A 60,948-nucleotide genomic window follows, 5' to 3' on the forward strand; every position below is an offset into this window, starting at 1 on the left:
GGGGAAGCACCTGGGCAGAGGCACTGAGGTGAGGGATGAGATTTTACATACAGAGGAGATTAGAGGGCCCAGGTAGAACTTGACTTTGGTTTACTCTTTTGTTTTCTAGAACCTGTGGAAGTGACCCCTACAAAAGGTCAGACTTTCCCAGCACCTTCATGATACAGTTGATTCTCTTTCCCAACATTTCTATAAGAAATATTTTCTTTTCAAAGGATTAGCACTGTATGTCAATATGACTATAAAGAAAATAATACTTAAAATATGAATGTAAAGAAAATAATATTTTGAGAAATTTCTGTTTGGTAATCAAGTTTTCCAGATCCAAACCAAAAATGGAAACAAAGGTCATTTTTTTTGTCCAAAATGATCCAAATCATTTAGTCACTATGGGACTATGATGGCTGTGAAGATATTCTCAATTTCAATTAATAAGACTGAATTTTATTTCTTACTTTTATAGTTTCCACTGAAGCAGAAGCTGACCCTACATCTGGTAAAAAATCTTTCTTTCCTCCATTCTTTCACCTTATCCTGCCAGTTTCCTATTGCCTCTTCCTCCCTTCTTCCTTTTTCCTTCCTTCTTTCACTCCTTTCATCCTCCTTACTTCTTTCTTTCCCTCCTTCACTATCTTTTTCTAGTCTTCCCTCCCTTACTACATCTCTCTTTTGTTCTCTCCTTCTTTCCATTCATTCTTCCCTCTCTCCTTTATCTCTTATTCTTTCCCTTCCTCCCTCCCTACTTTATTTATTAATTCATTCACCCGTTTACTTCTATCTAGCTCATATCTGCATGCCATAATGTGATGTTGAACTACCTGACCTATGAACCCTTTTTTCACACATAATTCTAAGAAGTATTAGTATCTTGTTTCTAATGTAATACCATATTAGAGCAGCATGTTAGAAGAATGCAGGTATTATATCAAAAATAGCACAGTCTGGTGTCTGAAGAGTTATATTTGAATAGTATTTCTCCTTTTTTAATACCTGAATGAATTTGTTTTAGGACAAATCATTTAAGATAACAAATATTATGAAGTTTTGCATAGGAAAAATATAAAGTTGAAATAAGACTAAATCTCTACATCTAGGGTGTTTTGATCTCATAGGGGCTTGGGATACCAACACAGAACAGCTGTAATACTCCACAAAAGCATAATATTTTAAGTTATGGGAATATATGAATTTCTATAGGGAATAGTATAGGGGAATCCAAGGATAACTTTTGGGAAACTCCTACATGAAGAGGTTGGGTGGGTAGGTAACACAGTAGATAGAGAACTTGATCTAGACCGAAAGAGTCATTTTCCTGAATTTATATCTGGCTTTAGACATTTCCCAGCTATATGGCCCTGAGTAAATCACTTTACCCCGTTTACTTCCCTTTCCTCATTTGTAAAATAAGTTAGAAAAGGAAATGGCGAAACGCTCCAGTATTTGCCCAAAACATCCTAAATGTAGTTATGAGGAGCTGGACATGACTGAAAATGACTGAACAACAACAACATAAAAACAAAGAGTTATCCAAGTTACAGAGGAGGAATGATTAGAGAGGTTAGAGTAGAACCTACTCTCAGAAAGCCAAAGAAGAACGTTCGATAGTGTTATATGCTATTGTACCTATGGATAGATGGAACTGTGATTTCACTGGTATAAAGAATCCTGGGTGAGGAAATTCCTTTTATAAATACAGATTGATAACTTTTTTGTAATTTATGTTTTTCAAGAATTGCATTGAACCTCCATAAGGCTTCCTCCTCAAGTTTCTTTTGTATTCAATAATTAAAGGATCCAGCCTTAGCTATAGACTTCTCTAGGGAGGGATAAAAGAAGCTTGATCTTCTGAAGAGCCTCTATGTACGTAAAGCTTGTTTCCAGGTGTGCTGACTACTTAATAAAGAAGTCTGGCTCCAAGTCCTATGCTCTAAGCTTCTGAGACTGAGAAAGAAAGACTCCCTGAGCCTTAGATTCCTTCCTCACACAATAAAGGGGTTGGACCAGGTGATCTCTAAAGTCTCTTGTGAGAGTATCACTGTATTATATAACACAGTAAAATAGTTGTTGTTCGTGAGGTCTTTGAGTCATTCAGAAAATGTTTAATTATATGTGCCATGTACTTGTAAGAATGTGCAAAGCCATAGGATTTTTTGAAGTTTTTCCATCCAAAATGTTTATAATTTTAAAATATTTGACTTAATATTTTAAAGAGAAAATTATTAGTTACCAAGAAGCCTCAGCCATACAAAAAGTCTCATTGCCTGAGGATTCCAGGAAATTTAAGATTTCACTTTTTGTGTAAAAGAACAATATTGTATCATAAAACTAGATTGGTGTCCTCTCTTCCATTTATATATTTTTCTAATGTATATAAAAATAATACCCAGATGTTGGGCAGTCAATAAATGTTCATCAATATTGAGTAAATGGGTGTCAAACAAGAAGATGTAAATAACTGAGATTTCTTCTCACTTTGAACAATTCTTTGCTCTTTTCAAGATTTGCCACTCAGACTTGTGAATGGACGGAACCGGTGTGAGGGTCGGATTGAAGTCCGTTATGATGGCATATGGGGCACCGTGTGTGATGATCATTGGAATATAAAAAATGCACGTGTCGTTTGCAAGCTGCTTGGCTGTGGCAGGGCTGTAGGGGCCCCTGGACATGGTCACTTTGGGCCAGGAGTGGGAGATATATTGCTAGATGATGTGCGCTGTGTGGGAAATGAGGCTTCTTTGGAGCAATGTCATCATTCAGATTGGGGTGTCCACAACTGCAAACACAAGGAAGATGCAGGGGTCATCTGTATAGGTATGTAAAAGGGCAACCTAATGAAGATAGAAACCAGTTTTTCCCTCTTGATCTCACCATCCAATGTCTTTAAGAATGAATTGATTTACTTTTCCAGGGACTATGAATGAGACTCAATTTTTATTTTCTACCTAGCATGTATGAGGTTGAAATTCATAACCTCCAATTTATTTGTTATTATCATTTATTATTATAATATTATTTTATTTATTATATCATTATATTTATTATATTTATATTAATTTATATATTAACAGCTATGTAATATTAATATTAAATTTTATATTAATTTTTATTGTTATTGTTGTTTATTTATATTTTTATTGTATATATAAATATATATAAATTTATTATATAAAAGAAATTTATTTCTTGGGTAAGTCCTCATGACCAAGTAAAGATATAAAATCAAGGTAATTAAGCAAATGCAGGGAGTGGGGAAGGAAAAAGACACTTAGGTAAAAGCAGATTTTTTTATATAAACTATCCTAGTATTAAATGTCTTGCTTCTTTGGGGTTGATAACCTGGTCATAAATCACTGATAAAACTGATTTCAGGATTTCTCTTCTGAAGTAGATTTAAAAGAATGCATTGAGACTATTAGACTACAAGGGTTGGAGGTATGTAGGAGGGGGTATCTAATTTATGCTGAATAATCTTTCATAGTGACATATTAAAGGAAGAGAAAAGTGGAGCAATACTCATAAGAATAGAAGACTTACTATTATATTTTATACAAAAGATTTGTCCACCCCACTATTCTGTCTCTGGGAGGATGTGTTATGGAAAAGCATTTCTGCTTTAGAAGAACATAGTTGTTTTCCATGATATCATTGCTAAAAATTAGACAGCTCTCTCCAAAATCTTAGTTCCCTCCCCCACTATTCAGTATAATGTTATCACAAATAGCCAAACATTTTTTAAAACTATATTTTAACCTACAGTGCCTCGTAAAACAAGTCTACTGTACTTATCTATCATATGAAGTGATATTTATTCAAGTTTCCAATGGGGCCCCATAGTTATTTTATTCTAATATTTTGAGAACAAATCTTTTTATACTTATTTATAATCATAAATAGCCATATTGTTTATGAATTAGTAGATTTTAATCATTTTTATTGCTATCAGCCATTTTATATTACACATTTTAAGAATATTAACAAGCTGGAACCAATTTAGAAGAGGGTTCACAAGATTGTGAGGGAATTTGATGATCTATCAGATAAGAATAAATTGAATAAAATGAAACTTTTAGCATGAAAAAGAAGAAATTCAGAGGAATAGGGTAACTGGCTTCAAATATTCAGGACTGCCATGTCAAGAAAAAAAGATTTAGACTTATTAAGATTGTTCCTAGAGGCTTAAATCAGAATCAAATAAAATCAGAGGCAGATTCCAGCTCAGCATAATTGAGATTACTAACAATTAGGGAGATCTCCACATACAGAAAGGCTCTTTCCTTAGCTCCCTATCACTGAGGATGTTTAATTAGTTACCAAGTTGATGACTAGCAGGAATTTTATAGAGAAAATTCAGACTTCCAGTAGGAGATGGAGTATATGAATTCTAAGTATAAAATTCTATTGTTCTCTACAAGGAGAGGAAAGAATCAAAAGTCAACCATTAAAAAATTGGCAAAAGTTAAAAATAAAGATTAATCATGTCAATCAACATTGAGGTCCATCACAGTCATTCTTTGCCAAGATCTTCACTGTTATTTTTATCTGGTTACATTTTCAGGCTACCCCAGTGAAAGTGGAGGAAGCAATCTAAATGGTAATTAATGGTTTATTCTGCTTTTGATTATAGAGAAGTGGTTTATTCATTTGAATTGGTAAATGATATATTGTTCAAAGGTTTTTCAGCAAAAATGAAGTTTCTTATTCTTTTTTTTTCCTATTATCAGATTTACCCAGCTCTGTTGTACCCAAGGAACACGGTAAATTATTTTATCATCTGGGTTTGAAATTCCCCTGAATGGGATAAGTAACCAAGGTCAACTGGATGAAGAGACCATGGTTCTGTGTTTCTACTATTCATCCACAATTCAATACATGATAAAAGTAGAGGTGCAGGGGAGGAGAAAAAAAGATTCTAGGTTTGTGATACTCTCCAACTCACATCCTGCTTTTTACACAAAGATAAAAATGAGATTTATTAAAAGGCGGAGGGATTCTGTCATTTTAACCTCTATATGTGAAATTCACTGTCCTCCTAACATACATTATTGAGAGAACTCTGGTTTTGAATTTGTTCCCTTGGTAGGGCTAGGTCTGGAATGGGTCAGCATTAATGTAATCTTCCGCATTGACAGTACATATATAAACTAATCCCCTCAAAACTCACACGTGAGTGACCTGGTGCCTTCTGTAAACACGTTTTCTCTCCCTCCAGCCCAGCTTTCTTGCTTCCCAGATCGATTCCAGGCCATCATTGACCGAGGATACCTTCAGCAACTAGGCTACTCTCCCTGGAATGCGCACTTGAATGACAGGCTGTGCAGACCACAGGTTACAGGACGTTTTCTTATATTTAACATACCTTTTGGCAGATGTGGGACAGTCACACAGGTAAGAAATTGATGAACATCAAGGGGTAAAGATATTGATCAACAAGTATTTAAAACAACATTTTTAAAAGATTGTATGATTGATAAAGGAGAAAATCACTGACACCTATTTTTCAATATGATTTCTATAATATGGAATACTCATTTTTCACTTTCTATAGAGCAGGGACCCTTACCATTTAGTTGTCACAGTGTGAAGAAGTCAATGATATCAGATTAGTAATTTCGGTGTTCCCCATGATCTATTTTGAAATGCCATTATTACACTTGAAGATCACAGCATACAGAGAGAAAACAGTGAAGAGAAAAAAAAAAAAAAAAAAAAAGGTTGTCATTCTCAGGTTCTCCTTGAGGACATGGAGGCTGAGAGGCTAGAAAGGCATTATGAAGAATGTATGTGAATAGTGCTGAACTTGTTTTTAAGAGAGCTGGGTTGGATTCTTAATTGTGATACTGGCTATGTCATCTTAAACAAGTCATGGATCCATCCGGTTTCCTCATCATTGAGATGAGGATAATAATACTTTACCTCATAAGGTTGTTAGGAGAAAGATGCTTTTAAACTGCAAAACTCTTCATCACTGTGTCCTATTACTGTAAAAATGTCACTGAAAATGCTTTGGTTCTCTGAGCAAAACCACAGAGGGAAAAAACAGGTTAGGAAGGAAGTTGGGGAAAGTGAGCACTTTACTACCATTATTCATTATGAAAGAGAGTTTATTTTGCAAAGAGTAGTAAAATTGTAGAAAATAAGAAAGAAAGAAGGGAAGGGAAGGAGGGAGAAAGGAAGGAAGGTAAAGAAAGAAAAAGAAAAAGGTAAGGAAGAAAGAATTAGAAAGAAGTCTTTCTTGAACTGGAAATTTATTGTTCCATATTTTGAATCCTCCCTAATATTCTGCTGGGTACCTGACAATATTCTGTTTTGTTTGGGTTTTATTTTCCTTTTCTTTTTTTCTTTTTTCTATTCTGTTTTTTAATAAACAGAAAAAATTTTTAAAAGAAAGTTCTTGTAATGCACTCATAAAGGCCCTTTTGCTTCATAAGCTGTGAGGGCTGCAGGTCTAGGCTATCACCCTGCCTGTGATTGCCATGGCAAGACCATGATGATATCAAGGTAGAAACTTTAAACTAGAAAAGTTGTGTAAAAAAAAACCAAGGATCTCATTATTTTTTTATTAACACACGTTGCTTATTTCACCTAATCTCCACTTAATAAATTTTCGTTAAGGGATGTCAAGAAGTCATGCACTCAGCAGTTAATTCTTTTCATTCTTCACAGGACAGATTTGGTTCCATCAGTTACTCCAACTCAATCAGAACCAGAACCCGGGTCCATCCGGGCCGCATCATTGTAAAGCACAGGGTGCCGCAGCTGAAATTCACATGCAACACCCATGAGGCTCCCGTGGTTGAGATCATTCATGGGGCTAACAGCCCCACTGAGAATGGCCAAGTTGCCAACTATGATGTCTCCATAACAATTTTCGAGTCACCAGAATTCCAGGTTCCAGAGACCATGACACCGTACCATGCTGGCCAGAGGAAAGAAGTCTTCCTTCAAGCCACTCTCCACAGCCCAGACCCAAACCTAATGCTGTTTGTAGATACGTGTATGGCTTCCCCTAATGCCAATGATTTTTCAACTGTGAAATATGTCTTAATCCAACAAGGGTAAGGAAAATGCGACTTTCTTCTTGGTGATCTAAGGCTGGGCGCACATCATTTCTTTCTGTTGGGTTAGCAGTGACTTTTTAAATGGTGCAAAATAATACTCACGAGCCCCATTGGGTAGATTCATACTGTCACCATTCCTATGCTCCAATTTAGGAGGTTGTCACTGATCCCTCAGCTCTCAGTCTCATATCAATTTTAATGATCTAGTATATGCCTCTTTCTCCTCCTCCTCTCTTTTAACTGTTGCAACTTTATTATGGTTTATATTTGGGTTTTAGGTTTCTCCTCTTTGCCCTTTTTAGTTCCTAAGAAATGAGAGGGGGAAGGAGACCAAGAGTAAGAGATGGAGGGAAGGAAGGAGAAGTAGGAAAGGAGAAGGAGAAAAGAAAGTGGGAGGAAGAAAGAGAGAAGGAGGGCTTTTGAAGGAGAGAGAAGGGAAAGCAGAGAGAGAGATTCTAATTAGGATGGGGTCAATGGGATTTCTGTCCCCATGTGTTGAATTTAGAAGATGCTAATTGTATTTCAAAACTTCAGCAGCATAAACAACAGGATTTAGTATCTAGTTGTCTAAAATAAAATGCAATTGTTTAAAATAGGAAGTGAATGCATACTCAGCTGACCCATTATCTCTGGTGCTTTCCTTATCTTCATGCAGTGGCTTCCCAGGAAGCATTTCCTAGGTGCAATTTGTGATACTTGCCCTCAGCACAAATACTCCTAACTATGTCTCTGTTTACATAAGTTTCCATTTCCTCTAACTGGGGATAATACAGATCAATAATGAATAACCCATTTTTTAAAAAATTGGCTTCACACTTCCAAGCATTTATCCCAATTACAATCCAGATCACCCGAAGCCTGAAGTTCCCAGACCTGCTCCTGACCGGTGACAATACTATTATGCTGCCCATCCTTAGCTGCCATTTGCCAGCTGGTCCAGCACAAGATAGTTATAGTTGTCTCAGAACATTACCAGTAGCATCCCTTAAGGTTATTCCTGGCGAGTCAAGCATGTAAAATAGATTTAATTATGGATGTCTGCTTGAGAACACAGGGGTCAAAATATTTTGTAAACCTTAAAGTAGTAGAGAAATATAAGGCATTATTAATGTAGTAATTCATGTGATGGGGGGGTTCTTTTCCATAGATGTGTTAAGGACAATTCCTATGCAAACTTCAACTCTCAGCACAAGAATGTGGCCCAGTTCAAATTCAACGCCTTCAACTTTCTCGACAACTATGATGTGGTTTACCTGCAGTGTAAGGTTGTGGTGTGCAAGGCAGATGACCACTCTTCCCGATGCTACAAGGGTTGCATGGGTCGGAACAAGCGAGATACGAGTGACCAGGGAGAAATAGAAGCTGCAAAAGAAGGATACGAATTTATAGGACCTTTGGAGATACTGAAAGGAGTCAATGAGAGCAGGAGTCTACCATGATTTCTCCAGTTTTTCACAAAAATCAGTTTTGAAATTAAGAGGCAAAGATTTGTTGTTGTTATTTTTTTAATTTCTTCACAGAGTGATTATTTTTAAAAAATTTCCCAAAATACTTTGAAACTCTCCTTTATTTCTATCACACTCTACCTTGTAATATACATATATCTGCATATATGTATATATTTATATTCATGCCTTCTCTGTTGCTCCCCATCCTCTCAAAAAAAAGTATAGTACATTTCTTGAGGGCCAAGGTGACAGTATTTCTCATCTTTATATCCTCAATACATGGCACAATACATTGTACATAGTTGGCATTTAATAAATATTCCTTGGTGTTTTAATACATCAGATGTTACCAATTTTAGTGAAAGCAGATAAATAAAGAAAGTTAGATTTGTTCACTTAGTGTTTCTTTCTAAATGAATCTTGTGTCTCCATTTCTAAAATTCCTTCATTAGCCAAGTCCTTCGCAGTTTAGAAATGCTATCTTTTTTTAAAGTATTAAAGATTTAAAAAACAACAATCATTAGCAAAAATTATACAGATGAGTCTGTCAAAGTAAAATGTCTTTATTTTAAATGGATTGAATTGTGTATTTGCATTTTCTCTATGATACATTGTAAATTTTTCAATCATTTCATGTACTTGGCACCAAGTAGGTATTTGTTCATAGATCTCATTTACCCTGATATTTAGAAGAATGCAAGCAAAACTATTTCTATCTCCTGATCTAAGTGGGAATTAATTCTTAATTCCTGTCAAGTTTGAAAAGTCAGGCTGGAAATATGTGACTAGCTAGAAAGAAATGCATCATTCTCTGCAAACCTCTTCACCTCTAGTTTCCAAAGAAAGGAATTAAATGCCAGGAACAAAGTAATTAAATTTGAGTTCACAAGATATGAAAACAGAATAATTCTAGGGAGGGAAAAATTCTTATGAATCAAAACAGAAGAATTTGAATATCTGAAGTGCTCATTCATTGTTTCCCTACCACCTGTCTTCACAAATCCTCAGCAGAGAACTGACCCAAAGATTGTGTGCTGCCAGATCCTAAGCAGGGATATACTACAGTTCCAGTGACTCTCTCTAAATACCTTACTCCCTGACTCTCAAGCAACAGACACTTTACTCTGCCCACCTCCAACAAGGAAAAGAGAAGAGCAAAAGAATAAATTGGATGAGCAGAAAATGAAATTGTTTAAATGGCTATGTAGAGCTTGAGGAAAAAGCAACTGGAAATCTAGCTGAGACAGTTATCCCAGAGGTTACTCATGGCAAGAATTCATTGAACTCCATATCCCTCAAGAGAGGAAACAAAGAAATCTGAGAATTGATTCCCAGACTCAACAGTTTGTAACACCAGAGACAAAGAAGAAGTCAAAGAGTAATGTGAAATACAAGAAATCAAAGACCAAAATCCCAAAGATAACATGAAAAAAATTAATAAAAGTACAAATAGATAAAGCAACAGACAAGACGCCCCAAATCAGAAAGAAAATTAAAAGGCTCATAAATACTACAATAAGGAAAGTAAATATACTTGGATGATGAAAGGGAGAACTTGCAAGTAAGAAATGAAGGGCAACAATGTTGAGCATATAAATTCTATGTGAGTTCAAGTGACTGAACTTAAAGATGGGGCATAAAGAAATAACTTAAAAATCTTAGGTCTCCAATAGAATATGACAAAATCAAACACTCTAATGCTCTAATGCAAGAAAGAATGCTAGAAAAGTGTCCAACTTCTGAATATGGAAAACAAACCAAAACTCAAGAGAATACACAGCTCTCTGCCAAAAAAATAAATCTTCACTTCAAACTCTAAAATATTGAATTTGTCATTTCAATGACAAATTTTGTAAGTGGACAGAAGAAAGAACTTCCCGTAAAAAACAAAAATATAATTATTTCATAGTTATAAGAAACAGAAAAGTGAACAGGATGAAATATTCCAAGAAGTAATGGAGTTCATACAATAAGCCAAAATGGAGCCTAATCATCAATGACAGACACTCAAGAAATTCGTATTTAAGGAATTACTGAAAGAAAAAAAAGTAAACAGATTTGACTGGCAAGTACCCCAAATGGAATACAAGAAAGATAAATAATTACAATTAATAAGAAAAGAATAAGTAACAAAAATAGTTGTTTTAAGTTTATTTAAAATATCTAAGGAAGAAAAGAAGAAAAAAAGACCATCAAGAGATAAAAAGGAGCCAAAAATTCCAAGAAAACTTAACTCAAGAGAAACAAAGTTGGAAGAGTTGGATTAAAGAACTAGGGATTACTCTCTGACCCCCACCCTAGGTGGAGTGTTTCTGTGGGAGGGAATAGGAGAGTAAGAAGAGAATCAGTAATATATTCACATTAAATTTGTGATTGAAGAGTGAGGAAATGATGATTTTTATTATCTATTATCCAGAAAAAGGTACGAAAATGGAATTTTGTAGGGAAGGGACTGGGAGCAAGACTGGACTGAGGAGGATGTTACCCCAGCAGGATGCTGTTGAAAAGCATTCTTATAGGTGAGAAGGTGCAAACCTCAGTATCTATCTCCAGTAAGAGTTGAAAAGAATTTTGAAGAAAAACTTGCAAATTGGAAGTCTCTAAGAAATTGCTGTGCCTTCATGAGTATTATCCTGCCCCAGGAAAAAAGATGTTTGAGTCTCTAAATAGAGTTGGGATACAATGAAGGACAACATAGAATTAAAGAAGGAATGACCTTGAGGATGGAAACTGATCAAAGAGAAGGGCCTAGAATTCCATGATTTAAAGCACAAAATAACTCCTACTATATAGTACTGCTGTATTTCACAAATTATTCTCAAAAATTGTGAAAGAAAATATCCTATCAAACTCCTTTTATGAGATAAATATATTCCTAATACATAATATATGGAAGGACAAAGCAAAGAAAGGGAACCATAAATCACTATCATTAATAAAGAGCAGTTTGATTTTTTTTTAATTCTTGCAAAAAAAACTACAACAATAAATCAAAAAAATATCTATTGTTATTAATTTCATTAGGGATACAAGGTTAGTTCAAATTTGAGAAGATAATGTAATCAAGCATATTTTAAAACATCTAAAAGCACATGATTTTGCATTTAAAAAACTTACAGAAATACAATATTCATTATATTTAAAGCTACAAAGCATAAATATAGAAGGAACTGTTCAAAAATTATTTTTAAAAACTATATGTCTAAAATCAAGTTTGTTTTATATACAATTGAGAAACACTAGAACTTTCTCATAAATACAAAAATGGATATCTCCTTTCCAAACTATTTTTGACATAGTTCTAGAAATGCTAAAAATAGCAGTAAGAGAAAAGAAAATAAATATTAGACACATAAAACTATCCCTATTTACTTATGACATGATTTTTAAACATGGAAAACTCCTATGAATCTGTAAAAAATGAAGTGGCAAGATGCAAAAACTCAATTCACTAAAAATAATAGCATTTCTTTGTATCAATGACAAATCACCAAAGGAAATAATAAAGAAGGAGGTCCCATTCAAAATAACTTCAAAAATGTTTTTTGCATGACTAATATGTATAACCTATGTCAAATTGCATGCTTTTTCAACGAGGGAGGGGAATATAAAGAGGAAAAGAAACAATTTGAAACTAAAATTCTGAAGAAAATAAAAAGAATGATTTAAATGATTTTACTTGTAATTGGGGAGAAAAAATTTTTAAATTTTAACTTCAAAATACATAAAGTAGTTTGGTATTAATCTCTTAAAGCACACATAAGAATGATGTAGATAGATTGTAAAATACTCTTTAAAGAATTGATGAACAACTTAAATAATTGGAAATATATTCAGTGATAATGGCCCAACCCACTCCAATACAATTTTTCAAATGTTGATATTACCTAACAAATTTTTCTAACTTAATTTTTAGATTTAATTCTAAAGGAATCAAATACCGAGTATACTTTATACAGTCAGGTAAGATAATAAAATTTATTTAGAGAAACAAAAACCATGGAATATCAAGGGAATTTTTTAAAAATAAGGAATAAAGGAAAAATAGTACTTTTAGAACTTAAATTATAATATTAAACTATTTCATTCTAGTCTAAAAAAGAGAAAAGTAGATCAGTAGAACAGAGGAGATAAGGATTAGTCAAAAATAACTGAATTCAAGAATTCAATGTTTGATAAACCCAAGAACAAGAATTACTTGAATAAAATTTCTCAATTTAACAAGAACTTCTGGAAGAGCTGGAAAATGGTTTGGCAAGAAATTAGCTTAGACAGCATATATAATCTCAAAATCAATATATTACCTAAACATCAAAAAGTTAAAAGAAATCCAGATATCTTTCACAACTATAGCTAGGGGGAAATTCTTAAGTAAACAACAAAGAGAGATGATCATAAAAAAAAATAGATAAATTCAATTACAAGATTAAAAGAGAGGTGGTTGATGGGAATGGGGGAGAGGAATTACATCAAACATATTAAAAATCTAATTATAAAATATATGAAATTAATATACTTGTAGGAAACCAAGTAGTTTCACAAATATATACTACCAGAGCTATTATCTAATGGCTAAATAGTCATAGAATATGAATAATTTTCAAAAGAAAAAAATTAAAAACTAACAACCATAATAAACATTATAACTAATAAGAAAAATTCAAACTAAAATGGCTCTAAGGTTTCACCTTATAAATTATAAATAGGTGAAAATTATAATAGTAATTTTGTAGTAAATGTTGAAGTGATTATAACTAGACACACACACTGATGTACTTGAAAAGAAATTGTGAATAGGTCCGAACAATCTGGAAAGCAATTTGTGGTGGTACTAAATAACTGAGATGTCCCGATCTCCGGATTCAGAGATCCTGCACTTATGCATATACTCCCAAAAATTAGAGATAAAAATAAAAATCCAATATAGACAAAAATATTTATAGTAATATTTGTTATCATAGCAAAGAACTAGAAATAAATAAGATACCCACTGACTGAGGAACTGCTATATAAACTGGGATAAGTATACACCAAACACCAAGAGAATTTTTAAAAATATATGAATAATACAGTAAGCATATTAACTGATGCAAAATGAAGCAAGCAGAACAAGGAAAACAATGGCTACAGAAATATAAATAAAAAGAACAATAACCAAACAGATTTAAAAATTGAAAGTGGATGCTATATAATTATAATGACCAAATTTGTCCCTGAAAAAAAAAAAAGCTATATAAATGGAACTCCTCCTCTTATTTGCAGAGATGGGGGATTATGGATGTGGAATATTGCCTATGATGTTAAGTGATGTGTTTTTTGCTGGCCTGCTTTTTTCTCTCTTTTTTATTATTCATTGTAATTTTGTCTAGGTAGGGAAGGGGAAGGATATATTGAGAAATTAAAATGAGATTGAATCAAAAGATATCCATAAAATGTTTTTGAAAACAAAAGCAAGATTACATATCTATTTGATATAATGGATCAATTCTTTTTAAAAAGCTTTTTATTTTCAAAATATATGCACAAATAGTTTTCAACATTCAGCTTTGCAAAATCTTGTGTTCCAAATTTTTTCTCCCTCCTTTAGACAGCAAGTAATCCAATATATGTTAAATATGTGCAATTCTTGTATGTATATATATATATTTCCACAATTATCATTCTGCACAAGAAAAATCAGCTTAAAAAGGAAAACAAAATGCAAGCAAACAACAAAAAAAGTGAAAATACTATGTTGTGATCCACACTCAGTCCCCACAGTCCTGGGTGTAGATGGCTCTCTTAATCTCAAATCTATTGGAACTGTCCTGCATCACCTCATTGTTGGAAAGAGCCCACATCCATTAGAGTTGATCATCATACAATCTTTTTGCCATGTACAATGGTCTCCTGATTCTACTCACTTCACTCAGCATCAGTTCATGTAAGTCTGCACTGGATCAGTTCTTAACTGGCTATTTAGCTGAATGAAATAACTTGTCATTTAAAGGCAAAGTGACAATAATAGTAATTTATTAGCAAGATAGTGATTTCAGCTTTGCAAACTGCTTCATGTTTCATTTGATCCTCAACATCCCTGAGGATTGATAATAATCTCCCTCTTACTATTTTGCAGATGAGGAAATTAAATAAACAGAAGTTTAATCATTTGACTAACGTCATATATCTAGGATCTAAGGTGGGGTTTGTACTCAGGGTTTCCTGACTTCAAGTCTACCACTCTTAATACATTAGAAGGATGGAGCACATCAATAGATGTGCAACGGATTAATTTGCTTAGTTTTTCAAGATATCCTTAAATTCTAATTCTCCTGGTGGAAAAACTACCTACTTGTCTAAAAAGCATCTTAGAGATTATCCGGTCTAATTTTAAATAGGAAGAAACTAAAGAACCACAGAGGAATGAAATAACTATTACATAGTAAAAAGGTTGAAGATCAGACATTCATAACCAGCATTTTTTTTCCAATATAGTTAGATTTTTTTTCTTTTTATTCATGGAACTGACTAAACCTTTCCTTCAGCCAAATTAATCTAATAATTATTTGTTTGTCATATACATGTAACTTGAGAAAGTAGAAAATTTGAAACATACCAGAAGCATAATAACCAAGGACATCTTTCCTCTGGTGTGCCAAGAACTCATATGCTTTTTTTCTCAGACTGCTTCCAGGAACTAGTTTTCCTTATGGGAAATCTGAAAAAGAACATGAGAAAAAAATTAAAATATTCCCATTATTTCCCAGAAATGGAGAGAAATCTGAATTTTATCTAATTATTTTTCTTAAGGAAAATGTTTCAGGTCTGGAATTGCTATTCTACCTAAAATGTATCCCACGTTTAAATGTTACATATAATAACATGGCAGACTGGTTTATTAGCTCTCCTTTTATTTCAAAGGCTTAATTGCCCTTGGTATAAAAAGCCTCAATGACTAAAAATTGGGCCAAAGGAGAGAACTAGAAAAAGGAGATTATAAATATAGAATTGAAATTAATCTTACAGGCATTCTGGTCTAGCATTTTCATTCTACATAGGAGGAATTGAGTCTCTTAGAAATTACTTGACGAAGGTTTTCTGAAAAATTAGAAATTGTTATTTAAGTCCAAATTCTCTGACTCCAAAGCCCTTCTCGTTCCACTGTACCATGCTTTCTCCATCTCTGATGATAATGTAGGAAATAAAAACCTTAATTGTGGATGGTATTATAAGCAGCCATGCCTTGTTAACTAAAAACATGGTTTTGATACTCGCTTTGACACAATTCTCTTTTATAAGTGGTAGAATTTAATGATATGTGATTACTAGTCCATTAGATGAAAATGGAGTGTGAAAATGGAGTACTTAAATGGAAAAGGCAACATTTGTAAACCTGTTCTAGTCACATGTGCTCTTAATTTTAGCTTCCTGCTGAAATATAGTTGTTTGGGATGGATAAATTAGTTTTTGTAAGCTATGATAGGTAATTGGATTTTGTAAATACAAAAATTATTGGCCTCTTAAGTAATTACCCCCATTCAGAGTGCCACTTTAAGAGGATTAATTTACACTTCTCTGTTAGATTAGGAAATTTAGTCTTATACATGATCAAATAGCCTGTCAATATCAAATCTGAGAGTTGAACCCAGTCCTTCAGACTCCCCAGCATGATTTACATTGTCACATCTTCCTAAAGGGAGGAACAATAACTGCTTCCCTGCTAATAGTCTGAAAATCTCACATCTGTTGGAGCAAATGTATATTGACAAAATCATGAAGATCAAACAACATGTGGAAAGTGGGGAAAAAAAAGGGGATTCTGGGTATACATTCATGGAATCCTAGATGTAACCCTGGAAGGGACTTTATATTTATTTTTAGCTTTTTATTTTCAAAATACATACACACATAAACATTCACTCCTGCAAAACTTTGTGTTCCACATATTTTCTCCCTTCCTTCTTCCCACTCCCTCCCTTAGCAAATAATCCAAGATATGTTAAACATGTGCAATTGTTCTATACAATTATTATGCTGCACAAGAAAAATCCAATCAAAAAGGGGAAAAAAAGAGTCAGAAAGCAAAAAACAAGCAAGCAACAAAAAAGGTGAAAATACTATGTTATGATCCACACTCAGTCTCCACAGAGCTTTCTCTGGGTGCAGATAGCTTTCGCCATCACATCACCATTGGACTTGATCTGAATCACCTGACTGTGGAAAAGAGCTACATCCATCACAGTTGGTCATCATATCATCTTGTTGCTGTGTACAATATCCATTTGGTTCTACTCACTTCACTCAGCATCAATTCATGTAAGTCTCTCCAGGATCTCTGAAATCAGCTTGCAGCTCATTTCTTATAGAACATTATCAGAATATTAGAATATAGAAATATTATTATATTCCATAATATTCATATGCCATAACTTATTCAGCCATTCTCCAACTGATGGGCATCCACTCAGTTTCCTGGAAGGGATTTTAAAAGCTATCTAGTCCATTTTACAGATGAAGAAATGAGACCCTGGTTGGTTAAGTAGCCTGGCATTCTGCCAACCTAACAATGTACTTCCTCCTCTTTTCCACCTTCTGGAATCTTTGGTTTCCTCCCAGATATAGATCAGCCCCAATCTTTTACGGGAAGCCTTTCTCAATCCCTTAGCTTTTGTGTGCTTTTCCCCAAAACTGCATTGAATTCCTTAAATATATATTATGAATATGCTTATGCACACAAATTGATTCCTCCATTATAATGTTAACTTCATTAGGGCAAGGACTTTTTCTTGGTGACACAGTATATGACACATCTTAAGCATTTATAAGATACTAATTGATAATTATAAGAAACAAATAGCTAGTATTTATATAGAATGTTAAGTATTGCAAATGTCTTAGAAGTGCTATTTCATTTTATCCTAACCACCCTAGGAGGTAGGTGCTATTGTTATCCTGATTTTACATTACAGATATGTAAGCTGGCATAGAAACGAAGTGACTTGCCTAGAGACACACAACTATTAGATATCTAAGGCTATATTTGAACTCAGGTCATCCTGATTGCAGGCCCAGTGCTTTATCCACTGTGCTATCAAGCCACCTTTCTTTAAATATTTAAACAAATAGTTAAGTCAGAACTTGAACCCAAATGCTCAGACTCCAGATACAGTATTCTTTCCACTCCGTTATCCTGCTTTTTGCCCATGGTATACTTATTAAGGGAGAAGACAGGAATTTATTGGATAGATTTTCAGACATGGAGTCAGGAAAACCCAACTTCAAATCCAGCCTCAGACTCTAGTTAGCTGCGTGACAGTGGGCAAGCCACTTAACTCTGCCTCAGTTTCCTCATCGGTAAAATAAGCTGGAGAAGGAAATGGCAAACTGCTCTATTATCTTTGCTAAGAAAACCCCAAATGGAATCAGAAAGAGTCACAACTGAAATGACTAAATAACTAAAAAATTTAAACATTTTTGTATCTTTAATATTACTCTCAGGCCTTCTCTGGCATGAGTCTGATGATTCTATATACAAATTTGAATAATATATTAAATTACCCAGAAGGTTTACAACACATATTTTGTTGTTGTCAAAAGGGGTTCGTAGAACAAAAAGGTTGGGAATCCAGCTGCTTGATTTTAGAGATTTAAAGTGTACTAAGACTTCTGGCTTGGACCTCCCATCAGGTCAGGTCTATTTTAAGTTTGCCAGGAAAAGAGATGCTGAAACAAGGGAGTAGCACATAAACACCATTTTTTTTATAATGTATTAAAAGAGAAGATAAACTGTAAATCTATGCAACTCATTAAAATTTAACAATCACATCTTAAAAATCTGCTATGTGTCAGGAGCTAGAAGTACAGAGGCAAAACCAAAATCTCTGTGCCTTCAAGAAATTTATCAAGTTTGCTTGGGAAGATTTCCAGAAAACAAGTCGCACAGACATTTTGGAAGGACTATTGAAATGAAGACTGACAGAATTAAGATTATTAATGTATTTTTTTCTCTTTCTTGGGACTTTGAAAATTTAGCATTCTTTAGTATTCAATTGTCCTCTTTTTTTTTTCTACTATTTACAACCTAATTTTACCCATCTCCTCTATTAGCTATGAAGCCGTACTCATGGTATGTACCCAAGGTATGAACTAGGAGTCCACAGCTCTTTAAAGTTCCTTTCCCCAGGCCACAATACATTTCTGGTCCCCTCTTCAGTTCGTGACTTCCACTTGCTCTCTCCAATTTTGTATAATACTTGATTTTTCTTTAATTGAGCACAAAATACTACTCAGGTCTCTTGACTCCCAATTCACAAATTTTACATTTTGCTAATTTTTCCCCTGGAAAAAAGGTGTGATATAGAGGAAAGAATGCTAGATTTGAAATTAAGGGACTTAGTCATTGTCTACATGTGTACCCTTAAACCAGTCACTTAACTGTGGAACTGTTCTGGCCTTGTGTCTCAGTTTCCTCATCTGTAAAATAAGGAGGGGGTAGATTGGATAATCTCTAAGGTCTCTTCCAGCTTTAATATTTTCTGATCCCATACTATAGAGAAAGTGCCATTGGGAGTAGAACTGATCAGATTGATTCTATAACTTTTTAAAATTGATCCTATTAAAACCAATTGATTTTGTCTGATTACAGCCTGAATCATTCTTCTTTGTCTCTTGACTTAGTTCAGAAATTCAACTTGCTTGTAATGAGTTAAGTTTAGAAATCCAGCTCTCCTGCCGACCACTGTTACATTCTTATTATCTCTGAGGGATGTGGGGGGACACTAGGGAATCAGATTGTAGTAATTTAACATCACTATGTTAGCCTTCACGGGTGTTTGGTTTACCATCCAAAGAAGTCTGGTCCAGTATCTCTACTTGTCGACAGACTCAAACAACAAACATTTCTTAGTTACAAAAAAGAAGGAAGGGGTTGTGGCTAGATTCTCAATTCTCAATTTCCAAACAATCATATTGTTCCCTCATGTTCCAACTCTGTAACCATATATGATGTCAAATTCTTTTAACCCGTCACAACTTGTTCCCTACTTAGGAAATCTTATTCTTGGTTCTGTGTTCCCCAAGCAATAAAAGAGAGCTGACCTCCTCCTTCAGGGTCTTAGATTTGTTAAGGAAACTGAGATTTTATTTATTGATAAATTCACACTTTAATAAATTGATCATGGTGGGAAACTTTGTGCTTCAGTCTACCTTTATTTTAATTGTTATAGAGCAATGATAATGACAGATTTTAGATAACACATAACAGAGTAGTGGGAGCAATTTTGACTTTTAGGTGACATCACAGGCAGCTAGATGAAACAATGGATAGATTTATAGATCTAGAGTCCTAACCACTTGCTAGCCGAAGACCTGGAAAGACATCTAAGCTAACCTCTGTCTGGTTCAGTTTCTTCATCTGTAAAATTGGGACAGAATAAAATTTTAAAATATTTGTAATGCCATTAGCATAGCATCTGATAAGCATATTGGATGCTTAATAAATTAATGTTTGTTCCTTCCCTTACACAGCTTCCTGATCTGTCCACATTTAGAATTTGAAAGAGGAAATAAAGAAACTCACATGTTTATTAATTCCATCACCAATAGATTATGTGAACCTGGGCAAATTCCCATTCAGGGGGTAAGTGTTGAACTAGCTGACTTCTAACTTCCTCTTCTAACATTCTAGTTTTCCTTTTCCCATTCAGTCTTGAATTTTATCCCCATCTCCCCTATATCTTCAGTTCAAGTATGACCTGAGCTGCTGAGCTCCACGAGTAATTTCTGATCTTTCTGAAATAAATGACTCAAAAGAAAAAGTGGTTACATTCCCTCTATATCTCCACAGTATGGAAACCCATACATAAATGTGCACAAGCATGTAGGGGTATGGAGAAGCATGAGATAGCAAAGAAACAAAACACTGTGACAGCCACAAGCAAATGACCCCTGGTACATCTGTGGTTTTCTCATGTGATCCCATTGCCCAGGTTATCTAAAAAAAGTCAAGCAGAAAATAATCAAAAAAACCATAATTGGCAAGACCCTCAAGGATTGTGAATACAGAGTAGGTATAAAAGACTTGGATGGCTCAATGCAGCTCTCTGCCAAACCCACCAACATTAGGAAGCCTCTTCACTATTACCTTTCTCATCCTGGCCAGCCTACCAAAAAAGGATGTGGGGAAAGCTAAAGGTATGAAAAAATAATATTAACACTCCCACAGTTCCTATTCATGATGCACTATATGATTGCCAGAATATTTCCACCCATCCCTTTACAAGCCACTGGGACTTTGTTAAAAATGGGAGCTGGTATCTCCATTTATTTCAGGAAAAATTGGCTTTTGTAGAAAGAAATAAATTTCCCTCAATGCTTATTGCTAATACAATTCATCTCGTGGTAGGAAGGGTTGGTTACCCTTAAAAGTCTGTGACTGCTTAGGCTTATTATTACAGGTGAAACCATTAAGGAAGAGGAAAATGTCAATCTATGTGCTGGTTGTAAAAGCCCTTTTTAAAGATTCTGGAAAAATGAAGATGGTTGACTAGCTAACATACCCATCAAAATTAGATTTCTGAATTCAATCCAGAGTGTGCAATTCATCCCTTAGTTGAGTAGATATTTGTCTCAGAGCAGAGAAATAGCTGTACGTGGGAATTATGAATTTTGGCTGAATTTATAAGGTGTGAAAAATTCTGATCTGGTATCTTGTTATTGACTCATATGTTTCTCCAATAGCTATGAATGTAAGTCACCTCATTTTGGTATTGCTCTTTTTTTTAACAGACAGCAGATTCTCATCCTTTATTACTTAATAGGTTTTTCCTAGTTTTTCCCCTCAGAATGTTGGGATGGAAAAAAAAATATTGGACTGAGTCAGAACATTTAGGCTCTGCTTCTACTGGGATTTATGACCTGAGAAAAAGAGTGCTTAATATTCCCTAATCTTTATTTCTTCTCCTGTGTAATGAAGGAATTGAATACTACTATCTCCAAATTTAATTAAGTAACTTTTATTAAGAAAAATATAGCTAATCTCAGGAAGAATGTCAAATGTGACCTTTCAGTTCTGACAGAATAATTAACACTCTCGTGATTATCTCTCATCTAAATCATTAGAAATGAATAAATAGCAAAGTATTATTTGCTTATCATTTACTAAGTACTAAGCTAAGTCATGGAGATTCAAATATAAGCAAACCTGTAATAACTTATCCTCTTAAAAAAATAAATAAATAAGCTAACACATAGGAAGGAACAAGATTTGGAGAGTGGAGGCAGAAATATAGCAGAGAGTGGTATGAGTTAGGGATGGCCTAGAAAGTGCTATGATGGGCCTAAGACCGGGGTAAGAGAAGAGAAAGCCTAATTAATCAAAGCCTCTGTCCCAGGCTGAACAGACACTCCAGTCCTAGGAGGATGAAGAGGATGCCAGAATATAAATGGTATGTTTTAGAAAAGACCATGAAGTTCTCATCAGTGAGCATTAAATACTTAATACAAAAGTCCTTTCAGTTTTATGACAAAATGCACAAAACTTTGTTTTATGTATCACCCTGTATTCCTTGCTGATATCACGAATATCATTTTTATAACTATTGTCTATAAACTAAGAATCTATAGTAATCCTATTTTATGCGAGCATTTTGAATCTTATTCTCTGGGGGAGCAGAAACTTATTCTATAGCACACCGTAGGCATTTGGCAGTTAATTTAAGTACTGATTTACAGCAAATTATTAAAGACTATATCCATAGTATTCTGTAGAGGGTCAGATTCATATAGTAATAGGGATACAGCAAAAACTCAACAGTTTTTCAGAAAATAAATAATTAATCAAAAAAGCCTAATAACAAATAATAATTGAGAGAAATGATTATTAAGTAATCAATCTTACTATTGGAGTAATTTAGGATTTTTCCCTTCCTCATTTGGAGATTAGGTTCAAGCTTAGTTCTCTATAGGGTAGGATAGACAAAGATAAGAAATCTTAAAATTGTTACCGTGCCTACCAGAGAACCTTACAAGGAATTTAATCTAAGGTGAATTTTGGCCCTTTGTATGGGCAGATTTGGGCAAGGGAATAGATCCTTTGTTTGAATTTCCTGAGGCTAAATGAGCTCTGTAAATGAAAATGATCGGTCATATCGGCCAACACCTCATTAGAATAGTCCCATCTGTAATATGAATTCTACCTAATGAGATTTGATTGCCACACTCAGGAACACCCACTATTTCAAGGGCATATAAGGGTTGCATGCGTTTTATTTCTATTAATTATCTGCTAACATAATTAAGAAAATGAAACTATGTCTCTCAAACTTTTTATACATTAGATAATGTTCCCTTTTTTGTACAGAAATTGAAATAATTTGTGAAGGACATCTTTTTAATTCTTATGGGTTCTTTTATAGCCCAAACTATCCTGAAAACTACCCTCATCCCCTGAACTGCATCTGAGAGATAGAAGTAGTGAAAAATTCCCAGATCAGTCTCTTCATTGATAACCTGCAAAAAGTAAAACTCTGGCCATTTCATTATATCATTTCTCCCTGAATAGCCTGTTATTCATCAGTTTGAGCTGCAGTTTGGCAATCTAGATGTGGAGACTGATAACTGTAATTAGCAGCTATTCCACTTTGCCAATGAGAGATTATTTCTTAAAATTTTTTACATGTTTGCTTCTCTCTTCAATATTGAGATGATTCAAACCAGTTCCACTTGTACAGTGACAAAGAGAGCCATCTATACCAGAGAGAGAACCATGGGAACAGATTGTGGAACACAACAAAGCATTTTCACTCTCTCTGTTGTTATTTGCTTTCTGTTTTTCTTTTTCTTCATTCTTGATCTGATTTTTCTTGTGCAACAAGGTAATTGTATAAATATGTATACATATATTGGATCTAACATGTATTTCAACATATTTAGTATGTATTGGACTACCTGCCAGCTAGGGGAGAGGGTAGGGAAGGAGGGGAAAATTTGCAACAAAAGGTTATGCAAGGGTCAATGTTGGAAAAATTATCCATGCATATGCTTTGTAAATAAAAAGCTTCAATAAAAAAAATAACAAATAAATAATGTTTTGCTTAAATTCAGGTTTAACAGAATCATATCATAGATATATTTAATGTACATAAATTCAATTACATGTGTTCACCAAAAGTAGAAAATAAGGGGAAAAAATAGACATAGACAAAGAGAGATAATGAGAGAGAAGAAAGAGAATAATTTAACTGTTTCAAGCAATTATGATCTTTTCAATAAACAAATATTCTAGAATAGGTATGAGAAGGGAGATAAAATGACCTGTTCCTGTGATTGCTCTTTTCTCCCATAATGTGGCAATCTCATTGTACTGACTGCTTCTAAAATCTCCTCATCATTACCAGTGATGTTCTATTCATTCTCCATAGGCTAGAAGAACTAATCAAAGAGATACCTTCCTAGTATTCCTAATCTGCTAAGACTTCCTTTTTTATCTCTTCTCATGATGAAACAAGAAGAAGAAATCATTATATGATGATATGACAGTCTAATTATATTTATGTATGAAACACTTTGGGGGTAGATAGGTGACACAATGGATAAAGTGCCAGACCTGAAGTCAGGAAGAATCTTTTTCCTCAGTTCAAATTGAGACCTACTAGCTACACAGCCCTGGGCAAGCTCCTTAACTCTCTTTACCTTCATTCCCCCATCTATAAAATGAGCCAGAGAAGGAAATGGCAAACCACACCAGGATCTATATCAAGAAAATCCCAAATGAGGTCACAAAAAATAGGACACAACTGAAATGACTAAATACACAACTTTAAATACTTTAAAGGGAATATTTCTTCTGATCTTCAATTTTCCTGTCAGCTAAATCTTTTGGGGTTTGAGTAAAAGTCCTTGTTTTTTTTTTTCCTTTTTCTTAATTAATATCTTCTCCTGATCAATAGGTTATCTAGGTATGGTAAAATATATAAAATTTGTATTCCATTTTCACCCCACAGAATCTCTCTTAAATCCATTCAGTCTTGATTTATACTTCTTTTAAAAAAAAGTCTTAATCTCTTTCCAGTAACAACTATTTAAAATTATAGTATTGTGTGTACCTCATGAGATTAGTATAGCATAACTTGTACCTGTTGAAGTTATACTAGCTTCTAATGATTACTTTTTCACAAGCCTTCCCATTATCAACAAGCCCTGAGATACAGTTCACCTAAATTTAGGAATTTGAAGTCAACAAGGACAAGCAGGGGATCTTTTACAAACTACTTCTTTCATTGAAGGTTTCTATTCCCTGTTAACAGTTTTTATCCTTTACTTCTCAATCTGAAATACACTATCCATAGCAGAAAACTTCTTCAAAATTTGGTCTTGATACAGAATAATAAGTGAAAATGAGTTGTTATTCCAATTTGATAAGCTAATTTCTACTAATGAGCTTCCATATTCAGGTAAGAGAATGAATCATAAAATGCTGAAGTTGGAAGGAACCTTGGAGATTATTTTAAGTCTTATGGCAGGATTTGGACCTTCTAAGTAGAATCTAAAATCCAGAAAGGAAAGAGCAGGACCTGTAGGACATTTCAGTGACTTAAGGGAGTCCTAAGTGGGAGATTCTTTTTTATCAATACAGATTGTCACCTGTTCCTAGTCACATTCTCAGGATATCAGAAATGGTATCTGAATTCTTATCTTCCTTACTCCAAGGTTAGATCTATTCACTATCCTCTCAAACCCCATTGGAAAAAAAAAAAAGGATGATACTGTAGAAAGAGCACTAGATTTAAAGTCAGGAACCTTGATAGAGCAAATCTGCTCTCTTTTACCTGAAGGACTGAGTGAAACACTCAATCCTGACTCTACACCACGATTAGACCTCAGTTCACTCGTCTGTATAATGAGAAGATTGGATATGATTGTCTCTGAGATAACTTCCAAATATAATATTCTGTGTTATCATAAGGCACAAGGACTTTAAGGAACAAGGTCCTAATGAAGCTTATAGACCTCCATTGATATAAAATATTGAAAGAAAACATATCAATGGAGTCCCATAATCTATAACTTTAGAAGGACCCCATCAGAGTTGCCTCTATGACCTTGAAAGAGAGCTATAATAGCCATATCACAAGAACTTTATCCAAGGAGCTGGGATTAGGAGAGTCACCTCAAAGTTTGTACTTCCCGACCAATGGCCATGAAAAATACTGGCCACATCTGCAGTATTCTCACATACTCCATCACATAATTTATCTAGAAAGGTAAAGCAGAGATTAATCCAAGTAAAGCATAGTTGACCTGACCCTCAAAGATTGTGAATACACAGTGGATATAAAAGGCTTGACTGGCTCAGTGCAGCTCAGTGACAAACATGTCACCATTAGGAAGCCTCTTTACTATTACTGTTGTCACTCTGGCATGTCTGGCAGAAAAGGGCTGGGGAGAGCCTAAAGGTATGAAAAAAAGAATAACATGTCCATGTCTCCTATTTGGGATGCATTGTGTTTTCCAGAGTATCTCCATCCATCCCTTATGTATTGGGACATCTTTAAAAATGGGAGATGTTATCTCCATTTATGGAAGGAGCAGTTGTGTTTGTGGACAGAAGCAAACTTCCCTCCATGTCTATTGCTGACACAGTCACTCAGTGGCAATAGGAGGAGGATGTAAATCATTTGTAATGGCTCTAAAAGCCCCTTTCAGAGATTGCGGAGAAATGAAGATGGTTTGCGCCTTAATATATCCATCAAAACTGGGGCTAGAATGCAGCCCCCAAGGCCTGGGTTAATAGTTTACAATTTCACCCCTTCACATTAGCCTCAGAATAGGGGGAAAGAGTTTGGGTCTAAATTGAGTTTTTTCTATGTGATCTAGAATTATATTACTAATTTACCTATTGCTTCCATGACTTGAATTACCTAATTTTGGTATTACTTACTTTCCAGAGAAACCACTGGACCCAAGATCAAATTCATCATTTGGTAGGTTTTGCTGGGGTTTTCCCCCCTAATCTAAAGACCCAACAGTAAAATGGAGAGAATGAAGGCAGGACATTTATTTGGTTCTAATTTCTTCTCTGCCTCTACTGTGCTTTATGACCTAGACCAAGTCAGGTAATATCCCCAAGTCTCAATTTCCTATCTTGTATAATGAAAGGATGGAAGGGGGAAACTCTAAAAGTATTTCTGTTTTAAATTCAATGAAAAAACTTTTTATAAATTTGTCTATAAAGGAATAGCTTGGAGACTCAATGAACCTAGAGTCAGGAAGACCCAAGTTCAGATGCAGCCTCAGATACTTAAGTAGCTATGTGATCTCCAGGCAAGCCATTTAATCTCTCATTTCTCAGTTTCTTTATTTGTAAATATATATATATATATATATATATATATATATATATATATATGTGTATATGTATATATATATATTACCCATATAAGGATTATTATCAGGATAAAATGAAACAATTCTTATAAAATATAACCCAGTGCCTGGTACATAATAGGTGCTGTATAAATATTAGCTACTTATTATTATTATTAATTATTATAAAGGCAAATCTAACAGCAAAGCTGATTTTTCATCTCTAACACCATAATTAATATTCTTTTGCCAGTATATCATTACATCTCACTTAATTTACTAGAAATCAATTAATTGGTAATTAATGAAAGATATTTATTAGGTACATACTATGTAAAATGCATTTTTCTATGTGCTAGGAATACAAATGAAAACACATTAGAGTCCCTAACCCAAGAGGAGCTTACATTATAAAAGTAAGTGCTAGGCCTGAAATGACAAAAATCATGACTTTGGGCAAGTCATTTAGTCTCTGCCTCATTTTATTTAACTGTAAAATGGGGGTAATAATGGCATTTCTCATTATTGTTATATATGTGACATCACAACATTTGCAAAGCACTTAGCACAATACCTGGCACATAATAGGGGCTTTTAAAATGTTTCCTTCTTTACTTTCTAAAAGACAAAGCTAATAAATATAGAAAGTAAGAGTTAGAATAGGGGAGAACATGAAACAAAAGGTAGCATGCTTTGGAAAAAAAATAAGGAAATGGGATGGTGAACCAGGACCTGGATTAAGTAAAGGGAGGACTTCTCAATCAGAGCCCAGACCCAGGCCAGTGTTCAGTTTCAGTAGGAAGAGGATGGGAGGATAGGATATAGGTAGCATGTCAGAGAAGTACAAGAAACTCTCTTTGGCATCTGATTTCTAGAGCAAAAGTCCTCTCATTATCTTCTCAAAATGCATAAGGACTATATATGTTATGTATTATGTTATATTCTTTGCAGAAACTATGAAAATAATTTTTCCATAGATACATGGATCAAAAATCTGCATCAATTCTCTAATATGGGGCAATCCTTAAATTTTATTCTCTGAGGAACAGAGTACTGGACACATGAGTAAAGTGTTGATTCCCAATAAAACATTAAAGGCCAGGACTATAGGATTTTATATATGGTGATATATATAACAAGGATATAGAGGGAACTGAATAAAGGGTCTGAGGGTAAAAAGCTGACATGAAAAACCAACCTATTATCTCAATTTCTCACAAATAAGGTTTTTTTTCCTTTCTTTTTTTTAGGTAGAAAAGTAATTTGTGGGGGTCGTCTTGTCAATTCTAGTGGTTCATTTACCAGTCCATATTACCCTGGGCACTATCTGATACTTTTGAACTGCATCTGGGAAATAGAAGTTGCCAAAGATTTCCAAATCTCTCTGGTCTTTGATGATTTCCAGTAAGTAAAAGGCTGGTGACTGATAATATCATCCCTCCTCAGTAATCAGAGATCTGTCAGTTTGAGCTTCAGTTTAACAATTCAAGTGCTGAGACTAGTAGCCTCCAATTCATATCTAAAGACATAGGGCCCCTTTCTTATTTTAATGTTTCAAGATTCTGAGCTAGACAGATAGGCCCTTGTAAAGATGGGATTCATTATCTTCATCTTAGCATTTTTCTCATAGGCAGTCCTTACTAGATGCTGGGGGATAAGGTAGAGGGATAAAAGGGGCAGGAAAACCTATAACCCCAGCCTAAAGCCAGAAATAGTGAAGGAATTTTCTCTAAGAAGCTCTGGATATTTATTTCTAACTGTCCAAACTGTAGCTCTTTGGAGCAATATGCTTCTCAAGAATGTTTGCAAGATGCTTTTATAATTTGTGATTCAATTTCAGTAGTTCTTTTTAGACCCAATTATTGGTACAATGTAATATGAACCTTATCCAGTATTTTTCTTTTCTGAGTAGCAGTTTTACTTGAACATTTGGCCCATTACCTTGGAAAACTGTCTTGACCTCTCTCTCTTCTCCTGATAAAATGAGGGAGTAGACAGGTGCAGAATATGACATACACTGTTAGCTATGAGCTATGTGTCATGAAATTTTTTCTCAAATTTGTTTTTTTTTCTAGAGAGAATTTCTACTGTGGTAAAGAAAAAATAATGAATTTTAGAAAGCATCAATAAACTAATTTTTAAAAATATTGCTTGATAATTTAATATGTTCACATTTCAGAAGTTGATTCTAAATCTGCCATCACTGGCCAATGCTTCTCCTAGTCATGGGAGATGAGTATTTCTGGGGAGGAGAAAGGAAGAACAAAACCTTAGAATCCAAAGATGTTGGGATATTTGCACAATTTGGAATACATTCTTTGATCAATAGGAAAACAATGTAGGTTGAGAGCCTTTTCAGCTCATTTCTGGACACCTTCAGACAAATCCACCTTAAGCAATGGTAATCCATGAAAATGATGACACAATGGATTAATTTTAAGAATTATCATTCATTCTATAAAAGTATTTACGTTGAGACTTAATGCTTTAAATGATATAAATGCAATGTTTTTTAAATGATGTCACATATACATCTTTTCAGGAAAGCATTCTGTGAAATCACAGTTAGGGAAATATGCTCAATTAAATTGCCAGTTTGTTGGTTGTTATTTTTCTTGTGGAATGATTGCAAGGAAATTTTTCCCATTTTGTAGGAGAGAACAGTGAATGATATCAGTTAGAATCATTAAGTGCCAAAGCATGCTACACTGCCATTTCTGCTTTAAATGTAACTCAGATAAATGGAACAGGAAATTTTGTCATCTCTCTTTTCTGTCCCACAGAGTAGAATCTGACCCTTCCTGCAGGTATGATTACATTGAGATTTTTGATGGCTCACTGGAAGCTCCTTCATTTGGAAGATTCTGCAGAGGTCCTATCCCTGCACTAACATCACAATCCAACCAAATGACAGTAGTATTTAAAACTGATGGCAGCACCACGGATAGAGGATTCTCTGCTTCCTATAACTCTATCCACAAAGGTAAAATACATACACATCAATTGTTTGGGATGGGATCATTCCAACAAAGTTTATCTTCTCATTTATTTTGTTGAATTATCCATTACTGATGAATAAGGACTAAATCTGGAAACTTGAGAATCTCCTTCATTTCCCATGTGTGGGTTTACTATCTCCCAAATCACATCTCAGTCAGAATGGAGCAGAGAGTTGGAAAAATCATGACATAATTTACCTACTGATATATGCTTTGGAAAATAGATCCTTCTCAAACTTGTCCATGCTCACTAAACATGAAAATAGGTATAAAAACTCAAGCAATTCCTATGTTCTCTATGTGTTTTCCAGAGGGTACCTTGAGACTGGTGAGCAACCACAGCAGATGTGAAGGCCGGGTGGAGATCTACCGTGATAGAAAGTGGGGGACCATTTGTGATGATGATTGGGACCTAAATGATGCTCAGGTAGTCTGCAGACAACTGGACTGCGGGAGAGCTATTTCTTCCCCGGGAAATGCCTATTTTGGAGAAGGCTCGGGACCCATCACAATGGATGATGTACAATGTACAGGAAATGAATACCATCTGTGGGAGTGTTCCCACAGAGGCTGGTTCTCCCACAATTGTAATCACTATGAAGATGCCGGTGTTATCTGCTCAGGTATCATTTTTACCTACTCTCTCTCTGAACTGGAAAGCATCCCACTAGGAAATACCATTTCCATAAATTTATGAAGACTAAAAATGTAAGAAAGAAACATGTAAAGTCTTATGCTTGGGTTTAAAAAATTAACTTCACAAATACAAAAGGGAAAAAAAAATCTGGGAGTCTTAGTAGACTTCAAGCTCAACATGAGCCAACAATGTAAGAAGGCAGACTGAAAAAGATGTTCATACAATCTCACACTCTATAAAGAAAGGGGTAGTTTATAGGAATAAGAAGGGAATAGTCCTGCAGATTTCCACACTGGTCAGGTCATATATAGAAAACTGCGTTTAGTCTGAGCACACAATTTAGGATGGACATTGACAAGTTAAAGGGGCAACCAGAATGAGTGCAAACCTCCAATTCATAGCAAAGGAAGGCCAGTTAATAGAAAGGTGGTGTTTAACCTGAAGAAGATTAAGGGGGGGATATGATAGCTGTCTTCAAATATTTGAAAGAACATCATGTAGATGAGATTAAGATTTGTTTTACTTGGCCTCACAGGGTAGAATTAGCAAAAACAGTCAGGAGTCTTCAAAAGGCAAATTTCAACTTAAAATAAGGAAAAAATTCCGAAAAACCAGGGCTAGCCAAAAATGAAAAGGGCTATTCCAGGAGGGAACAGATGTCACTGGAAGTCCTCAAGTCAAGGAGAGATGAATATTTATCAAGAATGTTATAGTGGGAGTTCTTTTGGGGATATGGATTGAACTAAATGACTTCTAAAGGCACTAAAAATACTATCAAATAATTTGATATTTTCCAAATATCAGAATCAATGATTCTAGAATTTGTTTTTTTACAAAGAAGACAAATTGTAAAAAAAGATTCTAGGGAGCAAATATTACTAATACTTATCATTGAAGGTATTTCACATAAGTGAATTCTCTATGCAAATGAATCATCATCCTTTAAGTATCCCACTCCTAATTAAATAAAACTATTTGGAAGAGAAAAATATTTTCAAATATTTTTACTCCCTTCCCATCTTAGGAAGAGGATATTGAGTATAATTTCAGCATTTTTAAAGATTCAAGGTCATAGTCATAAATTTCAAGGATAGCTTCAGGATATTTGGGTCTGTTTACCCCACATTAAATAGTCCCATAATCCTGTTAGATCTAATTACATGAAAACCAGTAAAGAATTTCCCACCACAAAATCACATTATCCTGGCCTGAAGCTCATGATTTATTGACTGATTGTGCTATATAAATATACACCAAACGTTAGAGTGTTTGTTACCTCTGTTCTCTATCTGATATGGGAGGGAGGCAATGAAACAACAAAGATACAGTACTAGCCATAAAAAGGCTTGGATTTGAGCACCAGCCCTGAAGTCAGGAGGACCTGAGTTCAAATGTGACCTCAGACACTTAACACTTCCCAGCTGTGTGACCCTAGGCAAGTCACTTAACCCCAACTGCCTGGCCTGGAGTTTGGGGAGGGGGGGAGACTTGGATTCTTGTCCTGGATCTAATACTAATTAGCTGCTTGACCTGGGCAAGCCATTAAATTTTTCTAGGTTTCATTATCTGCAAAACAGGAGCAATTCCTCTCCTCTGTACCTAAGGGAGTTATCGGCAGGATGAAACAGGAGTGAAATCCTTTAGAAAGCATGATGCTTCCCTCCTTGTCTCTTCTCCTTGAGCAGTAGTCCTCAGAAGAAAATAATGGACTATTCTTTTTTTATTTTTTTGATTTTTTTTTTTTTTAAATAATGGGCTATTCTAATGCATCATGCATTTTCAGCTGTTTAGCCCTGAGAAGAGAGCTTCAGGCAAGAGCCGGCCTTTCCAGGATCCTATGGTACTACTCAATACCTCATTATTTATGTTTTTGTTTCAGACACCACCACCTTGAGACTGGTAGATTCCTCCAACAGATGTGAAGGTCGGGTGGAGATTTACCATGATGGACAGTGGGGGACAGTGTGTGATGATGGCTGGGACCTGCAGGATGCCCAAGTAGTATGTAGACAGCTGGGCTGTGGGGCAGCTATTTCTGCCCCAGGAAATGCCTATTTTGGTCAAGGCTCAGGACGCATTTCTCTATATGATGTCCAGTGTACAGGAAATGAAAACAATCTGAGGGAATGCTCTCACAAAGACTGGTTCTCCCATAATTGCTCTCACCTCAATGATGCCGGTGTCATTTGCTCCAATGTTATGTAATTGTTTTTTAAACCATAATCTAAGAAATCCATACAAATAAAGATTATATTACATGGAAATACTGCTATGGTCAATTACTAGAAATTATGCTCCTACTACTTAAAAGGGGGATGAGGGAGTGGGGATGCAGTTGGAATCCTGGACTAAAAGGGGGATGAGGGAGTGGGGATGCAGTTGGAATCTTGGACTAAAGGGGGGATGAGGGAGTGGGGATGCAGTTGAAATCTTGGACTAAAGGGGGATGGGGGAGTCAGTCCTTAGAGAGAAAGGAACCAGAAGTCATGGCTGTCTTAATTGTTCCACTTTTGTGATCATAAGTAAGTCATTAAGCCACTCTGATCCTCAATTTTTTCAACTGAAAGTTGAAGATTTGGATCAGATGACACTTCACAATGGAAAAGCTTCAAACCTATGCAATGAGGTTCAGGGACATATTGGAACAATAAACATATTTTATTCATTAGGATATCCTATTTTTAAAAGTTCAGATGGCACCTTCTGGCTCTAAAGCTTACTATTCTTTAAGTCCATGCTTCCCAGACTCCCTGGCTTCCTCATCCTATAGCCACATCCACATAATCTTCTCAGAATCTTCAAACACTGAATATAATAGTTGATTAGCCCCAATGAGGTAAGTTATCATCTGATCCCTGGTACCGATTAAAAGATCTCCATAAAGAAACTCTGATAAGTCAGCTCATGGAATTTACAAGTCACAGACCTCTGTTTCCCCCCAAAAAAAAAAAATTGCAATTACCTATCCTTCCATGAGCTTTAATAATTCTGCCCTCAAATTAATTTCTTTCTATTTGCTCATTTGTGGACTTCAACTATATTCTATTTGGCAATAGGATAATAGGCAATAGCTTTCTTAGACCAGACTATAATTTTAAATAGATTTGTCATAAGCCCTTTGGTTTAAGAATTTAAGGCAGACTGATATGGACTTTATCCCAAGATACAAATCAAACAATGTTTATTAAATTATTGAGGAGATTGGATCTCTAAGGTCCTTTCTGAATATTTTATTTAGTGTGGGAAGAAAGAAAAAAGGGAAAGATGAAAAGAGGGAGAAAGGAATAGTAATGGAAGATGAAATACATAGAAATGGAATAATAGAAAGGAGAAAGGGCTTCAAATAAATGACAAGGAAAATCCTGTGGGCAAGGACACTGGTACAACTGAAGAGGCTTGAGTTCACCAACCATTCATGACCCAACAATACCAGAGGGACTTTAGGTGACTGACGTGATGGGGTAGACTTGGAGCAATTTGAGGTACTTTTGTTTATAAGGTGATTGATTTGGGACCAAGAGGAGAAAATTTGGGCAAGGAAAAGACAAAAGAGGTTTAAAAGGCATTATCAGAAATTTTAAGGAGCCTCTTTGCTGCCTGCTTTTGCTTCCCCTATTGATGACTTTTATCTCCTTTTACCTTCCTGAGACCTACTTGTTAGCCACCTCAGAGACTGATTTTACCTGGGAGTATTTGAATATGTTTTAATTAAAGAGACTATTTCTTTGGACCTGCAGGCTCTGAATGATCCACTGCACTACATGTGGAACCACAATAAGGATAAAGAGAAAGGATGAGAATATAAAATGAGGATGCAACATTGGGGTCCACTGACACAACAGAAATCACAGATTAGGGGAACAATACACAGAAAGACTTCATTTCATTTAGGATCCCTACAGCTCCTTTAATCTAAGAACTTTTAAAAATAAGATCTTTTAATGATTAAAATATGCTCATTGTTCCAATCTGCCCCTGAACCTCATTGCACAGGTATAAAGCTTTTCCAATGAAAAGTGTCTTGATCTATTAGATAAATTATTATTAGGTAAAGAAGATATAAATGTCTTCTTAGTGGTCTGTGAATGGGTACATGCCATTTCTTTGGAGAATTTTAGAGAATCTTTAAACTTCAGCCCTTTAAACTTTTTAAACATTGAAAATAATATTTGATTAGCCCCAGTTGGATAGGTTGCCTTCTGCCTCCTGGCTATCAGAGAAGGATTAAGTGACTAAATCAGGCTCTTCCAGCACATGACATTCATAGCCCCAGACCATTGCCTTCTCTAAAAAACTTCAATTTCCCCATACTTCCAGTAGCTTTAATAGTTCTGTCCTCGAATTAACATCTTTGCTATTTGCTCACATATAGACTTCAACTATATTTACTTGGCAATAGGAGGTTTTCTTACACAAGACTATAACCTGAATTTCTAAATAGATTTAACACGATCCCTTTAGTCTTTTAAAGAATTTAAGGTGACATAGCCTTTTCGCAAAGTGTGCAATTTTATAACATGCTAGCAAAATATGCAATCCTTCAAAAGCAAAAACATAGAGCTTAGCACCAGGAATAATTAGTTAACATAAAACAAGGTAGAGCTCTTTCTTCAGCCTCTACATTCTCCATGGGGGAAATGATCAAAGAATATAAAGATATAGTTTTTCAAAAGATTGTAAGCGATTAAAAAAAACCATATAAAATAGTGATTAAAAGCCATGTAAAAACAAATGTGAAATTACTAATAAGAGAAATGTAAATCCAAACAACTCAGAGACTTCCTTTTTAATTTGATGGGAAAAGTACACATAGGAATAATATAAATAAACTTAAAAATACTTTTTACATAAATAAAAACCTAAATAAAAAGAGAGATATTAATTGCTCATGGTTGACTATTCCAATATAATAAAAATGACAATGATACCATCTCAATTAACTACTTATTCTACACCATGCCAATGAAGCTACCAAAATATTATTTTAGAGAATAAGAAAAAATGATAACAAGAAGTCATCTGATGAAAAAACAAGAAAAACAAATGAAAAAAAAAAAAGTGGGATGGAAGGAAACTTTTCTTATTACCATCAATACTTGCAGTACCAGACCTCAAACTACACTATAAATTAGTGGTCATCAATCTATGTTATGTTGGCTAAAAAATAGAAAAGTTGATCAGTGTTATAGAATATGGTATCACAGGGTTAAATAAATTCAAAAAACAAAAGCTTATTTTGATTCCAACTCACTATTTCACAAAAATTGTTAGAAAGCAGGAAAATAGTATGGCAGAATTTAGATTTAGACCAGGTAACACAGAATATACCACAATAAGTTTAGATGACCTATCTACAAAAGATTGTATATAAGCAAATTAAAAGAATAAAGGAGAAATATCTTTCACAACTAAAGATAAAGGAAGAAATTATGATTATATAAGGGACAGAAATGATAATAAAAGATAAAAATGAAAATTTTGATACAGAATGAAAGAGCATTTGGCCTAGTAAAATCAATGCTTCTAAAATTATAAGAAAATAAGCAACTGGAAAAAATCTTTGCAACAAATTTCTCCAATAAATAAATGGTATACAAGATATTTAATGAACTGATTCAAACATGTAAAAATAAGAATCATTCACTATTAGTTACACAGCATGAAGTTGTGAAGGAAAGAAATCCTACTTATCAATATCTATATAAAAATATTCAAAATAATTAATATATAAATGCACATTTAAAAAAAACTGAGGTTCATATATTCAGAAAATTGTACAAAAAAAAAAAAAGACAAGAAATGAAAATGGCTGTTGTTGAAGGGGCTGGTTGGAAAAAAAAAACATACTAATGTACTATTTGATTCCATTTTAGAAAGTAATATAAAACTATGCTAAAAAAAAATCACTCTGAACCACCAATAATAATACTATACTTACTCTTCCAAAAAAATCGAAGAAAGAAGAAAATGATCCATGTACAAAAATATGTATTGCAGTTCTTTAGGTTTTAGGAAAGAACTGAAAAAGAAGCAGAGGTCATCAATTGTGGGACAGTTGAACAAATTATGGTATATAAATGTAATGAAATATTATAATACCAAAAGAAATGATAAAGAGACTGGTTTCAAAGAAATCTGGAAAGATTTGTATGAACTGACGGAGAGTAAATTGAACCAAAACAGAACAATTTATACAGTCCAACATTGTGGAGAAAAATAATTTTGAAAAATGTTAAGCTTTGCTCTATCTAATAACATGGAGTCTTGGATTTTAAAACCAGAATCCTTGATAATGCATCCCTGTCCAATTATTTACCATGTGATTTTGATGAAGTCATTTATCCACTCTGGGGCTCTTTAGTTTTTGTTTTGTTTTGTTTTGTTTTTTGTTTTTTTACACATCATAATTTAATAAGAATAGAATTTGGTTCAGGGATTACAGCAAAAGCTAGAGTCCCAGATGGAGACTTCACAATGAAATCCTTTTTTTCTTTCACTTAGTTTATTTATTTTAATATACATTGCTTTATGAATCATGTTGGGAAAGAAAAATCAAAGCAAAAAGGAAAAACCATGGGAGAGGAAAAGTAAAAAAGCAAATAGAAAAAAGAAGTGAACATAGTATATGTTGATTTACATTCAATCTCCATAGTTCTTTTTCTGAATGCAGATGACATTTTCTGTCCCAAGTCTATTAGAATTGCTTTGGCTCTTTAGTTACTTTATAAAATCTGAGAATTGTATTAGGTGATTGGTGATATGAACCAGTTCATTGATTGGATCTATTCAGTTAACTCTTGAATCAATTAACCCATATGGATATTCTGCCTTGTTTTTCTATATATACATATATATATATATATATATATATATATACATACATACACACACACACATATACATATATTTGCACTTGAAAATATCAAGAAAAAAAGAGTATTTTTATATGCAAAGAAGAGAAATGTTTATATATTATACAAAAAAACCAATGATGAGCATCAGTCCATTTCTTGACAAAAGGGTGATGAACTTGAGGTAGAAAATAAGACAAGGAAAACATGTGGACTATGTCTATTTGTTACCAGAACTGTTCTATTTTTTTTTTCTTTTGTGATAGGGAGTTTAGGGAAAAGAGAAAATCTTATAATAATTATGCCCTTCAAAAAAATAAAAAAGGGTCACCAAAGTATGTTTTTAACATGCACAAAAGAAACATAGGAAAGTTCAGAAGTAAAATAGACAAAATGGAGAATTTAGAAAGGAAAGTGCTAAATTTATTATTTTTAAAGCATGCTATGAACACTAGAGATACAAATTTCATGTATAAACATTTCTCTTCTACTTTGTATATGAAAACACTTTTTTTCTTGACATTTTAAAGTACAAAATAAAAAAAATTCAAGAAAGAAAATCAAGGTAGAACACCTATTTAGATTATTAATTTAAGAGTTCGAAGAATAGGCCCAATGAATGAATAGCACTTATCACCTAGTCCATTTCCCACATTTTATAAAGTCACTAAAGAATCCCAAAGTAGATAAATGACTTTATCAAAATCACATGGTAAAAATTGGGCAGGGATTCAACATCAGGGCTTCTGGTTTTTAAATAAAAGACTGTCTTAATTATAAGTGGAACATTCTTTCCTTTCCTTTTTTTTTTTTCTCAATAAATGATATTTAATTGATTGAGGCAACCAGATGGCTTGATGAATACTACTCCAGATATGCTGGAAGACATGAGTCTGAATACAACCTAAGGCAACTTCAGCACATTACTTAAGTTCCCTTAGTATCATATTCCTCAGTTGTAGAATAGGGAGAAATAAAATCTACTTACAAATTGTTGTGAGAATCAAGTGACATAAGGTCTTGATCAAATCTTAAAGCTCTATTACTGTTAACTATCAATGAATTGCAAGATTTCTTTACAAACTCATTGAATCAAATAATCATTTAGACATAGTTATTAGAACATCTCAGGAAGGTACTGAATTTGAAAAATCATAAGAAGCATAAGGATCCAGAAAGCCTGCCTCCCCTAGGTGGCAAGAAAGGGTTCATCTGTTCTTTTTCCCAGACCATTTCCAGGATCTATTCTGCATTACAAGAAACCTAGAAATCTGTATGAAAAAAAAAGATTAAAATTCCCAGATGTGGAAAGAAAGCCATATTTTATCTAATCTCTACTTTTTCTTAAGGGATTTGTACCAAGGCTACAATGTCACCTTCAAATGTGTTCTTTGTACATGAAAAGAAATTCCGGGAACAAATGACTTTATAATTGAATCATATCAAACAGTAAAAGAACAATTAAGTATAATATAACTTATTTTCAATAATAAGAAATAAGAAGAAAGCAATACTTTAATCTGTTTTTAATTGTTTTGATATATAAATCAGGGTGAGACAAAATAGAAAATAATGAACAAAGATGCAAAAATATTAAATAATATTAGCAGTTTACCTATGTTAACTTACTTCCTAAATGATATACTAATCAAACTAACAAAAAAATTTATAGAGCTGAAAAAACAACAATAAAATTCATATGAAAGAACAAAAGGTCAAGAATGTTTTTTCCCTTTTTTTTGATTAAAGTTTTTTTTTTTTTTTTCAAAACATATGCATAGGGGTAACAAGGTGGTGCAATGGATAGAGCACCATCCTGAAGTCAGGAGGACCTGAGTTCAAATCTAACCTCAGACACTTAATACTTCCTAGTTGTGTGACCTTAGGCAAGTTACTTAACCCCAACTGCCTCAGCAAAATAAACAAATAAACAAAAAAGGAAAAACATAAGCATAGGTAATTTTCAACATTCACCTCTGCAAAACCCTGTGCTCCAAATTTTTTTCCTTTCCTTCCCCCCACTCCTTTCCCTAGACAGGAAGCAATTCAATATGTTAAATATGTGCAATTCTTAGATAAATAGATAGATAGATAGATTTCCACAATTATCATCCTGCACCAGAAAAATCAGATCAAAAAGGGAAACAATGAGAAAGAAAATAAAATTCAAGTAAACAACCACCCAAAAAGGTGAAAATATATGTTGTAATCCACACTCAGTTCCCACAGAACTCTCACTGGGTATAGATAGCTCTCTCCATCACAAGACCATTGGAACTGGTCTGAATCATCTCATTATTGAAGAGAGTCACATCCAATAGAATTAATCATCACATAATCTTATTATTTCAGTGCACAATGATCTCCTGGTTCTGCCCATTTCACTCAGTATCAGTTCATGTAAGTCTCTCCAGGTTTTTCTGAAATCATCCTCCCAATTGTTTCTTATAGAACAATAATATAACATTCATATACCACAACTTATTCAGTCATTCTCCAAATGATGGGCATCCACTCAGTTTCCAGTTTCTGGCCACCACAAAGATGGCTGCCACAAACATTTTTGCACACATGGGTCCCTTTCCCTCCTTTAAAATCTCTTTAGGACACAAGTCTAGTATAGGCACTGCTAAGTCAAAGGTTATGTACAATTTGATAACACTTTGGGCATAGTTCCAAATTGCTCTCCAGAATGGTTGGATCCATTCACAATTCCACCAACAATGCATCAGTGTCCCAGTTTTTCCTCATCCCCTCCAACATTTGTATTATCTTTTCCTGTCAGCCTAGCCAATCTAAGAGGTGTGTTTAATACTTCAGAGTTGTTTTAATTTGCATTTCTCTGATCAATAATGATTTAAAGCATTTTTTCATAGGACTATAAATGGTTTTAATTTCTTCATCTGAAAATTATTTGTTCATATCTTTTGACCATTTATCATTTGGAGAATGGCTTGAATTCTTATAAATTTGAGTTAATTCTCTATGTTGTTAGAAACATACATATCAGGACAAAAGATTAAGAATTTTAATTATAAAGAAAAAAATAATAAAGTATCGGAGCTGAAACTATACACAAAAGTGGTAATAATTGAAATGACTTATAGTAGTTTAAAAAAATGGAATGGTCAAACAGTGAAACAGATTAATTGTACAACATGCCAAAGCAAATAAACACAATAGAATAATTTTTGATAAACCCAAAGATTTTAGTTACTGAGGGAAGGGAGTATTATTTGACAAAAAATTCCAGGAAAACTAGATAGCAATCTGGCAAAAATTAGATTTATACCAACATCTCACATATTCCAAATGAATACATGACCTTAGATATAAAAGGTCATATCATAAACAAATTCAAGACACAAAAATGATATTTCTGATTGGATTAATGACTAACCAACAATAGAGAAAATTACATAAGACAAAATGGAAATTTTGGCTAGGTAAAATTTTTAAGTTTTTTGCACAAATAAATCCAATGTATTAAAATCAAAGAGGAAAAAAGGCAAATGGCAAAAATCTTTCCATCAAGATTCTGTGATAAAGCTCTTACATCTAAACTACAAAAGGATATGATATAAATTTATAAAAATAATATATACAGTAAAATGAAACAAACAGGCAATTTTCAAAAGAAGAAATCCATGTTTTCAACAACCATTTTCAAATGACTGATAAGTGATAGTAAAGTATGAATACAAAGGAACATTATTTTGCCATAAGAAATAATATAGTGGACAGTTTCCAAAAAACTGGGAAAACTTCTATGAACTGATACAGAAGTAAGCAAAAGTTGAACAATTTTAACAATGACAACAGCATTATAAAGAAAAACTTGAAATACTTTAGAATCCACCCGTCTGGAGAATTTATAATGAAACACTCCAGCCATCCTCTGTCAGAGTGACAAACTTAAAATGCATAGAAATACATATACTTTCAGGCATGGACAATGTTTTATCAAATTATGGATCCTTATGATGAGGACTTTTGTTTCTAGGTTCTTTCATTTGTTTATTTTGTTTAATGGGGGTGAGAGGTGGGAAGGAGAGATTATAAATGAGTCTAAAATAAATTAATAAAATTTAAAAGATTGTTATTATCTGTTAAGAGGAAGCAAAAAAGATGAAAAAATCTGAGGCAGACAGAGGCTCAGGGTCACACAGCCAGTGTCCAAGGCCACATTTGAACTCGGGTTTTCCTGATGCCAGGCCCATTGTACTGTCCACTGGACCATCCAGCTGTCTTTCCACAGGGGGCAGATATAGGAGCAATGGCAATCTTTTGAATACCTAAGATGATGCCTACTGATCAGCATATTGATCCACTCCCCTCAAAAAAGTCAGCCTTAATTTTAACCCTGGAAAAAGCCCCGGTTCTGGAAATTAGGAAACCTAGAGCCTTCAAACATCCCTTTCAGCACTGACATTCTTGCATTCGAATATTTTTTTCTCCATGCTTTTTCTCCCCACTCCCAAGATTTTAACTTTAGACATAGACCACATTTCTGGTAAGAATCTGATCTTCTAAGCTGTAGAAAGGATTTGTTGATCTTTTAGCTCCAAAGGGCTAAAAAAAAAAAAAAACCCACCCTCTTTGCCCAGCAATACCACTACTAGATGTGCATCCCAAAAGAAAAATCACCAAAAAATAACTGAATTGAGAGGATGTCCATCAATTAGGAAATGGCTTAACAAACTGTAGTATGTGATTATGATGGAATAATATTGGGCTCTAAGAAATGATGAACAGGATGTTCTCAGAAAAACCTGGAAAGGTTTCAATGAGCTGATACAAAGTGAAATGTTCCATGTACAAAGTAACAGCAATATTCTAACATAATCAGCTGTGAATGACTTAGCTATTCTTAGCAATACAATGATCTAACACTGAAGGAATTATGATGAAAAATGCTATTCATACCCAAAGAAAGAACTGATGGCGTCTGAATACAGGTGGAAGCATAATTTTTTTTACTTTATTTTTCTTTAGGCTTTTGTTTTTTGTTCTATGTTTTCTTTTATAACATGACTGTTATGGATGTACTTTGCATGACTGCTCATATATAACTTATATCAAATTGCTGCCTTCTCGATGGGGGGGGGGATAGTGAGGAAACTGGAGAATCTGGAGCTCAAAGTTTAAAAAAAAATTTTTAAATTATTTTTACATGTAACTGGAAAAAATTTAAATATTAAATAAAAAGGATAAGGAGGACAGATTGCTCCTGTGGGATAAAGTACACATCAAAAAAAAAAAAAGTTTGCCTTTACTTCCTCTGTCTCTATAGTATAGATATCCTGAATATGTATATAGTCCATGTGTGTATGTATGAGAAGTATGAGTAATGCAGAAAAGAAAACATTTTATGATAATCCAATGACAAAAAAAAAAAAAAAACTGGGCACATCTGTGATTTTCTCACTTGCTCCCGTTGCACTGGTTATCTACAATTGTCAAGCAGAAACTAATCAAAAAAAAATTTTAGTTGGCAAAAATCCTAAGGATTGTAAATTTACTGTGGGTATAAAAGGTATGTGTGACCCAAAGCACTTCATTGACAACATGGCAACATTAAGGAGCCTCTTTCCTCTTGTTCTTTTCATTTTATCATGCCTGGCAGAAAAGGACATGGGACAACCAAAAGGTATGAATAATCTTCTCTTGTCTCCTATTTATAAGAATTATTCTAAGTCTCTTCATAAATTCTCTTTCTTGGCTGTTCCCTGGTGGGTCTTAGTATTAAAGATGGAAGAAGAACATAAATTAATTACACTGTCTGTATTCTCAGTCCCAATGAAGATTAATTTGGTTAGAGTTCTATGGACTGAGAATCTAGGCTAATTCTATTCTAGGAGGCTATCCTTGAGCCCTATTTTTAAAAGAGTGAAAGCTCTTCTTCTGCACAACACAGATGCTGATGACATTAGTCTTATTCTGGTTCAGAGGAAAGCATCAAAGAATATATGGGGCAACATGGCTTAATACAATCCCCAAAATCTAGCAGAAACTCAATATATGTTTTGAAAATAACTCCCAAGAAAAATAAGCTTAACTCTCAATTCTTCACAAACGATAAAATTGTTTTTCCATTTCTATTTTACAGATAGTAAAACAAGTTGTGGGGGTCCCCTTGTCGCTTCCAGTGGATCATTTACAAGTCCAAACTATCCAGGATACTACCCCAATCTTCTAAATTGCATCTGGGAAATAGAAGTAGACAATGATTTCCAAATCACCCTGGTCTTTAATGATCTTCAGTAAGTAAGACCCTGGTCTTGTCCTTGATAATCAGATATTAATCAACTTGAGCTACTACCAGATATAGTCAATGTACAACTTTATTTTCTTTAACTATATTTAATTGTTCCAAAGGTAGATTCTATTTTAATATTTGAGGAAGGTATTGAGGGGAATGAAGAGACAGAATTATGAAATGAGAATATTATTTATAAAACATTTTTTTAAAACACTCATATATGAATAGTTTAAGGAGATTCACCATGGTAGAGGTAAGCTCTAAATCTGCTATCACTAGAGAAAAAAATTTTATCTATTCATGTGTAGAAAAAATCTAATGAGAGGGAGACCGAAAGAATAAATTTGTCTCTTTCATTAGAATGAGTTCCTTAAGAGACTTTTCGCCTTTCTTTGTATCCTCAGGACTTAGTACAGTGCTTGACTCATAGTAAGTGCTTATAAATTTTTGTTGACTTGACTTTAGTCTCTATAGTCCAAAGATATGCTTCAGTCATTTGGCTGTGTTATTTGTGTTACTTCAGAGATTTTCTTCAAACAGGGCATTATTGAAGACTAAGATATTTCCAACTCATTTTCAAACATCTTAGCAGTATTCTGCAAAATTTTCTCTATATCAATATGAATATACTTGGGGTGGAGAAAATGTTTTCTATTAAACAAAGGTTTCTTATTGTTTGAAATAGAGTTTAATTGTCATGAAATTCTGCCCGTTACTAAGACAAGAGTAAGGAGTATTATGGTGAAAATAAAGAGACTTATTGCCAAAATATGCTATAGAGAGTACCACCATTCCCTATGTTTCTCTTTTTCCACAGATTAGAATTTGAAGATTCATGTATTTATGACTACATTGAGATTTTTGATGGTTCATTGTATGCTTCTTCATTTGGAAGATTCTGTAAAGGTCCCATTAGGACACTGATATCAAGCTCCAACCGAATAACAGTTTTATTTAAAACTGATGGCAGTACCACAAATAGAGGGTTTTCTGCTTCTTATACTAAGAGTCCCAAAGGTAAGAAATACCTATAATACTGTGGCGAGTAAAATAGTAGAATGACTATCTGTTCTTGCTTTTTTGATCTGCCACTAGTCTAGCTGACTACTACTGTACATTGAGTTCTTTTAGTGAGACTAAATTTGGAAAATACAGGTGGCTGACTCCCAAGTCACACCTCCTTTATCAAAATGGAACAGAGGTTTGGCAACATCACAGGACAATTAACTTAATTAATGGGTATTTGGAAATAGCACCCTGAGCAAAGCTTTCGGGAAGAAGGTTGCCATTGATCACTAAAATAGCACAATGGACAGAAAGTCAATGAGTATATTCTTGATGGCTTTCCAGCTGCTCCTTGACAATGAAAAGTTCCTACAATAGGTATAAAGGTTGTTGAGATTTATAATAATGAAATAAGGGGGACCATTTGTGATTATGCTCAGGTAGTCTACAGATAACTGGGTAATGAGGAAGTTCTTTCTGCCCTGGGAAGTGCCTATTTTGGTCAAGGCTGTAGAGTCAGTGCAAAGGATAATGTACACTGTAGAGGAACTGAAGACTATCTTTGTCAGTGTTCCTACAGTGTCTCTCATAACCATCAAGATGGTACCCTCTGGTACCTATTGTCTTCTCCATATTTGAATAAAAGGGTATCTCCTGATATGCACATGTATAATGACCCTCATTTAGTAGAGATAAACTTAAAGTCTTATAAATTGGGTTCCAAAAATTGACTGCAAAATTACAAGTCAGAGAGGAGTTATTTAAATGGCAACTTGTCAAATAATAAAATTTGAGAGTTTTAGGGGAACTCCAAACTCAATGAGAATCAACAGTTTTGATATGACAGCCCAAAACAAAAAATAAAAAAAATGCAACCTTGAACTATATCAAGTTAAGTTTAATTTCAAAAATACTATATTGCATTAATATGGGCAGCTAGTCAGGAAGCCTTATCTTCAGGAGCTCAAATTTGGCCTCAGATACTTACTAGCTATGTGATCCTGGGCAAATCACTTAACCTTGTTTGGCTCAGTTTCTTTGTCTATAAAAATGAACTGGGGAAGAAAGTGGGCAAGGTTTTCTTTGCCAAGAAAATACTAAATAAGGTCACAAAGAGTAAGACACAAGTGAATCACAAGTACTTCAGACCACCACCCTGGTTGGTCTACATAGAAATTTCCTTTTCATTTTGGAACAACATAGTTTGGGAAAGAAATTCATTGTATGGATACCAAAGGAGAACATCTGGAGTAATAAAGGGCCTCAAGTTAATGCCATATAAGGATACATTGAAAGAAATAGGGATGTTTAACCTCAAGAGAAGGCTCAAGAGTGACATGATAACAGTCTTCATCTGCTTAAAGGATTTTCAAGTGAAAGAAAGCTAGATTTATTCTTTTAACCTTACAGGAAAGAAAGAGAACAATAGAGAAGGTGGAATTTTAGGCTTAAGGTAAAGGGGAAACTTAAAAACAATCAGAACTTGGCAAAAATGGAGGAAGAATGCCTTCTCCTCATTATAAGTCTTCCAGCAAAGGCTGTATACCTCCTCATTCACAATGTTTTGACAGGGATTCTTGACAAGGAGAAGAGTATGTATTAGTCTGCATAGCTCCTAAAAATCCCTTCCAACTCTCAAATTCAAAGATTCTGACAATCAGGTATTTCTAAAATGCAAATGATGGAATTAAGGAGATTCTAAGGACCAAATCAGAATAACATTTTATCCTTGTGACAAAAAGCTATGAACTTTCTATGAAACAATTTAGTTCTTACACTTTTTGATTATTTTACTATATTAAATCTGCTATCTATATTCTCCCCAGATTTTCTCTTTTTCTTTGGATTTTCATGATAATGCTTAATTTTGCTTCTCTTCCTACTTACCTGACTTTTTTTCCTCCTCTGCTGGCTCATCGTCTATATTATGTCCTTTAGCTATAGGTCATCCCCTACCCTATCTTATCCTACCCTTCCTGTTTCCTCTCTTCTTTTCCTTTTACTTAACTCTGCCTCAGTTTCCTCATCTATAAAATGAGATGGAGAGGGAAATATAAAATCACTACAGTATCTTTGACAAGAAAATCCTAAATGGGGTCATCAAGAGTAGGACAATTGAAATGACTTGAACAACAATAAAAAGTTACAGATTTATTATAAATGCATATGTTGTCCCCCATAAGACAAAAGTTCTTTGAGAATAGGGAACTGTTTCATTCTTTGCATTTGAGTCTCCTGTGCCAACAGAGTTTCTGGCACAAAGCGGATGATTAAAAAATTCTTGCTGATTGATTGACTGACCTAAAACATACGCCTTTAAGTGTCATCCTTTCTCAAAAGTTTAACCACTTTTGGATAGATTCCCTGAATCATTAAGCAAAGATCACTGAATAAAACTGAATTATTTCTTCTCTTTTGCTGTCATTCCTCCGTGCTGAGGATAATTGTGCTTCTTTCTCACTTACAAAGTCTCCCTTTATTCATTCAACAAACTCACTCTGTGCCAGGCAATGTGCTAGATACTGGAGACACAAAGTCAGCCTTGAAATACTTCTTGCCCATTCTTAATACTGAAATAGTATTGAAATTGTGAATCTGCTCTGACCTGGGAAATAGAAAATCAAACTTGTTGGCTCTGCATGAAAAAAGAATTGAGAAATTGGGGGGGAAAGGGGAAGTACTGCCAAAGTCACCTCAGCTTCATGTTAATAGATGCTGGGTGAGAAGCTTTAAGAGAGGGACTCTGGCCCATCTAGCCTGGCTGCTCAGAGGCTGTTTGCCTTTCTATGTGGCTCTTGGCTATGTTACAGACAGGTAAGGTTGCCAGATAGGTAAATTCTGTCAGTTCTTGTAAATTGTGTACACGAAGAACTATATGGAGGAGTACAGATAAAGAACCAGATTCTTAAGAGATTTTAAGAACAAAAGTAAAAGACTTAACATGACTGTGCATGTGCTAAATCTAAATGTGACTGATAACCTCTGCCTCTCTTCTTTTTCAAACAGAAACTTCCACTCCATTCCCTCCCTTTACTACTGCTCCCTTCACTACACAAGGTAAGCTGGGTCTTTTAGGAGCCAGAGACAGGGTTTGAGTCCAAAAGTGATTTTAAATTGTATTGGTCACTAGACTCTCCTTGTTGGTCAGATTAACACTTCACAGAACTAGTATTCCCTATGACAATCATCATAAATACATCAAAGGAGGCAAAAAGGAATGGATTTAACTGCTAAGGTTTCAAGGGATTAGGATTAATAAAATCATACTATTCCCAAATTCCAAGCATAAGCAATGAAAAGCAGTGGGGGAAAGATAAAAAGAGAGACTGAGACAGAGAGATAGAAAGAGAGACACAGAGAGGGAAAGGGGAAGGAGGGAGGGAGAGAAGGAAGGAGGGAAGGAAGGAAGGAAGGAAGGAAGGAAGGAAGGAAGGAAGGAAGGAAGGAAGGAAGGAAGGAAGGAAGGAAGGAAGGAAGGAAGGAAGGAAGGAAGGAAGGAAGGAAGGAAGGAAGGAAGGAAGGAAGGAAGGAAGGAAGGAAGGAAGGAAGGAAGGAAGGAAGGAAGGAAGGAAGGAGAGAAAGGAGAGTAGAAGGGAAGTGGGAGAGAGAGAGAGAAACAAAGAGAGAGAAGAGAGTCAAAGACAGAGAGAGGGCGGAAGGAGAAAAGAAGAGAGAGAGAAGGAGAAGAGAGAGAAGAAAAGGAAAGAGGAAAGAGAGAGGGAGGGAGAGGAGGAAGGGAAAAGATAGTGAGAGGGGGGGAGAGGAGGGGCAAAGTGGGAAGAGAGAAAGGAAAAGGGGGAAAGAGAGAACCCAGGTTCAAATTCTGACTTTGGTACCCACTAGCCAGGTAACCCAGAGCAAATATTCTCATTTTCCCAAGCTACTAGAACTTAGGTTGCAGAGAAAGTGTCAACAATATTGGGCGTTTCCTTTGTCAATTAAATCACAATTTCAGTACTGAGAGAAGTTCCTCCACCCATATCAGTAGCTCTACAAATTTCAGAAACAAAAATAATTCTTGCCTCAAGAACCTTATGTTCTTTGCAAAGTACTGTAAGAGTAATTTATAGTAATGAATTTAAAAATCAACTTTTTATTGCCTTTTCACTACCTGCAAAGCGTTTTGTACTATTGTAATAATGCAGTGTGGAACATTTTTCAACCTTGAATAGAGGATATTTGAACTTTAAAAAAAAAAAAAAAGGATCTTATATTCTTGTAGGGGGGAAAAACCATAGGGAGATTTCTCTCCATTTGGGTGAACAGGCATCCAGGGATATTTTCAATCTTAACAGGGAGAATTCTTTTTTGATCTTCATTTATCTCACATAGATTTCTTTCTCCGATAGAATTCAACACAGGTGATCCTCCATTTGGTAAGTCCAATCTTCTCTTAGGTGAATGAATGAAAAAGCATTTATTCAGCACTTACTGTGTGCCAGGTCCTAGGCTATACATTGAGAAAATACAAAAAAGATACAGGTTAGACTTCAGAGACACATATAAAGGTGTATGGTCAGAAAAGTGAATTTTGGTCTGGGAAGAATGAGTTGATCCATAAAGCAATGAATTCTGCCCTTTCCAGAAGCCATGGTACTAATAATTTGATTACTATGACCAGAAAAAGGTAAAAAAGGATTAGGGATTAAAGGAGCTATCAGGGCTTGCAATGGATAGAACTAAGGGCCTGGAAGCAGGAAGTCTCATTTTCTGGGTTCAAATCCATCCTCAGACATTTACCAGCTGTGTGACCCTGGGCAAGCTACTTAACCCTGTTTTCCTCATCTGTAAAATGAGATGAAAGGAAACACAAAACCACTCCAATATCTTTGCCAAGAAAATCCTAACTGGGGTCAACAAGAGTAGAATATGACTGAAATGACTGAACAACAGCAAAAAGCTACATAATTATTATAATGCACATTTTCTTCCATAATGCAAAGTAAGTTCTCTGAGAATAGGGAACTGTTTGATTCTTTACATTTGAGTCTCCTGTGCCAACAGAATTTCTGGCACAAAATAGATGATTAACAAATTCTTGCTGATTGATTGATTGATCTAAAGCATACCTCTTTAAGTCACCCTTTCTCAACAATTTAATCATTTTTAGATAGATTATTTTCAAAATAGTTTACATGATTCCCTGACTCCTTAAGCACAGATTACTGAATAAAACTTAATTATTTCTTGAGGATATGTCTTGAGGAGGCTATCCCTACAATAAAGTGTCCATAGTTCTGTAGTATTTGATTCTTAATTATTTTTTATTTTTTTTCCTTTCTTCCCTTTTGCTGTCATTCCTCCATGCTGAGGATAATTGTGCTTCTTTCCCACTTACAAGACTCCCTTTATTCATTCAACAAACTCACTCTGTGCCAGGCAATGTGCTAGATACTAGAGACACAAAGTCAGCCTTGAAATACTTCCTGCCCATCATTAATACTGAAATAGTATTGAAATTGTGAATCTGCTCTGACCTGGGAAATAGAAAACCAAACTTTTTGGAGCTGCATGAAAAAAGAATTGAGAAATTGGGGGGGGGGGGAAGTACTGCCAAAGTCACCTCAGCTTCATGTTAACATGTAAGGGCCCTTTAAATGGGTGGACACAGTGCATCGGGAGATTGAGGCCCAGAAGTATTCTCTGTGGATATTAGGACTGCCCTTGGGCGGGATCCTGGCCATATTGAGATAGTTTCGTAATGGGTCACTCTCTCGCTGATTGGCTGTGTGTGTGACCTCACAGGCCCTATGTAAGCCCACTGCAGGCAGCAACCGCCCTCTTTAACCTCGTGCTGTTCACCCTGGCTCCCCAGCCTGGGTGGCCAAGCCAAGATGGGTAGCCAAAAGAGGTAAGGGTTTTGGTAGTGAACACGTGGGACTTCTGACCAGGTGTTCACCAGGGAACCAACAAGTCAGGGCATCAGTTAGGGCATTATGTGAGTAGGTATAATAAAGGCTTTTAAGATTACACGTGGTTGTTCTTGAGTGCGCTACCGGTTATTAAGCTATAGATTCAAGAGATTGTGGCCAGAGACCTTAGAAGGCCTCAGAGGAGGCGAGCCGGGTAGAGTTCACACTGCAGAGGACAGTGGTCAAAGGTACTCTGGTGGGTCTAGGACAGACTAGTAATTGTAACTGCCAGGAGAGCACGTTACAAATGGCGCCCAACGTGGGGCACGAACCCACGACCCTGAGATTAAGAGTCTCATGCTCTACCGACTGAGCTAGCCGGGCAGAGGACAGTGGTCAAAGGTACTCTGGTGGGTCTAGGACAGACTAGTAATTGTAACTGCCAGGAGAGCACGTTACAAATGGCGCTCAACGTGGACGCATCAGAAATTATCAGGTTTTGAAAATATTTAATATTCAGAATTAAGATTCTGAAAGATCCGGTAGAAACGCCACTTAAGAGGGAAGACAGAGAAGCAATATGGACCCAGGTAAATCTGGGATCATGCTCAAGGACACAGCTGAACATAATGTTTATTATATAAAGAGGTTAAAGAGCCAGATGGAAGATCTTTTAACAAAGATCACCACTGAAGAACAGCAGGAAGCTTGTAATCAAGCTCCACAAAGGCTATCCCCACACCTATTAGATATAGCTCGGAGAGGGAGCAACCTAGAGCTAGTGCGTATGTATGACAGTAGAGAGTATAAAATGCCACAGCAAGAGTTGCTGGAATTGCAGATTAAACTACAGATTGAGCTAGAGAAAGAAGAAAAAGCTAGGTTACTACAGATAGAACAGGAAGAGTTCAAACCAGTGGCTGAAATTAAGGAAGGAAATAAACGAACCACATGGACTTCAGTTGTAGAAATTCTTCTTAGCATTTTGTTGGTTTACCTCCTGCATTGTTGTTTTAAGGAATTTATTGATTACTCTTTCATTGAGAAGAAGTTTAGTTCTTTTTATGTGCAAAGCTCAGGTTTGATTTTAAATCAGCCTTTGGGGAATTTTCCAATTCTTCCCTCTGCCTCACCTTCTTGGGCCAAGGGAGAAGGGGGAGGAGGAAAAGGAAGGGCGATAATGCTATCAGCACTGCCCATTAATCCAATCAAAACTCCTGTGTCTTCATTTCAAAAGACAGGAGTAGGCTTTATGCCCCAAGGCAAAAAGGAATTGTGGGGTATTGAGTATAATCAGAAAAGTTTTAAAAATACAGTTCAGTTAATTTCTAAGAAACCTTACAGGGATAAGGCCTTGCAGTTAGAGAGAGTGGAGTTTTATACTTGTAAAACTGCTAGGATCTTCTTTGGAGAGTGGGAACTCCTCTTTTCTTACCTCGTGGATTTTCCACTTCCACAGGTGAGCTTGATTTCCCAACCCCCTACGGGTACTTATAAAACAGTGTTTATGTCTAGAATGGGTTGGAAAATTGTTGTTTTAATCACTAGAATAAATAGACAGTGTGTGCTCTTTGACCCAGGAGGAAAAGTAATATCAGATTTATTGATTCACACTCCTGAAGTACAATTCGGTATCAGAAATTCAAACTTTGATTTTTAGGCAAAAGAATTCAGGGATATAGCCGAGTGTTCTAGTAAAGTCATTACTGCACAGACTATCCCCAAGATCTTCTCTTCTAAACAAGAGAAGGGAATTTTGGGATATGTGATTGCTTACAATTTTAAATTTTGATTTTACATTTTAAAACATTTTTGATTTTACATCTTCAAAGTATTTTGATTTTACATTTTAAAGTTATTTTGGTTTTATATTTTTAATCTATTTCGGTTTTACACTTTTAAATTATTTTGGTTTTACATTTTTAAATTCTTTGCATTTTACCTTAGCAATGCACTTCGGGCATACACAGAAAGTGCAGCTAAGTGACAGACTGACTTTTGTCTGACTTGTTAATCTTTTTGACAACAACTTTGTTTCCACTGTGATGTGGAAAGGCCTGGATGGCATTTGGAAAGGCCCAAGTTGGGCCCCGGGGACATTCCTTCCTAGGTGCAGATCCAGCAGCAGAGTTCATCCCCACCAGAGACATTTGTAACCTGGGGATCCAAGAGAAGGACCAGACAACAGCCCAGAGAGACCAGCCAGATGTCCGCAGCCCTTCAGACGCTGATGGCAGCGATGCCCCTCCTGACCGTGACCAGAGACAGCAGACACAGTTCCAGTGTTGCAGCTGAAATGGACTGTTTTGGGTGATATGCAATATAAAGACTGTAAATGGACAATGGGCCTGCTTGCTTCTCCCGTGGCCACTTGCCATATGGTGGCCTGGGGAGAGGCTTTGCCCTATGCTTTCTATTGAAGGACTATGCTTTTAAATTAGTGGGTGAAAAACCAACACACCCACCTGCCATTGTTATTGAGACAATGTTACTGGACATGACTGCTTATGTGCACCTGTGAAACTAGAATTGTTCTAGGATTGTGAAAAGTGCAATAGAGAATTGTGATAAGCTAGAATTGTTCTAGAATTGTGAAAAGTGCAATTGAGAATTGTGATAAACTAGAATTGCTCTAGGATTGTGAAAAGTGCAATAGAGAATTGTGATAAGCTAGAATTGTTCTAGAATTGTGAAAAGTGCAATTGAGAATTGTGATAAACTAGAATTGCTCTAGGATTGTGACAAGTGCAATTGAGAATTGTGATAAGCTAGAATTGTTCTAGGAGTGTGAAAAGTGCAACAGAAAATTGTAAGAAACTAGAATTGGTCTAGAACTGTGATAAATGTAACTAGAATTGTGACAACCTACCTACTGATATTTGTTAACTAGAATTGTGATGTTTTACCTTGTTGACTTCCCACCTCAGTGTTGACATCCTACCTCATTGGCATCCAACCTCTTTGGCTTATCTCGAGTATGACTTTGATGAATGGGTTGAACATTTGGGCCACTGTTGAGCCTGGTTCTTATTGTCATACTTCTGTTTACTGATCTGCTGCTTTGTACCTCCTTGGGCATAACACTGTCATCTCATGGATCAAGTGAACTATAGCTGGTGCTAAAAGTTTAGCTTGGTGAGATGTGCGGTTCCCGCAAAACAAGAGAAAGGGAATTGTAAGGGCCCTTTAAATGGGTGGACACAGTGCATCGGGAGATTGAGGCCCAGAAGTATTCTCTGTGGATATTAGGACTGCCCTTGGGCGGGATCCTGGCCATATTGAGATAGTTTCGTAATGGGTCACTCTCTCGCTGATTGGCTGTGTGTGTGACCTCACAGGCCCTATGTAAGCCCACTGCAGGCAGCAACCGCCCTCTTTAACCTCGTGCTGTTCACCCTGGCTCCCCAGCCTGGGTGGCCAAGCCAAGATGGGTAGCCAAAAGAGGTAAGGATTTTGGTAGTGAACACGTGGGACTTCTGACCAGGTGTTCACCAGGGAACCAACAAGTCAGGGCATCAGTTAGGGCATTATGTGAGTAGGTATAATAAAGGCTTTTAAGATTACACGTGGTTGTTCTTGAGTGCGCTACCGGTTATTAAGCTATAGATTCAAGAGATTGTGGCCAGAGACCTTAGAAGGCCTCAGAGGAGGCGAGCCGGGTAGAGCTCACACTGCAAAGGACAGTGGTCAAAGGTACTCTGGTAGGTCTAGGACAGACTAGTAATTGTAACTGCCAAGAGAGCATGTTACATTAACAGATGCTGGGTGAGGGTCTGAAAGATTCTAATATTACAGTACATAAGCTTTAAGAGAGGGACTCTGGCCCATCTAGCCCGGCTGCTCAGAGGCTGTTTGCCTTTCTATGTGGCTCTTGGCTATGTTACAGACAGGTAAGGTTGCCAGGTAGGTGAATGATGTCAGTTCTTATAAACTATGTACATGAAGAAATATGTGGAGTACAGGTAAAGAACCAGATTCTTAAGATATTTTAAGAACAAAAGTAAAAGGTTAACATGGCTTTATACGTGTTAAATCTAAATGTGACTGATAACCTCTGCCTCTCTTCTTTTTCAAACAGAAACTTCCACTCCATTCCCTCCCTTTACTACTACACCAAGTAAGTTGGCTCTTTTAAGAGTTAGTCGGGGCTCAAATTTAAATTGTATTAGTCACTGGACTCTCTTAATCCTTGGTGGTCGGATTAACACTTCACAGAACTAATATTCCCTAAAATAATCATCACAAATACACTAGAGGGGACAAAAAAGAACTGGGTTAGTAGCTACGATTTTAAGGGATTAGAATTAATAAAAATCATTCTATTCCCAAATTCCAAGCATAAGCAATGGAAAGTAGTAGGGGCAGTGGTGGGAGAAAGATTGTAAGAGACAGAAAGACAGAGGGGACAGAGAGGGGAGAGAGGAAGAGAAAAGGGAGGAAGGAAAGGAGGAAGGGAGAGAAAGAGACAGAGAGAGGAAGGAAGAAAAGAGAGAGGGAAAGAGAGAAGGCTGGAGGGAGGGAGAGAACTGAAGTTCAGATTCTGCTTTTGATCCACTAGCCATATAATCCAGAGCAAATGCTCTCTCTTCCAAGATACTAGAATGTAAATTGCAGAGAAAGTGCTAACAGCATTGTTAGAAAGAGTCCCCCTCCCCTGGGAGTTTCCTCTACCAATTAAATCACCATTTCAGTACAGGGAGGAATACTTCTACCCATGTCAGTAACTCTGCAAATTTTAGAAACAAAAATAATACTTGCCTTCAAAAACCTTATGTTCTTTCAAACAAAAAATTATATGCAGATACTGGGGACATTTTCAGTCTTGACAGGGCAATTTGTTTGTTTTTTTAACTGATCTCACATTGACTTCTTTCTCCAACAGTATGCAATACACTTCCTCCTACATATGGTAAGTCCAATCTTCTCTTAGTTGAATGAATGAAAAGGCATTTATTCACCATTTACTATGTGCCAGGCCCTAGGTTAAGCATTGAGAATAAAAATACAGAAGAGCTACAATTCTACCTTTTAAGCCCCTTAGAGAGACATGTGTTGGGACGTGATGATCAGGGAAGTGAGTTTTGGTCTGGGGAGTTATAGAGATGATGAGTTGATCCATAGGGCAATAAATTCTTCCCTTTCCAGAAGTGATAGTACTAATGATTTGATTGCCATGTCCAGAGAAATGTGTTTGTTAAACAAGGGGTAGGAGTTAGAGGGGCTGTTAAGGGCCACAGTGGATATGCCTTAGGGCCTGGAGGCAGAAAGTCTCATCTTTCTAAATTCAAATTCAGGCTCAGACACTTACCAGCAACTCATTTAGCCCTGTTTATTTCCAAACCAGTTCCCCCAAAATAGGATCACCAAGAATCAGACACAAACAGCAGTAACACTACTGATAGCAGAACACATAGTAAAATGACCCAGATAGAGAATTAGAAGGAATGTAAAAGTTTTGGCCTAGGGGCCAGCTAAATATAGATATCTATATTCAAGGCCATGCAAAATGTTATTGCTGTTATTATGCCTCTTTCTCAAACTCTATTCTCCTGTGCCTATCCCAAACTGCTGAGAAGTCCTGACTCCTCTGACTTGTATTAATAACTGATTGCAAATATCAAAACCAAAAAAAAATTAATTTTGTACTATAGCAATACCTAACTTTTGTTATATACTTTAAAGTTTGCAAAGTAATTTACATATAGCATTTCCTTTTATTTGATTCCCAACAAGCCTGTGAAGTATTTGTTCATTATTTTCATTTTGGAGATGAGGAAATTGAGGCTCAAGTACTTTGTTCAGACTCAGATAGCTAGTAATTAATAATGCTGGTCTTCCTGAGTCCAAGAAGAATGCTCATACCACCTAGCTGCCCTCTGGGCACTTAATGATTGTTGAATAATTAAGACTTTTTTTTTTCCAGAAACTGTTCTGAGTGCTAGGGATACAATGACAAAAATGAGATAGTTCCTGTATCCAAGATACTATGACAATGTGGATTTATGGGGTGAATGTATAGGAACACAAATGTAACATAAGGCAGAATAAAACAGGAGAGATGAAGACAGCATTCAAGGAAAACAGAAGAGGTCACTTTGTGTTTCACAGTTATTAGGTTGATTTTTCATGTGAGATCAGGGAAGTGAGAAATAAAAATATTCTTTAATTCATATTTCTCAGTAACTGAGACTGCCTTTTGATTTAAGTATCTATAAAGGTTTTTCCTTCATTTCATAGATCCCTCTATGGATTGCGGAGGTTTTCTGTTTGATCCTGAAGGCTCATTGTCCAGTCCCTTCTATCCTGGACAATATCCAAATAATGCCCACTGTGTGTGGCAAATAGAAGTGGACCCAGATTCACTCATAAACCTTATCTTTGATGATGTGGAGTAAGTATTTGCAGGCTAGAATGACAACAGTCACTCTTGAATGTGAAAACAGTGGCAACCTCTGCCTTCCCTCACACTGCTTTTTCTTTTCCTGAGTGCTTCTGTAGAACAGTTGGTTTGTGACCTGCCAGCTCACTTTGCAGCATGGTGAGAGTTCAGTGCAGTTCTTTTAGGTCTGTGTCTAAAAGTCTAATTGTGATTGTGATCGGTGAAATTTTAACTTCATCAGTCATTGTCCTTTCTACAGTTCTACAATGAGACCCCAAGGGAAAAGTCCTCTCCTTGGAAAGGGGAGGCTCAAGAGAACTCTATTAATTTTGTCAATTCTATCTATAGATTTGATCACTAGTAATTTATTAAGTGCTAAAATGTACCAGGCACTGAGCTGTTGTAGAAAGTTGTAGAAACAAGTTGAACCAGAGAATTACTATCACTTAGCAACTGCCTATGGTGATGAGAGCTGCTCCCAGATTACCTCTATGGTGCATGATTAGTCTTGACTAAGATATTTCTTTCCCAATTGTAGATAATAAAGAGATTTATAATCTAAAACAGACCTGAGACTGGCTGGCTAGTGTTCTCAAAGTGTCCTTCCGCAATACCAATTACAACAGCCCCCAGGACCATATGGAAAGGGAAGCTCACTTCCCCACTCCATGTCATCATATAAAAATGTGCCATGTCCTAGGTTAGGTGGAGACCAAGTTATTAGTGTTTAACCCTAACCCTTGCATGCTTCTATGCAAGGTGACTCCACCTTGAAACATGACATGAATTTTATACCAAATACTGTTCCATTAGTCATAAAGCCTAATGAATTTTTGTAATTTGTCAAAGCATGAAGGGTTTTAAAAAAAAAAGACAACACATCTAATGCTTGCTACAGTGGGGAGATATGTCTGCTTGTGTGGAAAGAGTAAGATATTGATATGGATTATGGAAGACTGATCTAGACACAGCACAATAAACAGAACGTCTCTTCAATTCTCTCCAGGCTAGAAGGCTGCCATTTCGATTATATTGACATCATAGATGGATCACCAAGTGGCTCTTTGATGGAGAGAATTTGTGCTGGTTCCCAAAACACAATTGTATCACTTACAAACAAGATGACAGTTATATTTACAAGTGATCACAGTGTTCAAAAACGAGGATTTCAGGCTCGGTATGAAACTTTTCCCAGAGGTAAGAGTCTCATTCATTTATTATTAAAATAACAGTAATCTGATGTGTCTAACAACTTACACTCATTGTCATATTTGAGCTTCAACACAAAATTTTGAAGTAGGTGTTCATGGGTATTAATATCCTTGTTTTAATATTTGAAGAAATAGTCTCAAAAATCTAAAATGACCTGTCCATGGCCACACCTTGCTAGTGCTCATTCTGAAACTATCCATCTTGTCAGATATAATCTTCCCCTCCTACAGAAACCAATGGAGGATTTCCTTCCAAAGGAGGAGGAAGCTCATAATAACAAGAGCCAAGCTGATGATGCCATAATAGTATAGAACAAACCTTTGATCTATATTTGCAAGGAAAGCATTATAATAGAGCTCAACACTGGAAATCTACAACAAATCTCCTCAAAAAAAAAAAAAACTAAACTAAATTATAGTATTTCTTTGTGAAAAATAAGTATCACAAAACAAAAAAAAAAAAAATCAGATGCTGGTCATGTCTGCAAATATGTCTCTTTCTGTAGTGCATCATTTTTTGGTGAAAGAGAAGGAAATTATGCATTCATTATCAGTCTTGTGGAATCATAATTGCTCATTGCATTGATCCAAATTCCGAATCTTTTCAAAGTTGTTTTCTTTTACCTTATGATTATCACTGTATCAGTTGTTAGCCTGTTTCTATTATCTTCACTCTGCATCTATTCTTTTCAGTTCTTTGAATTTCTCCTAATTTCTTAAAAAACAATTATTATATTCATATACTCCAATTTATTCAGTCATTTCCCCATACATAGAACTGTTTCAAGGCTTTACAAAAAAGTGCTGCTATGAACATTTTGTATATCTACATCATTTTACTCCATATTTTTAACCTCTTTGAAGCATTTGCCTAGCGAATAGGATCACACAATCAAGAGGATTCAGTTTAGTAACTTTCAGAGTTGAATGCCTTCCAGAATTGACTTCCAGAAATTGTTTTCCAGAAAAGATGAAGCATAATTCGTAGTTCTACCAACAATACATTAGTGTATCTATCATTCTACATTCTTTCCAAGAATTGTCATTGTTTTAAAAAAAAAAATCTATTAAGTAAAAAAAAACAAAAAAATAAACAACAAAAAAAAAACTTCAGATTTGTTTTTATTTGCATATATCTTATTATAAGAGATTTGGAGCATTTTTCATACGATTATTTATAGTTGTTTTCTGTTTCTTTTCTAGATGGTATTTTGAGACTGGTAGCTTCCTCTAATAGATGTGAAGGTCGTGTGGAGATTTACCATGATGGACAGTGGGGGACAGTGTGTGATGATGACTGGGACCTGCAGGATGCCCAAGTAGTATGTAGACAACTTGGCTGTGGAACAGCTATTTCGGCCCCAGGAAATGCCTATTTTGGCCAAGGAACCGGACCCATTGCCCTAGATGATGTCCAGTGTGCGGGGAATGAATATGAACTCACTGACTGTTTTCACAGGAACTGGTTTTCCCACAATTGTGGTCACTATGAAGATGCCAGTGTCATCTGCTCCAATACTAAACAATAACTTTTCAAGCCACGATTCCCTCTCCCTCCCTGAAAAAAAAAATTAAGCAAAGTTAGCTTCTAAAGAAATGGTGCTGTAATCAACTTTGTTTATGTCCTCGACACTGAAATGCTTTAGAACCCTGAGCTTGTTGCAGCTCCCTTACCCACACCTTTTTTCCATTAGTGAGTTCCATTACTTGATTTTGTAGGCTCTCCTTGGGTTTCACTGCCAGGACCACACAATTTCACCCAAGTTTACTCGGTCTTAAAACAAAGGCTTTCTCCTCTTCTTAGCAACTATAGAGTCTTCCGTTGTTATAAATGGAAGAGTTTTCTGTCATTTAGTCCAACCCCTTTATTTGATATGAGGAAACATACAAATGAGTACTTTAACCCAGTTCCTACAGCTTATTAGTAGTGAATCTTGCACTAGAACACCTATTCGCCTAATTCCCAATTCATTGTTTTATTTTACGGTTCTGTGTTTTCAAGATACTGGAAATCATCAAGCAATCTATCTTTAAGTATTTATTCATTATAGAAAAAAACGAAACCAAGCGATGGGGGTCTTGGATCCCCACCCTCTTCTCTGACTGAACCCCTTCTTTCAAATCTTTTCCCTAAAGTAAACTCAATAAATCTTGTCTGGATTATATGTTGATCGGGTTCTGTTTCTTGCCAAACTGAGACTATTCTGGGAATCAAGAAGGTCTGGGTTCAAGAGTTGGATCTACCATTTATGAAATGTGTGATCCATGGATCACAAGGAACCTGACCTCCTTTATAAAATAGGAATAATAGTATACTGCTATCTACCTTACTGAGTTGTTGTGAAGAATGCATTTTGAAAGGTTCACAGATGTGAACTTTAAGGAAAATTTGGATTCATGCCAAATACTTCATAGGACTCATTATCTGCAACCCTGATCTAATAAGATCTGGTGTTGGATATTCCCAGATGTCCAAAAGACTCACTTGTTTTAGTTCTTCCAGCTCCCCCAAACCAAAATTGAGCTTCATGCTATTCATTCCATAAGGACTTTGGAATCTCTTCTTTTACTCCTGGTCTCAGGGAGTCCATACCCTTCCTTCAAAATCTGTTTTTGCTTCGGATTAGAAATCCTATATTTTAACTGTCCTCCAAACAGTTCTCTCCTAATTCTGGTGCTCCAATCTGACAATTACCAAGCCTAACTTCTCTTGTACTTAATGGCTCTGGGCTTCTGAAAGTCCTCTCTCAGTTTTAACCCATTATTCTCTATCCAGGCAAATTAACTATCTAGAAACAACAGTTAGTTCTGTCCTTCTGGTAAAGTTACCTTTTCCAATTCTTGTTCTAGACCAGCCCCTGAATTTTGTATTCTCCAGGAGTCATGGAGCCTGAGACCATGAGG

The 60,948-nt window shown here is 35.4% G+C and overlaps 3 protein-coding genes across 3 annotated transcripts in view; all 3 read left to right on the forward strand.

Annotated features, from left to right (window-relative positions):
- The window catches only part of LOC141553069 (scavenger receptor cysteine-rich domain-containing protein DMBT1-like), a 22,045-nt gene extending 13,146 nt beyond the window's left edge, over positions 1-8,899 (forward strand). Inside the window, exons 7-14 of the mRNA XM_074284962.1 lie at positions 110-136; positions 464-496; positions 2,500-2,811; positions 4,556-4,591; positions 4,722-4,754; positions 5,210-5,385; positions 6,664-7,055; positions 8,206-8,899. Coding sequence (XP_074141063.1) covers positions 110-136; positions 464-496; positions 2,500-2,811; positions 4,556-4,591; positions 4,722-4,754; positions 5,210-5,385; positions 6,664-7,055; positions 8,206-8,497 — 1,301 coding nt within the window. The 3' untranslated portion in view covers positions 8,498-8,899. The remainder of the gene's footprint in view (positions 1-109; positions 137-463; positions 497-2,499; positions 2,812-4,555; positions 4,592-4,721; positions 4,755-5,209; positions 5,386-6,663; positions 7,056-8,205) is intronic.
- Positions 8,900-25,856: 16,957 nt separating this feature from the next.
- On the forward strand, positions 25,857-32,689 carry LOC141552990 (scavenger receptor cysteine-rich domain-containing protein DMBT1-like). The gene is made up of 5 exons (XM_074284866.1): positions 25,857-25,938; positions 28,099-28,252; positions 29,632-29,831; positions 30,159-30,470; positions 32,286-32,689. Exons 1-5 carry the CDS (start codon positions 25,857-25,859, stop codon positions 32,687-32,689), a joined length of 1,152 nt encoding a protein of 383 aa, XP_074140967.1.
- A 10,210-nt stretch (positions 32,690-42,899) lies between these two features.
- On the forward strand, positions 42,900-60,205 carry LOC141553071 (scavenger receptor cysteine-rich domain-containing protein DMBT1-like). Its single transcript, XM_074284964.1, has 10 exons — positions 42,900-42,985; positions 43,445-43,598; positions 44,415-44,614; positions 47,609-47,659; positions 48,952-48,978; positions 54,533-54,571; positions 55,337-55,363; positions 56,692-56,845; positions 57,840-58,030; positions 59,248-60,205. The coding sequence occupies exons 1-10, from the start codon at positions 42,904-42,906 to the stop codon at positions 59,571-59,573; spliced, it is 1,251 nt and encodes a 416-aa protein (XP_074141065.1). The 5' UTR covers positions 42,900-42,903; the 3' UTR covers positions 59,574-60,205.
- Positions 60,206-60,948: the final 743 nt, after the last annotated feature.

This window comes from Sminthopsis crassicaudata, chromosome 2, assembly GCF_048593235.1.
Source record: "Sminthopsis crassicaudata isolate SCR6 chromosome 2, ASM4859323v1, whole genome shotgun sequence".
Classification (NCBI taxonomy): Eukaryota; Metazoa; Chordata; class Mammalia; order Dasyuromorphia; family Dasyuridae; genus Sminthopsis; species Sminthopsis crassicaudata.

Bases quoted from the DNA above. Each gene is read 5' to 3' on its own strand.
- LOC141552990 (XM_074284866.1), top strand. From the start codon at position 25,857: ATGTCACCATTAGGAAGCCTCTTTACTATTACTGTTGTCACTCTGGCA. The intron at 28,253-29,631 runs GTAAGTAAAAGG...TCTGTCCCACAG, and splicing joins CTGGTCTTTGATGATTTCCA to AGTAGAATCTGACCCTTCCT. The intron at 29,832-30,158 runs GTAAAATACATA...TGTGTTTTCCAG, and splicing joins CTATAACTCTATCCACAAAG to AGGGTACCTTGAGACTGGTG.
- LOC141553071 (XM_074284964.1), top strand. From the start codon at position 42,904: ATGGCAACATTAAGGAGCCTCTTTCCTCTTGTTCTTTTCATTTTATCA. The intron at 54,572-55,336 runs GTAAGTTGGCTC...TTTCTCCAACAG, and splicing joins TCCCTTTACTACTACACCAA to TATGCAATACACTTCCTCCT. The intron at 58,031-59,247 runs GTAAGAGTCTCA...TTTCTTTTCTAG, and splicing joins GTATGAAACTTTTCCCAGAG to ATGGTATTTTGAGACTGGTA.